General features: G+C 43.7%; 1 long non-coding RNA gene across 2 annotated transcripts; it reads left to right on the top strand.

The window, feature by feature from the left end:
• Positions 1 to 15,747: 15,747 nt before the first annotated feature.
• On the top strand, positions 15,748 to 50,678 carry LOC141986010 (uncharacterized). 2 transcript variants are annotated; one of them, XR_012639101.1, is made up of 4 exons: positions 15,748 to 15,871; positions 17,651 to 17,705; positions 32,070 to 32,334; positions 50,193 to 50,678. It is a non-coding gene; the product is annotated as an uncharacterized LOC141986010 (long non-coding RNA). The 2 variants fall into 2 exon arrangements; XR_012639102.1 differs by lacking the exon at positions 32,070 to 32,334.
• The last annotated feature ends 21,411 nt before the right edge of the window (positions 50,679 to 72,089 follow it).

The following is a 72,089-nucleotide window of genomic DNA, read 5'->3' as shown; positions in this document are numbered from 1 at the left end:
CTAAAAGCATGAACCAAAGTAGGCCTTGTCAGAATAGTAATACTAGGTATCAGCGAACCAAGTAAGCACATTCCTGAGAGGATGGTACAGGAACACACAGAACCCTCATAAAGATAAGGACGGGATGACAGGATAATGGATGAGGATGTTGTGTTCAAACTATTAGGTGCAAGGAACATATGGAATGTAATATGTAACATCTTCGTATCAATATGTGGAAGGAGGGGCATCTTTTTATTGGCCTAAGGCAGGACATTATGTTTATTGATCTTATACTTTGTCACGGGCATACATATGTTAGTGTACCTGTAACCTGTTGGACAGGGCACTAGGACCATGCCTTGTTGCAATAAAACTTTGCGAGCCTTCACCACTGAATTGAGCCTGTGATATTTCTTTATGGGTAACACCAGCGTCTGTTAAATCACAAGCTACAGTCTCCATTGGTGCAGAATATGCAGGAGTCCCAACTGCAGCAGCACTAACTAGCTCTTTGGGCTGTGTTTATACAGTGCCTTGCATAGTGAGGCCCTGCTCCCTGACTCCTGGGTGCTACCACAATATAAATAATCTTCTGGACACATTCCTTTCTGGCCCTGGCAAATATAATATCCTAGAGCTCCACATGCACCAAATGACCAGCTGGTCTTCACGGAAATCTTTCCATGAAGCCTTCCAATGACACCCCATCACAGGAACAATTCTCATTTAGGGAAAATGAGCCAACAGCAACAAAATTCACAACATTCTTGAACTTGGATGCTTATGTGGTAACTTGCTGTGCTGTATGCCTGACATTGTTTGTCTATTTCCCACTGCAAGTGTAATGCTGACAGATGCCGGTTGTCAGCAGGCAGGATCGAACCGGGGACCTCTGAAGCTCAGTACATGAGCCTCTACTGCATCAGCTAAAAGACGACTTGCTGTTACCAAAGGCTGTAGAGCAGACTTATTTTCTCTTTCTTTCTCTAAGTAGTCTCGGTGCCACTAGAGGGGACAGAACACCACACCCAAGTAGTGTGTGGGTTACACAAGCTCTGTGGAACAAGGACTGTGCCTTTCTCTCTTTTGTATAGAAATAACCAAACTCTCTGGCCTCACTAAATAATAAAACATGACTTGAAAGCAAGTGAGGCCACCATGCACGGATAAACATATGTGGGCTAAATTTTCAGCAGCCCGAAACAAAGCCTTTGAATTTACACAATCCTTTGCAAAGTCAAATACTGTGATTGCATGTGCAAATAGGGTAGGTAGGCATCTAACTACCTCTTTTGTATAGAACTAAATCAAGATGCGGCAAAGCACTTAAGCATGCAGGCATGTCCCATTGAGTTTAATGGAACTATTCACATGTTTAAAAATAAACACGTATGTGAATGTGTCACAGTTACAGGATTAGCTACACCTTTGGCCGGTCTTCAGCCTCTTCCCAATTCACCTTTCAGGTGACAGGCCCTAAACCTTTGCTCCTATCATGGTATAATCCTGCAATTCTCCCACTAATGAGCAGGTCCCCAAGCTACTGCACATATATTTACCAGCCAGGCAAGTCAAACTGAGTCTGACACCTTTAAGAGAGTTCCCGTCAGGACATGTGACAGGTAGTATAATACTTGCTTATAGAAAGCAAAGAATTTATTGGGACACTCCAAATAACAACTCCAGCATGCACAGGAAAGACTTACTTCCTCCTAGCTCCCTCCTACTTCCCCCTGAACCAAGGCCACATTGTCATCTAAACGAGACAACTTAACACTAAGATAAATATACAGCATCACCTGTTGGTGGAGGTGCTTTCACTGATCATTACAGTCAGTAAATGCAGTGACCCAGAACAGCTTCTTCCAAACACAGTATTATTTATTTATCCATCCATAGGAACATCACATTCAGAGAAAGCGGTTCAAACATCAAAGGGCCTACATGCATGTCTTACCTAAAGCGTAGCATTTCCCTTCCTGCTTAGGCTATTCCAGCTTTTCCCAGATGTAGTGTTCTTTTTAGTGCTCTAATGAAGGCGCAGAGTATGAGAAAGATAATTCTTTATTGACTTTAACACCTACTCTGTTCCAGCATGTCTGAATAGGAGGGAGAGCTGCTAAGAACCAAACTGAAACATTTTCAGGTAAATATATCAACTCAATAATAATAAGATAATATTTAGTCCTGCCTTGAGTGCAGGGGACTGGACTAGATGACCTCTTGAGGTCCTGTCCAGTTCTATGATTCTATGATTCAAAGCCCCTGGGGAGACGGGGGGAGAGAAAGAGGCATCACAGGCTAACAGATAACCCTGCTTCTGGGAACTGGGGTTCCATTTAAGTCCCTGGAGACACCACTCACCCCTGTTCTTCCAGGCTCCCCTTTTTATTCCCTTCCAAGTTCCTTTGTCTGCCTTGAATTTCCTGAACCTAATCAAACTAGTTCATGCACCCCACCAAGGGTTGGGACAGGGATAGACTTAAAATAAATTAGTTTTCTCCATTGACTGGTAAGTACTGGTGATTGGCTTATCTAAAGCCCTTGTCAGCCTTCCTGAAGATGGACATGACTTAAGCTCTTGTAGGAAGTAACCCTTTGAAACCTGTAGGCCCACATGCTGATCTCTACAGTGCCCCCTCATGCCTGGACACAGCATTGCCTTCAGACCTGCAGTGGTCTTTTCCAGCCTGCATCTTCTCTCAACTCCCGCTCTGGATGTTCTGTAGCTTGGTCTCCAGCCAAGTTAAATAAAAGTCTAAACCCTTTCCAGGGTAGCAGAAATAAAGCTAAATAAAAAGTCCAAACAAATCTTCAAATTAACAGCTCTTCCACCTCTTTCAGACTCCACTATAGTTCCCCTGTTGGCCCTACCTCAGGGCCAGGGCCGTCCCTACCAATTATGGTGCCCTACGCAGCCTGAGCACCTGCTTCTGCCAGCGGTGCTGGGGAGGCAGGAGCTGTGGGGGGCCACTTTGGGGGGCGGCCCCAGGGATTAGCGGGGGGCCTGGTGCTGGCATCAGGAAGCAGAACGACCCTGCCCCATCCCGCTCTGCTTCCCCCGCCCCAGCTGTGTCACTTGGGGGAGAGGGCTTGGGGGAAGGGGTCCGCCCCCCCGCACTCACCGGCGGGGGGAAGTGGAGCAACTTACCCCAGTCGTGTCGCTTGGGGGAGGGGGAAGGACCGCCCCCGCACTCACTGGCAGCGGGAAGTGGAGCGATGTGGCTGGGAGCTGGTGAAGTGGAGCGGGCTAGGGCCGGGTTGCTCCGCTTCCCGCCGCTGCCGGTGAGTGTGGGGTTGCACTCAGCTGCCTAGGGCACCATGAAATTAGGGGCAATTTGGTGCCCCAAATTTCATGGTGCCCTACGCAGCTGTATATTCTGCATATGCCTAGGGATGGCCCTGCTCAGGGCTTCCTCTGCAAAAGCCTTGCCTGGTAGTGTAGTAGTCATCTTACATTGTATCTGGTCAGCTAACCCTATCCCAGGGCTTCTCTCTGACAGAGAGATTTGCCTATACTGCAATCTTTCCCCCTCCCATCTGAGGGCCCTCAGTCTTCTTTAGGGTTACCATACGTCCGTATTTTCCCGGACATGTCCGGCTTTTTGGTTCTTAAATCGCCGTCCGGGAGGAATTTTTAAAAATCTAAAAACGTCCGGGATTTTGCCATTATTATTTTTCCCCAAAGAAGAGTTGATCATTCAAGAAAGAGAGTGAATGTTGATCACTCGAGAAAGAAAGTGAATGTTGATCAGTTGAGAGAGAGTGCCTGCTTTCTCCCCCTAGCTCCCAGCGCTTGTGCCACAAAACAGCTGTTTCGCATGGCTGGGAGGGAGGGCGGAGGAGGGGGAACGCGGCGTGCTCAGGGGAGGAGGCAGGGCTGCGGTTGGGATTTGGGGTCCAATGGGGCAGGGAGGAGGTGGAGTTGGGGCGGGGACTTTGGGGAAGGGGTTGGAATGGGGGCGGGGAAGGGGTGGAGTGGGGCGGGGCTGGGGGTGCGAGCAAATACCCCCACTGTGGAGTGTCCTCTTTTTTGAATGTTCAAATATGGTAACTCTAGCCTTCTTATAAGGCCTCGCTCTGCCTCCTCTGGCCAGGAGGCAATTAGTTAGTCACCCCCACCCTCCAGGTGCAGAGCATGGCTAATTAAAGTTCTTTCCCTGGTTTCGCAGGTGGTTGGGGTTAAGCCTCATCACGAAGCATCAGACAAGCAGTATAACAATAATCAAATAAACAGCAGTATACGTAATATTCATAAAAAATAATAAAGTCAGTTCCTGCACTTTTTAGAGTGCTTTGCTGGAAGGGGGCCATGGAAGCCACTTTTTGAAAATTTGGTCTATTGTTGTTATCTTGCATTTAAAGTAGATAATTCTGTCTTCCGTATATTTGAGAAAACAATGAGGAGTCCGGTGGCACCTTAAAGACTAACAGATTTATCTGGGCGTAAGCTTTCGTGGGTAAAAAACCCACTTCTTCAGGTGCATGGCTCCATGAATCGAAGAAGTGGGTTTTTTACCCACGAAAGCTTATGCCCAAATAAATCTGTTAGTCTTTAAGGTGCCACCGGACTCCTCGTTGCTTTTGTGGATACAGACTAACATGGCTACTCCTCTGATATTTTGTATATTTGTGAAAATTCAACGGCATCTTGAGGGCAAATAGCATTACGGTCCATGGGGAAATGGCTTTTGTTCTGAGTTATCTGTGACTCTTTTCTAGAGAGGGGTGTCTTTTGTTTCTCAGGAAGTCTCTCTTAATTTTTTTTTCCAAATATCCACCTAAAATTTCTTAGTCCCACTCTTTTTTCTTCCTCTTATGTGGCATCTCCATTACTGGAGGTTTGCAACAATGGTAACCCATTCTGCACGATGCTCTGCTGATTTTTGTATGGATCAATAGTCCTTCTGATTCACCTAATATACCTCATCATGCATCCAAGATCCTCTTTTTCTGCCTTTTGTTCTTCTGCCATCATTTTTTCCTTCCAGTGCCCATAAATATACATTTCCTGTTAAATCCCTTAAAATGTATCCTGCAAATCATTTTTTTCTTTTCATTAGCTCTCTGGCTAGAGTTTCTTGTGTTCCAGTCATCCATAGTACTTTTTTCCTTGTTTACATGATCTATCCATGATAGTTTCAGAATTCCTCCATGACACCATAATTCCAAGGATTGTAGTTTCTTTATTATCAATAGTTTGTCTATGTTTCAGAGCCATAATTTAACACAGACCACTCTTTACACAAGAAATTTCTCTGTGTTCCAAATAGTTATACTATGTTAAATAAACAAACAAACAAAAAACCCCAACCTATATCTAGCTGCATTTTTATTGTGAAAGATATTTTTTATGAATCCTGTCGTCATCATTCTTTTAAAAAGTCAAGGTAACTCATCTGTTTTAAGTAGATTAAATATATATTTTTCTATTAAAAAATCTAGGACCCAGTGGGAAACTCTTATCCATTCAAAGGCTCTTAATTTGCCTGCAGAGCAATATCAGAGAGAGAGAGAGGAGTGCTCTCACCCCCAGTCAGTCTTGCTTTAAAAAAGCACTGATGAGCTTCAGAACAGAGATAGATTTCACATGCGGATTGGGACTGAGATGATTGACCTTTTAGTCAAGATTTACCAGAAAGTCTCTCAGACAATAGCAAATGCCGATTTCCTTCGCAACAGGGGATTTAGAGTCAGCATTCTGGGGAGAGATTGACATTTGTGGCATGAATCCACTCTGCAAATGAAACTTGTTTTTTTTAAATGTGTGACCCTGCAAAACAATCAAATCACAATTAGTAAAGATTTCCTCCAATAAGGAAAATCAAAGGCAATACGGAGGGATCACTGTTACTAGATAGTGGCATTTTTGTATGTGGTACTTTATTGACAAATTAAATACAATGTACTTGCCTTGAGATCCAAGGGCCAAATCTTGCTCCCCTTAAACCCAATGGGAGTTTTTACATTGCCATTTCCAGACTTAAAATAATTTTAAAGGAGCAGAGTTTTATTCATCATTGTCATCTAGTGGTTAGCACATGTGCTAGGTGTTAGGAGCCCTGAGTTTTAAACCCAGCTCTGTTACCCTCGCACTGAGTGGTCTTGGGCAAATTATTCATCCTCCCAATACCTCAGTAAATCCTTCTGTAAAATAGGAATATTGCCTTCGTCACAAGTATGTTGTGACACCTAGTTATTAGGGTCAGCTTCTGATATGCTTACTCAGGCTGAGAAGCACTTTACCCCATGGCCTTCAGTGGGGCCAGTCATATGGTAAGATGCAGTGTGAGTGAGGGCATAAGAATCGTGGCCTTTATCGTTCATAATGGTTTTGCCACTTCAGAAATACCTACAGCTTATTTAGTGCTTGACATGTGCAAAGCACTGTATATCCTGTTGCCCCTCAGTGCTCCCATAAGAGAAGCATTTTATCCTCAGCGTTTTATAGCTGTAGAAATTTTTTTTTTAAGCGGGGAGGGGGGTGTCTGGCCCAGCCAGGGGAGCAGCTGGAGTAGCAACAGTGAGAGCTCAGGGCCTAGCAGCACCAGGAGCAGGAACAGCAGCCCTCTCCCTCCTTCCTCCCTCCAGGCCAGAGGGCTACAGGAGAGTGATCCTATTGGGATCCAGGAAGTGGGCGGGCGGAATTGCCTGAAGCATCACTGTGAAACTGGGGCCAATGCAGGATGAGAACCTAGCTCTCTCCAATTCCCAAATTCTTGCCCATTCCTCAGTCCAGACCAACTGCCTTGAGAGTAGCCCCACTATTGAGCGTGGTACATTAGAGAAGGGCAGACCTCAATGGGTTTTAGACTTAAGTTTTGACACAAATAAGCACCTAACAGTTCAACTACTCATGCAAACACTCCAATCTTCTTTAGTTTGTAGAAGCTGGGTAGGAAAGCCTGCAAGATCAAGCCTACTCACTAAATTGCTGTCCTTCTGCTTCAAACATTTCAGAACCTTAGTAAAGGTTCTATTTCAATTTAGGCATATGTGTGGCGGAGGGGGTTATTTTATCAAATGACAGTGAAACAAGCTTTCATTGACCAACCCAGTACCAGCAAAAAATTATCTGAGACTATTCTTTAGCTACAGATTCAACAACATTGTTCTGGAAACCTTGAGGATTCTTTAAAGTTGATTTTTTAAAAATAGTATCTCTGGAGAATGTAAAACAGATAATTTGCATCTAAGAGTTTTAAAAGAGCTGGAAGAGGAGCTCACTGGACCATTACTGTTGATTTTCAATACTTCCTGGAACACTGAGGAAGTTCCAGAAGAGTAGAAGAAAGCTAATGTGCCCTTTTTTTAAAAGGGAGAACGGGATGACTTGAGTAATTATAGGCCTGTTAGCCTGACATGAATCCTGGGCAAGATAATGGAATGGCTGATAAGGGACTCAATTAATAAAAAATGAAAGGAAGTGAAGGTTGCAGAGTATCCATATGTCTGGATTTTCCCAGCAGCCTCCCACCTGGGTTGGGGGCTGAAAGCTGGAGCCAAAGCCTCCCGCCTGGGTCGGGGACTGGCAGCTGGAGCTGCAACCTCTCCACACCAGGGGGCTGAGAGCTGGAGCTGCAGCCTCCCCGCCCAAATCAGGAGCTGACATTCACCCTCACTTCTGCACTGCCTTCGGAGCTGGGCTCCCAGCCAGCAGCCACAGAGCTACCTGCAGCCTGGGGAGATTCCCAGAGGTGGGTCTGACCCAGCTCCAGGAGTGGTCCCTGCAGGGGAAGAGGAAGTCCCATCCCTCACCAGCCGAGGCTGGGAGTAGCAGCTGGAGCCCGGCACACAGTAGGAACCCCTTGTTGGGGTGCTCCCAAACCTGCACCTCCCCTACAATAGCCAGATTTCATAGGGGAGATCAGATTTCATGATCCGTGACACATTTTTCATGGCCATGAATTTGGCAGGGCATTACTTATAGAACAAACTCAAGAAAATATCCCCAATGGCCAGAGATGGGACATGAGATGGGGAGTGCTCTGAATTACTACACCAATTGCTGTTCCAGGTGTCTGGGTCTTGCCAACATGCTCAGCGTCCTTCTGCCATATCTGGAGTCGGGAAGGAATTTTTCCCCAGGTTAGATTGTCAGAGACCCTGGGTTTTTTTTGCCTTCTTCTGCAGCACAGGGCATGGGTCATTTGCAGGTTTAAACTAATGTCAATGGTGGAGTCTCTGTAACTTGAAGACTTTAAATCATGGTTTGAGGACTTCAGTGACTCAGCCAGATTATAGGTCTATTACAGGAGTGAGTGGGTGAGGTTCTGTGGTCTGCAAGGTGCAGGAGGTCAGACTAGATTATTATGATAGTCTCTTTTGGCCTTAGAGTCTATACATCTGTGAATCATTTAGCTCAATCTATTTAGTTTAAAAAGGAGAAGGTTAACGGGTGACTTGATTTGTTTATAAGTACCTACACGGGAAACAAATTTTTAATAATGGGCTCTTCTATCTATCTAACAGAATCCAACATGTGGAAGTTAAAGCTTGACAAATTCAGACTGGAAATAATATGTACATTTTTAATGAGGAGAGTAATTAATCATTGAAACATCTTATCAAGGGCCATGGTCAGTGTTCCCTCTAATTTTTCCCTTGCATAGGAGGAGTAATTTTTGTTATGTGCACCAATATGGAGGTGATGTGGGACAGGAGGTAAGGGCTCCGGCTGGGGGTGCAGGCTCTAGGGTGGGGCCAGGGATGAGGCTCAGGGCTGGGGCAGAGGGTTGGAGTGCAGGGGGTGCAGGCTTCGGCTGTGGGTGTAGGCTCTGGGGGTGGGGCTGAGGGGTTTGGGGTGCAGGAGGGAACTCCAGGACTACGGTGGGGAGAGAGGACTCCCCCCAGCTCTCTCTCCCCACAGCAGCACCTGGGCTGGGGGGGGAGAGGCACCTCTCCCTGCCGCAGCAGCTCCGGGGTTGGGGCCACGGGAAGTGCCCCTCCCCCAGCTGCGGCAGGTCTGGGTCGGGGCTGGATTCGTGTCAGGGGACGGGGGCCACGGCAGGTCTGGGCCAGGGCTGGTTCGGGCTGTGGGAGGGGTGCCCTGGCTGCGGTAGGTCTGGGCCAGGGCTGAGTTGGGGCCGGGAAAAGGGCACCCCGACTGCGGTAGGTCCGGGCTGGGGCTGGGTTTGGGCCGCCCCTCCCTTGGCCGCAGCAGGTCTGGGGCTGAGTTGGAGCCGGGGGAGGGGCACCATGGCTGCGGCAGGTCCCGGCCGGCCGGGTTCCCTGACCACCTGCGGGGCGCTAAATAGGCTGCTGCACGGCCGCGTAGCTTACAGGGAATTTAGGTCATGGTGGATTCTCCATCACTGACCAATTTTAAATCAAGATTGGCTGTAAGTCTAAAAGATCTGCCCTAGGAAGTTCTAGGGCCTGTGTTATACAGGAGGTCAGACGAGATGATCATAATGGTCCCTTATGACCTTGGTATCCATGAAACAACAACAAAAAAGGGTTTGGGGCCCAGATCCTCAATATTCTTTAGGTACCTACTGCCCACTCCCATTGAAATCCATGGGAGTTAGGGGCCTAAATACCTGTATAGATCTGGGTCTTGGTCGTTAGATTAGGCTTTACTGTATTACAGCGTATTGCTACCACTATTAATCTTCCCCCTCTTGAATGACATATGACACTGTTTCTTTTCCTTTTTTGACTAAAAGGATCCACAGCTGTCCCCCTTCTCAGATAAATGCTTGAAGCTTTGAAGGATAAAAATAACCTGCGGAGCTATTCTGTAGTCATGGCAAAAACTATCTTCTGATTATTCCCCCTCAACCTTGACGATGTGGGGAATATGAGTCATTCTGCAGTCAGATGATCATCTCCAGAGCTATTTATGGCTTCTCCAGCTATGGCACATATTTAACAGAAACCTGTCACTTTTAGTTCCCTGTGTGCAAACAAACATATTCTCTAGCAGATCGAGGGACGTGATCGTTCCCCTCTATTCGACATTGGTGAGGCCTCATCTGGAGTACTGTGTCCAGTTTTGGGCCCCACACTACAAGAAGGACGTGGAAAAATTGGAAAGAGTCCACCGGAGGGCAACAAAAATGATTAGGGGACTGGAACACATGACTTATGAGGAGAGGCTGAGGGAACTGGGGATGTTTAGTCTATGGAAGAGAAGAATGAGGGGGGATTTGATAGCTGCTTTCAACTACCTGAAAGGGGGTTCCAAAGAGGATGGATCTAGACTGTTCTCAGTGGTAGCAGATGACAGAACAAGGAGTAATGGTCTCAAGTTGCAGTGGGGGAGATTTAGGTTGGATATTAGGAAAAACTTTTTCACTAGGAGGGTGGTGAAGCACTGGAATGCGTTACCTAGGGAGGCGGTGGAATCTCCTTCCTTAGAAGTTTTTAAGGTCAGGCTTGACAAAGCCCTGGCTGGGATGATTTAATTGGGGATCGGTCCTGCTTTGAGCAGGGGGTTGGACTAGATGACCTCCTGAGGTCCCTTCCAACCCTGATATTCTATGATTCTAGGCGTGAATTTAAAAAAATGTTACTCTCATGATTCGTGATGATTTTTAAAGAGTTTTGAGAGACCAAGGAGGCTCCTTTTTCCCACTGTGGCTAAACTAGCGACACATTCCTCCTTCAGAAAGAAATGCGGTTTACACTTTGCAGGGAATTAACAGGGAGGCAGAGGAAGGTGGAATCCACCCCATTAGGCGGGTAGCAGATCTGCCATGCTGCAGCGGCTATTCCAGCTACGGGTTGGAAAAGTGAGCACTGCACCCTGTGGGTCTGTCTCTACTGCGATCACAGGGTGTCATCACAGCTCAAGTAGATATACCTGAGCTAGCTACCTCAGCTACTGGAGCAGTGAAGCTGGAGTGCCGAGGTCTTCAACGAGGATTGTGCAAGCCCACCCAGAACCCTGGGGCTCTACTCACAGGGCTAGCCCATGCTTGGGCACTTCACGCCAGTACCGGAGCTAGGTAAGTTAAATCTCCAGTATGTCTACTTGAGCTGTAATCACACCCTGTGATTGCAGGATAGACAGACCCTTTATCTACAGACTCCCTGTAAAAGATGTGTTGAGTCATCAGATCAATCATTACTGCTTTTATTTATATTAAAGTAGCACCTAGAGCGGAGGCTCCAACTGAGATCAGCGCCCCTCTGAGGTAGGCACAGTGCAGATGCACAGTGAGCGAGAACCCTGACCCTAAGTGCTTGCAATCTGAATAATAAAATCTGCATCTTTAGGCACCTGTCTACCTTTAAAAATCTGGCCCTCAGTGACTTACCCAAGGTCACACAAAAAGCCAGAGCTGAACCCACATTTTCTGAGGCCCAGGCAAATGCCTTAGCCACAAGACCATTCTTCCTCATATATAAGTATTGTGGCCAGGCTTTCAATAATCCCCTCTTTCCTAGCCTATTTGTCGCTGCACAGAGAAGCCCCCCGGCAGTACATATGAAGTGAAAAGGCTGTCGTGACCATTCCTTCCCCACCCAAGGTGAGGTGTAAGCAATGCAAAGGGCCTTATGCTGACTTTCCATAGCTGGATACAATTTGTACATGTAGAAATCAACCATACCTGAAAACCTTAAAATAATCATGAAGGAGAATCTAAAAGGATTTCTCTTCTTCATTGAAACCCTAGCCTTGGGCACCAAGTCTCTTGAATGTTAAAAGGAAGAGTTGGTATCAGTAATAAGAGGATTACTTTGCAGGTAAAGACTGGGGGAAAAAAGTGGTGGTTTCAGTGTGGAGTGTTTGTGCAAACATTTTTGTTTGTTTCAATTCACCAGAGATCCAACCCTTTGAGTTTTAAGGTTCAAACACCCAATCGCAGTGGATTTCCCCAGATTTATAACAAAATTCTACGACAGTCATTTGTCTCCAAGTTCATGGTCTGTGAAGCTTAGCAGATCTCGCATTGCACCTGGACTGAATGTCGAGTATGAAATGGAACACAAACCCAGTGAATTCACGTGGGTCTGGGTTCCTTGATAAAAAGCACCTACTACTCTAGTGTGGACACATGCCACGTGGTTATGTTTGTGGCGATAATACTGTATCTTACATGAATATAGTAGAATCTTTCTTCCTAAAGGATCCTGAATAGCTTTGCAAATTTTACATGGAAATGTAGATATTTCACCCGTTAAGGCTCTAATTCAGGAAAACACTTAAACACATGCTGAAAGTTTTTTTTCCCCTGTACCAGGAATTGATGGTTTGAGACTATGGTATTTCCCTCCTGTAAAATATATAGTGAAGAGCACCTAGGCTGACAGAAGATGGCCCATGTAGGGGGTAACTTGGAAATAAGGAAGGGGCTAAGGCATTTAAATGTTTTTGCCCTTCCTTGGGGTTAGAGGTAAGAGTGACAGGAATAATAAAGGTACTGTAGGCAGGCTGCTGGCCTGCAACCAGACATTTGGTTAGCTGTGTTTTGTTCTGAAGTTTACCTGTATGTGCATGCGCTTAGTCCTCAATATCACAATCACATATATAGGATATGACAGATTGGAGGCATGTCTCCATTTTGTTCTCTGAATATCATTTTGATTGTAACCTTCCCTGTAACCTTCTCTTTGCATAGGAGCCTCCAGCGTGGGTAAAGCAATCCAGGTGGTGTTGAAAGCCAGCCAGTCCTGACAAGGACAGTCTATTCTGGACACTGTGGGCTTGTGCCAGGGAATGGGTCACCTCTTCAGCCCTAACAAGGGCCATCAACTCTGAACAACTCTTCCCTAGTGGAACAATGGGTTTGCTGCCGGTAGGGGTCATTAATTTTGGATGGACTCTCTACACAGAAACCAGTCTCTCAGGAGTGGGCTTGAATCCCCGATCTAAGCACATGGCTGGAAGAGCTGCCACTGACCACCTGACTAAAGAGGAGAGACTTTATTTAAGGAGGGAAGCCGCTTCTCTGAGGAGGAAGGCTGCTCCAACACCACAGGCAGAAGACCAGGCCAAGTAGGCAGGAAGAGCTGATCTGCCTACAGATTTGGCCAGACTCGGGGTGGTGAGAACACTGACGGGGATTGTGTTCAGGAGTTTGTTGTTTTCCATGGATCTGAAAGTCTCTTGTGCTTAGTTAAGAGTAAAATGTATTTGTATAAGAAATTCCTTTGCTAAGCCTGTGGGCCTTGCTTTACTGCCATGTTGTCCCTGATGGGTATAACTAGGAAACCAGAGCTCCCCGTCAGGCAGGCTTGTGGGGGTGGGGGGAATGTGTCTAAGAAACTGGGGGTTCAGGGGGGCTGAGGTGCTGATTCTGGGGTCTCGGTAGTTGGACTGTGGGTCCCATTGTCCAAGAAGGGTGTCAGACATGGGTCTGCACCTAGGAGTGCACCTGAGAGACCCAGAGCCAGAACAGTGAGCGTTAACTGCCCAGGCACATGGGTTTTAGAGAGAGGTGGGATAGAGCGGTTGGATCCAATCACAACTGACTGGTGTCCATCCAGAGAGTGTGATGGGACCTGGTTGTGGCACAGAGTAATTAGTGAGACAACATAAGACAGGTAACTCTCTATTTAAACAGCTTCACAAGCATCCATCTTTACACCCATTTTACCTCTCTAGAATTGCTTCGATAGACAGCCTGGTTCTCCATGGCATTGCAGCTGCAGTAACTCCCTCTAATTCATTTTTTCCTCGGTTCCCCAGTGTGTGACTACAGCTCCTCCCTCCTCCCCCATTCCTTTCCTGCCAAAGTCACCTTTTTAGAGTTAGCTCACAGTGCTTAAAAGATGAGTGCCCACTTCAGTGAGGAGACAATGTTCTCTGATGAACCATGTGAGGAAATTGCAGAGGGGAAGAATTGGATTCCGATTGCATAATTTCCACAAAATACCGGCAGGCCAAACACATTTGTATAAAATGTGACCCATAATTGTTATCAGAACAGATTGGCTATGATGAGGCAACAGTAAGAGCAGTGCTTTTATGGCAATTGAAACCCTTTCTGGAAGCTCAGGGACCATTTAAAATTGAGACAAATTTGAACAAGCCAAAGATGAGGCTCTGTGGTTAAGTTATTAGTCATATAAACACGCTTGGAATACTTAAGCTCTGATACAAGCATGCAGAAAAGGTATGGCACTCAGGTTAGCATCAGCATGGCTGTGAGCTACCGTTGCTTCTTACAAAGAGACAGGTGATTGCGCTGTCAGAAGTTGCCTCTAAATCATAAAGTACAATCCTCATTTAACAGCCCCTTTTCCAAAAGGAACTTGATGTGATCAGTACATTCAAGGAGAGCAGCTGAGGAGAGAATGCAGAAGTCTGAATCAAGGCTGATATTCATTAGGATAATTACCCAGGACCACCTCAAGAAAGTAATGCAGATGAGCAAAAGCATCCCATGTAGTATTTTTAAAAAATGCCAGTCGGGTTGAAATAAAACAGTAATTATATTTGAAATCAGCTCTGCAGATAGCACTTCCATGATGTGTGACATTTTGTTCTGGTGACAACCAGAGAAAAGATACTCAGATGCTTATGAAGGCAAAGATAAGAGATTGTAGTAGACAATATTGCCTAATGTAGTTTTCATTATAATATTGGCTGAGTGTATAACAAGTTTCATGTTTGCTATGTCCCAAGTTAATGAGGAATCGAGACACTGAGATTCGACAGTGAGCTGAATCTACCTGAGTCATGTCAGTACATATATCTGGGGCTTTATTGCTCAGGTTTCCCCAGTATGCTTATTCACATGCATACAGAGAGGATACAGAAAAGAGCCACATCAATGATTTGAGAGCTGGAGAAAATGCCTTACAGAAGACTTAAGTGGCTGAATTTGTTTATCAAAAAGATCGAGAGGTTCTTCATGGAAAGAAAATAGTGGATGCCAGGGCCAATCAGAGTGGGGCCAGGAGGCCCATTTGGCCTGGGCCTCAAGCTCAAAGGAGGCCTCAGATTTAGAAACTTGTTAATTTTTTGGCATCTGATAAGTTTCACAACTTGCTTTTATGCGCATGACTTTTCCTCAATAATTAGTGCATGTGCACAGGGAAAGGCTAGAAAAGCATTTGTTCAATAAAACAATATTCAGATTATGTCTCACTCTCTTTTTTTGGAGCCTTATTTTGTTTTCATGTGTCGTCATTTTTTATTTTTATTATGGATAGGGGCCTCAAAAGCTGGAAGTGGCCCGGGCCTCTGTGGGCCTCTGAGGGCCTCTGAGAGGGCTTGGAGGGTGCGAAAGCATTCTTTAATCTAACAGGAAAAGTCATAACCAGAACCAATGGCTGCAAGTTAAAATCAGACAAATTCAAATCAGAAATAAGGCATACATTTTTAATAGTGAGGGGCACTAACCCTTGAAACTAAGTATCAAAGGAAATGGTGGATGGATCCTCCATCCCTGGGTGTCTTGAAATCAAGACGGGATTCCTTTCTGAAAGACATGCTTTAGCAAGTTACTGGGCTCAATACAGGAGCAATGGGGTGAAATTCTTTGGCTTCTGTTATATAGGAAGTCAGACCAGAGGAGGTAGTGGTCCCTTCTGGCCTTAAACCTCTGTGAAATCACAGAGCATTGACTAAATTCCCAAAGTCCTGCCCTAGCATGCACGGGGTGAAATTTCAAACGGAGGATAGATTATCTAGGATCAGTGTCATTTTGTGTGGTTGGTGCAAAGTTCTGGACCCTGAAATAGAGTGTAGAGACCCCATGTTGTGGCAGCCAGGAAGGGGTTAATAGATGAGCCAGTTACCTTTCCAGCTGTGACTGACTAGCCAATTAACCCCAGCTGGGATAAAAGACAGCAGCTGAGGCAGTGCAAGGTGATTGAGAAAGTACACCAGTAACAAGCTGGGTAAAAGATACATCGAGAAATGCTACTGAAATGCTAAGGTGAGATAGCTTGAGACTACAGCTCTGGGACAGACACCTACAAACAGGCAAAGGTAGGAGTGAGAAATCTGCTTAGGCAAAGATTGTAACTTGCCAGACATAGTTTTAGTCTTAGAAATGTATTTTTACGTTTACTTTACTACACTACCCCCTGCTAATATAACAAACATCCATAAGTAAGAGTGCCAGGAGAGGACATTTTAATAAAGGGGCCATGTGGAGAAGGATGGGCTGAGGGAGTTCAAATTGTGGTGTTTAGTCTTTGATGTATTATAGCTGTGATTTGTAGCAAGGTGTGTGCCGGTGGGTGGAGAATTAAGGGGTATTTACTGAGTTTTGTTATTGCTGAGCTGTGTGAGAACTCCTGACACACTTGTCAGCTTTGCCAGTAAACTCTTCAAAGCTCTGCCAGTCCAGATTTTGCTTTGCGGGTAACAGTGAATCCCAATTTCCCAAGGATGTCTCCCTGCAGTGTCCAGGCCTTTCCTGGAAAACTCTCAAACATTATTAATCTTGTTGCTCCTTTAAAGAGACAATACACTGCAATTCACTAATTTAACTGGGCTTTGACAAACACTCATTTCAGTTTTCAGAGTAGCAGCCGTGTTAGTCTGTATTCACAAAAAGAAAAGGAGTACTTGTGGCACCTTAGAGACTAACAAATTTATTTGAGCATAAACTTTCGTGAGCTATAGCTCACTTCATCGGATGCATTCAGTGGAAAATACAGTGGGGAGATTTCTATACATAGAGAACATGAAACAATGGGTGTTACCATACATACTGTAACGAGAGTGATGGTAACACCCATTGTTTCATGTTCTCTGTGTATAGAAATCTCCCCACTGTATTTTCCACTGAATGCATCCGATGAAGTGAGCTATAGCTCACGAAAGTTTATGCTCAAATAAATTTGTTAGTCTCTAAGGTGCCACAAGTACTCCTTTTCTTTTTACTCATTTCAGTCACAGCACTGAACTGGTTTATAGTGAAAGTAAAGTGAGTTTATTAAACAGTCATAGGTTTAAGTGATACCAAGTATAAGGAATAAGGATAGAAATGGTTACAAACAAACAAAAGTAAAAATACATTTCTAAGACTAAAATTCTCCTCCCCCACCCCTTTGTTCTTATAATCAGTAAACCTTTGGAATCTATTCTTTGAGAAGTGTACTTGATACAGTTTTATAATGGTGATATTGTTTATAAGCAGTTGAATCCACTGATGGTATCATTTGAAGTTCAGACCGCTGTCTTCATAGCAATCTGTTACCCTGGATTTGAGGGGTGTGTACCCCAGAATATGATCAAGCTAATTGCAACCATATTATGTGCATTCAGCCACCATGAATTAATAAAATAACTCGGTACTATGTGGTGTTCTAATTTGAAAGCAGGCTTTTAGAGACAAGGTCAAAACTATCTGGCAGTTTCTGCTAATCAGAATGGGAGGAGGGGAGAGAATAATGTTCAAAAACCTTGAATTTGGGTGCCTTTGATATAGAAGTCTTATGATTAAGATTGTTAGGAATGTTAAGTAGTTTATTGAAAGTTAGGAAACGTGGTGATTTAGTAGTGGCCACTCTGACTTGTGTTTTTTATAAATTAGTTATAAAAGACTAGCTAATATAGTGTACTTTGGCACAGTCCTCTGAAGCTTTCTTGAGAGGTTTTTCCTGACACCTTTCCTCCCTGGCAGGTAAGCAACTGGCCACTGAGAACCTGCAGTTAATAACTCCATACCATTCCAGATTTTAGATAAACATTTGTATGCTTAAATCCAATAAACTGCAGTTTTAGATTAATGCAAGTAAGCATGCTACATCTTTTCAGATGGAATTGCTGTGTTCCTACTGATTTACTCCTGAGACTGCCTGGAGTGAGACAGGTAAGTTACCACTGCTGTGGGTTCTGAAAACCGTGGGTAACATCTCCCTCATTTGTTAAGCTGATGGCTTTGTTCTATGTAAATATAACTTCATTGCCTCTGCCTGATGACTAGGCTGGTCAGACAAGCAAATACACAGTCCTTTGTGCAAGCCAGACTCTGATTATCCATTGCCTGTCAAACATATTTTAAGAACACAATTCTAGCACATATTTATAACTTTGTATGCACATTGTACCTATATCACGCAAGAATACTACTACACACAAGAATACTAATCAGTGAGTTACTAGTTTTCCAGTGAGATGACATGCTACTTTTTGGGTATCTAGCATGACAACCGTGTTAGGTATAGTGGGTATGTTAGGCCTGACGAGTTGCTGAGAGTGTAGCAAACCACTGATGGGCCTCTGCCACAAACAGGTAAAGACTGATTAAACGTAAAATAACTAAATCCATCACTGTCTCCTAGTTCCACACACCACAATAAAACAATCCATTCTTTGAGCAAGCTGGATTGAAAGCTTTTACCAGTGTTCCTTCAAATAATCCAGATCTAATAAGTGGACAGAAATTAATGTGGATTGCTGGTATGGAGTTTGTTCATATCATTTTTGATTCTTGGAAGGCCCATACCTCGGAAGGTTCTGTTGTGACTGTAAGGATTGCTAGAGGAGGGTGAAAAAACTTTATCCAGAAAATGTAGCACAGTGTTTAAGAACATGGCATTTCAGTACTAACTAGGCAGGAATCACATTTAGAGTCATTTCACTGAAATTTAATTTTACAAAAGAACACTAATCCAAAGCAGTTTAGAACGAAGTTGGAGGTGACAGCCTCAAGGATAAACAGAAGGCATTTAAAAGACTGGTAATGCATTCACAGTGAGATTATTTGGCATGTTAAAATAAAAAAAACCAACCTAAATTTAAATATAAAGCAAATGCAAAACAGAATCCAGTGGTTGAGGATTAAATCCTGCGGAATCTACAGGGGGGAAAAAACCCTCAACTGACTTAAACTGTGGTTTTGTTTTGCCTGAATAAGAGATTAGTTTGGCCAGAGATTTCTATTTAAGCTAACTGGTACAAATACCTCTGGCAGTTACAACATACCTATGATGCGGCGTACAGAACCCACAACAGTAGCAGCTGTGAACGGCTTAGTAGATGAAGCATTTACCTTTCCAACTGTGAGTAAGTGGCTGGTTGGAGACAGCTGGGATAAAAAGCTACAGCTTAGGCAGGGAAGGGTGGTTGCCAGAGGGTCCGAGTTACCCCATGGAAACTCCCTGTAGTAAGAGGATTGTAGGAAGAGGGCCTGAAACATAAGCCCATGTCTCAGAGAGCTGGTGTGAGGCTTGAGGCCTGGGCTAAAGTAATGGTCAAAACTTGCTAATATTAACAAGTTAAGTTGTAGCAAGAGGCAGGCCCTGCTCACAGAACCTAGCAAGAACAGGGCTGATACTGCAGAAGCACACATTCCTAAGTAGTGCTAGGCATAAGAATATATATGCAAATACATTCCAGAAAGGTGGTATGAGAACACATCGATACCAAACACATCCCCCAAAGATAACAAGGACATACTGACCCATCCTGAAGATAAAGTCAGGACGACAGCATGATGGATAGACATGTTTTGATCAAACCAATGTACAAGGCAATGGGTGTCAACCTAATACATCGGGGCAGTATGTAGCTTGTTTGTATCTGTGTATAAAGATGTATCTCTGAGGGAGTGTCTTTGGCCAGCCGAGGGGGCAGTGGAAAGTCCAGCCACTGACAGCTGTGTCCATTGTCATGGGCATACCTGTTCTAATATAACTGTAGACATTGATCTGGGGAGACAGGACCATGCTTCATTAACAATAAACTTGGCTTGGTGCCTTCGCACCTTAACTGATTTTGTGGCCATTGGATGGTTCGCTCGAGGTCTGCCGTGCCAGCTGTCTACGTAGAGCTGGGATGGCATATGGAGGGAACATGCACGCAGCCGAACATCTGACGACACTCCCCAGCAACATACTGGGAAAAACCTGTAGGAGGAGTCAGGCTTCCAGGGAGAGGGAGCCAGAGAGTACAGCTCTATGAAGGATCCCTGCAAGTGGGCACCAGTAGGAACAGCCTAGAGAAGCAGCAAGGGATCTTAAGAAACAGTCCTTGGCTGCCAGGATCTCTGAGCTGGAATGGGGAGGCCAAAGTTCCCCTATCACCCTTCCCACCCCACAGGAGTAAAAGTGAGAGCTCCTGTGTGCAAAGGGATAAGGGCTATTAAGTCTTCAGCACCAACCTGGAGCTCAACATAAGCTCACTGGATACTTTTTCTGTTTGAACTTTCTTGGTTACCCTGCAAGGGGCAAGATTATGAGCTAGCCAGCCAGAGTTTCTGAGAAGGGGTAGATTGCCATGAGTCTGGAGAGTGATGACCAGTGGGGGAGAGAAGGGAGGTGACAAACACTGCTGTGCTGGCTTGGCCACAAGGGGATGCACTGATCAGTGAGTGACCCTGCGACAGTACCTTATTTCACCATAGTATCCCTTTTGGCCCTAAGGTTGCAATTATGAAAGTCAAGAAGGTATAATAGTAGCACCTAGCTCTTGTAATGCTTTTCATCTGTAGTTTTTCAAGTGCCTTACAAAAGAGATCAGTATCATTACTGACCATTATCCTAATGGATTGGCAATGGGATTGAGCCTCTCAATTGTGGAACAGAAACGTATTTCTGTCTAATGGCAGTTCCCTGGCTTTTTTGATTATAGCTGAGCTGCTTCGTAATAGTGACCATAATATTTAACATCTGCGGGAGGGGTGACACCACAGCAGCCCACCAAAGTCGCATTTCATTTTTGTTTAGTTCACCTTCCTGAAATTAAAGTTCGTTAAATAGAAATTAAAGGTACAGTGCCAAAAATGAAATCCCTGCAAGATGCATGGACATTTTTAAAGACACCATGATAGAGGCTCAATTTAAATGTATACCCCCAAATTAAAAAAACATAGAGAACCAAAAAAGTGCCACCATGGCTGACAACGAAGTAAGAGGCCGTTAGAGACAAAAAGGCATCCTTTAAAATGTGGCAGTTAAATCCTATTGAGGAAAATAGAAAGGAGCATAAATTCTGGCACATGAACTATAAAAAAAAAAAACGTAGGAAGGGCAAAAAAGAATTTGAAGAACAGGTAGCCAAAGACTCAAAGTAATCAAAAGCTTTTTTTCTAAGTACTTCAGAAGCAGGAAGCTTGCTAAACAACCAGTGGGGCCACTGGATGATCAAGAGGCTAAAGGAGAACTCAGGGAAGACAAGACCATTGCACAGAAACTAAATTAATTCTTTTCATTGGTCTTCACAGCTGAGGATGTCAGGGAGATCCCCAAGCCTGAGTCATTCTTTTTAAGGTGACAAATCTGAGGAACTGTCCCAGATTGAGGTGTCTTTAATTTATGCATTTGTTCCAAAACCACCTCTAAAAAGTAATGAAGTCATCAGGACTAGATGGTATTCACCCCAGAGTTCTGAAGGAACTCAAATGTGAAATTTCAGAATTTCTAATTGTGATATGTAACCATCATTTAAATCCACTTCTGCACCAATGACTGGAGGATAGCTAATGTGATGCCAATTTTTAAAAAAGTCTCCAGAGGTGATCCCAGCAATTATAGGCTGGTAAGATTAATTTCAGTACTGGGGAAATTGATTAAAACTATAGTAAAGAACAGACTTGTCAGACACATAGATTAATACGATTTATTGGGGGAAGAGTCAACATGGTTTTGTAAAGGGAAATCATGCCTCACTAATCTAATAGAATTCTTTGAGGGGCTCAACAAGCATGTGAAAAAGAGTGATCCAGTGGATATCATGTACTTAGATTTTCAGAAAGCCTTTGACAAGGTCCCTCACCAAAGGCTCTTAAGCAAAGTAAGCTGTTATGGGATAAGAGGGCAGATCCTCTCATGGATTGGTAAATGGTTAAAAGACAGTAAACAAAGGGTAGGAATAAATGCTCAGCTCTCAGAATGTACAGAGGTAAATATTGGTGTTCCCCAGGGGTCTGTACTGGAACCAGTCCTATTCAACGTATTCATAAATGATCTGAAAAAAGGGGTAAACAGTGAGGTGGCAAAATGTTGATACAAAACTTCTCAAGATATTTAAATCCAAAGCAGACTGTGAAGAGCTACAAGGCTCTCATGGTGACTGAACAACAAAATGGCAGATGAAATTCAAGGTTGATAAATGCAAAGTAATGCACATTGGAAAGCATAATCCCTACTATACATATAAAATGATGGGGTCTAAATGAGCTGTTACCACTCAAGAATGAGATCTTGAAGTCATTGTGGATAGTTCTCTGAAAACATTTGCTCAATGTGCAGCGCCAGTCAAAAAAGCAAACAATGTTAAGAATCATTAGGAAAAAGATAGATAATAAGACAGAAAATATCATATTGCCTCTATAAATCCATGGTACACCCACATCTTGAATACTGCGTGCAGATGTGGTCACCCCATCTCAAAAAGACATATTGGGGTTGGAAAAGATACAGAAAAGGGCAACAAAAATGATTAGGGGTATGGAACAGCTTTCATATGAGAAGAAACTAATAAGACTGGGACTTCTCTCTTTGGAAAAGAGATGATTGAGGGGGGATATGATAGAGGTCTATAAAACCATGCCTGGTGTGGAGAAGGTAAATAAGGAAGTGTTTATTCCTTCCCATAACACAAAAACTAGGGGGTCACCAAATGAAATTAATAGACAGCAAGTTAAAACAAACAAAAGGAGGTATTTATACAGTCAACCTGTGGAACTGTTTGCCAGAGTATATTGTAAAGGCCAAGACCATAACAGGGTTTTTTTTTAAAAAAAAAAAACAGGATAAGTTCATGGAGGATAGGTCCATCAATGGCTATTAGCCAGGAGAGGCTGGGATGCAAAACCATGCTCTGGAATGTCATTAGCCTCTGTTTGCAAGAAGGTGGGAATGGGCTACAAGGGATGGATAACTTGATTACCTGCTCTGTTCATTCCCTCTGGGGCACCTGGCATTGGCCATTGTCAGAAGACAGGATACTGGGCTAGATGGACCTTTGGTCTGACCCAGTGTGGCCACTCTTATGTTCTTATCAGGTTCTAGTCACTTCCCATCACAGTTAGCACTGACTGGCAGCCCCAGAGAAAAGGCCTCTAGAGCAGTAGTTCTCAAAGCCGGGCCGCCGCCTGTTCAGGGAAAGCCCCTGGCGGGCCAGACAGGTTTGTTTACCTGCGGCATCCACAGGTTTGGCCGATCGCGGCTCCCACTGGCCGCGGTTCACCGCTCCAGGCCAATGGGGGCTACGAGAAGCGGCACGGGCCAAGGGACGTGCTGGCCGCCCTTCCTGCAACCCCCATTGGCCTGCTCTAGAGGATGGAATAAGCCGTCACAGTAGGGCTGGATAGGCTGAGTAATCCAAGTCCTTGCCTTTATTAGGGAAACCGACACTGGTGTAGTGCTGTAGGCTACAAGGGAGGAGGCTGTAAATAACCATCTTTGTGTTACATTCTATCTTGGCTCAGTCGTTTCATCACTCTCATCTCACCATCGATCCCAAAATCACAAGTCTAACATCTGTGCAGAGTGGTCCAACACTATTTGCACATGGGTGTGTTCACATCATGCCTTCCCACTGCGTCACTGTTCTGCTTACTGCAGGTGTTTCAGAAGCCTGAGCAGTTGCTGAAGTCCATTTCTACCCCATGAATGGGCCATGTGTTCAGGAAGTATGCAGGGAAAGCATGAAATATGCTCAGATCCAAACCAAATGCAGGTCTGCAAAGGGCTCATCCTGGAGCCATCATTTTTTGTCTGTTGCTTGAAAGCAGATACTAAATTTAAGTTACTATTTTATTGTTTCCTGCGTACATTCATGGTGGTCAGATTATCAATAACCCGGGGGAATGAGTTCCTCTGGTCTTGCTTTCATTGTATGCCTCCTTTGGAAACATTACATCTCCTGCATACTGGGCTATTTTCTCATGTAATGAGTCTGAAATTTTGCCATATTCCATGTTGTTGAACAGGAGCTAAAATTTTATCAAATGTGACTTCATCTGGAAAGCTGCAAATTATGAAAGTGGACTGATGACACTCCATTTACAGCGTGCTGGAAATAAAGTCTGTGTCTCAGCTGACTGTTTGTTAAACAAAATAAAGCACATGGTGGTAATGTGGAATTCTCCCCTAAATATTCTCCCTCTCCCAACTCCTTAACTGTGAATGCCTGCATTGAGAGCCACTGCACTGAGTTGTTGACAAGTTGTGTCTCCTAGAAGGGACCTCTCTTTCAGCCTTTATTGCCGTAAGTTGTCCCGTTGCTGTTTCATATGCTTCAGGGTGGCAAATTGGGGGGTTATTGCTTAGAAAACACTAATGACTGGAGCTGTGTTCCTCTGTGTATATTTGTATAGACATCATTTTCCTGTTTGTTCAATGTAAATATATTTACTGAGTTGATCCCAGACTCTAGTGCCTTGTGATGGGATGTATAAACCCCACACTGGTTAACTAGGATTAACAGAAGCCGGATCTCATTCAGGTCACCGGGGGGCACCTGAGAGGGGGTGGTCATGTTCTGCCACCCACCTAATTTCCTTAGCGGGTTTTCCAGCGGTAACCCCAGACGCTCCATGGTAAGTGTCCCATCCATAGAGGATATGGGCCTGTTACAGCCATCAATTGAGAGTCAGGCTCTTTGAGGGGATTGTTACTGGCCCAGCTTTACACCTCACTCAGTGGCTCTCCAATGGAATTGAGCTCATGACACTCCTGCTAGGAAGCATGAATGTCTCTAGCATTCCCTCAAAAGCCAAGCACTCAAGTTGAGAGCTGTAACAGGCTCAAATCCTTTGTGGACTGGGCACAGAGGGGAGAGACACTGCTGAGTGGGTTACATGGGCACACACTGGACGCCCTGGCAACATCTTGATACATCCATTGCAAGATATTGTCCCTGTAATGTTTCCTGGCAGGCCTTTCCAGGATGTGCTTAACTTAGCCGGCAGCTTCACTTGCGCACAGATCTTGTACAGAGCCTCTCTTGGCTCAAAAGTAGCCCCAGTCAATGCTGCATAGGCATCAGGAGCGATAGGCTAAATAGATCAGAAAAAAAAGGCTTTCCTGGACCTTTGCTTGTTTCTAAGGCTAACTGAAAACTCAGTAATATCAGTTGGGTACAGATGACTTCCAACATGCCCAAACTTTGATTCTTATTTATTATGCAAAAAGAAAAGGAGTACTTGTGGCACCTTAGAGACTAACCAATTTATTTGAGCATAAGCTTTCATGAGCTACAGCATCCGATGAAGTGAGCTGTAGCTCACGAAAGCTTATGCTCAAATAAATTGGTTAGTCTCTAAGGTGCCACAAGTACTCCTTTTCTTTTTGCGAATACAGACTAACATGGCTGTTACTCTGAAACCTGTTATTTATTATGATAGCCCCTAAAAACCCCCATCAAAGACTAAGACCCCATTGCAGTAGGCATTGTACAAACACAAAATAATGGCCCCTGCCCCAAAGAGCTTACTATTTAAGTATAAGAGGAGACAACTGGATACAGACAGATGGAGTACAAGGAACCAAAACATTAGATAGCACGATTGGCAGTGATCTCAGTACACCAACAGTCTGGCCCTTATCCAGTATTTTTTTGTAAACCTCGTGGCAAAGGAGATTTTTTAATGAAAGATAATGAGTGAGTCTTGTAACTCAGTGGAGGGATCTTCTCTCAGGTGTGAGGAGCAGCAAGGGAGAAAGCACAAAGGTTCTTGGTTTGACAGTCTTAATCAGTGGTCTTTAAATGAGGTCTTTCAAATCCAAATCTGGGTCCCTATCTCAGTTTTGTGAATTGTCTGAGTCTTTCTAGTGTCCCTTACCAAAACCTATATCCAAACACGCACTAATTTTGGGATGTCTGCAATCTTGATCTGTGTTGCAGCTTCAGCTTATCTCATGTTATTTCCAGGTGGAACCAAGTCAATAAGTTTTGAGAAACACCATTCTTGTGTGCGTGCCAGCAGGTACTGGAAAGGCCACTGTTGGGTGATTATAGAGGGACTCTTCTGAATAACTCATGAACATGAAGAGTAAACCATGACAATATTCCAACTCTAGCTGTAATGATTTGTAAATCCAAATAATAGATCAGTTTCCATTTTCAAAGTAACTTCTGCTAGGAAAGAGGCCAGATCCTCACTTGTTTCAAATCTGTCCAGAACTACTCAAATTAAGGAAACCCACTCTGTTTTTAGAAGGAAGCTAAGACATTTGTTTACATTCCAAAGTTCACAGAATCAAAGGCCATGTCTTGGTGTGTGAGAATTCTGAACACTGGCCTGTATCCTTCAAGTTCTGTGCCCCTGCCTTGTCTCATTGACTTCACCTGCTCAGAAGTCCACTTGCATTTAACAGCTTGCAAGATGAGAACCCTAGTTTGTTCATTTGCATTAGCATCGGGAAGCTGTTTGTTATGCTCTTATGTCTTCATTAAAAATTAATTAGCAGCATGGTAAAATATTAGAGCACTATTTTTATCTAAATGCAGCATTGCTGGATGTTTTCCTTAACTTCTGGGAAAGTGTTTATAATAGACCATGATACTTTGAAAGGTAATTGAATTTACGGTTCATGTAATTTGACCATAAACTATCCTTTGTGGGAGGAATTTACTTACTGATAAATTGACCAACTAATTGCTTTTTGCTGAAGTTGTCATTTGTTCTGCATGCCAAGTTGCAATTTCTCTCTTTAAAAGTCATACTTGCCCTTAGCATGAGAATAATTTGCCATATTTACAAGAGCATGACTGCCTGTTATCCAGATGCATTAACATTTCCCTAGCAGCTTAAAAACAATAAGTTCAAGAGTAGCTTTTTAATTCTTTTTTCCTGAGCCTGCTTTGCTCTCCCAGGCTGACCTCCGTAATTAAAGCTAAATGATTGTCTACTTTGAATGCCAAGTGCACTTGAGATCCTGACACTTGCCACGTGTTTTGGTGAACAGGTGTTCACCTTTCCATTTACAGCTTTGTAGAAAGACCACCCTATCACAGCCTGTTTTACTTGTGGGCTTTAACGTTAGGAACCTCCAGCAGACCCAGATTCCATTGTGTGCTTTTGATCAACAATGTGGTAAGGTGGTCGTTCTAGAGAGCTATAAATGGAAAAGGAAGCTGGTCCTGCGGTTGCATCATTGGTATGGGATTCTAGACAGTTGAGTTCAAGTCCTGGCTTTGCCACAAACTTCCTACATGGCCCTGAACCAATCAGCTCCCCTCCATGCCTTAATTTCCCCATATATAAACTGGAAATAATAGTACCTACTGTGTCATGTCTACCTAGAATGAAATGTCTTTGGAACAGTATTCCTGAGGGCATTCTGCATATAACGTTTTAAAATTGTGTCAATGAATAAGTGCAGAGGCTCCAGCAGGGAGCACAGGCCATTGGCTGCATGAAGGTAGGAGACCTCCCTGCAACCTCCCCGGGAGACAGACTCAGTGGTGAGGCTGCACCCGACCCTGACACAGCACAAGGCCTGGGCCTGCCCCTCTGTGCCTTGCGTACCAGGTGTGGGGCAGGCAGGCTCAACCAGGCAGTGTGGAGGGGCTCACTGTGGGGGGATCCAGGTGTGGAGTGAGAGGATTGTGTGTGGCACAATCTGGGTGCAGGCAGCTCAGTGTGTGTGGGGGGTCCTAGGTGTGGGGTATCTGGATGCACAGAGGCTTATGGGGGGGGGGTTCCAGGTTCAGGGTCAATGAGACTCTACAGGGGTTTCCAGGTGAAAGTGGTTGGGGCTCAGTGGGGGTCTCAGAAGGGAGGGTCTGAGTACTGGGGGAGTGGGGCTTGGTAGGCCTGGGTGCAGCTAGTTGGGGATCAGTGGTGTGGGGGTTCAGGGTGGTGCGGGGGGTGAGGCTCATCAGGATGGGGGTTTGAGTGCAGGGAGCTCAGTGGGTGCAGGGGTGGGGGTCTGGAGGCAGGGGGTCTGCATGTAGGGGCTCCAGATGCAGGGGTTGGGGTTCAGTAGGGTAGGGTTTGGGTATGGAAGGCTAGGGGGGTTCTGGCTGTATGGGGTGAGGCTTGGCAGGGGTGTCTGGGTATGGGAGGTCTGGATGCACTGGGCTTGAGCAGATGGGGGAGCAGCTCCCCATACAGTGATCCCTCCCCCCGCAGCTGAGGAGCGATGGGGGCAGGAAACAGGGGAGGATGCTAAGCTTCCTGCAGCTGAGGGAGGTTTCTGGGGGTGGGTCTGACACAGCCCCAGCCACTCCTTGCAGGGGAAGAGGAAGTCCCGTCCTTTCCTGCCTCCAGCCCAGCCAGGAGTAGCAGCTGATCCCGGCTAAGGGTAGGAGTCACTGGCTGGGGTGTCCCCAGCCCTGCGGTGACTTACCTCTTGGCCGGCTGCTCAGGGTGCCTGAAACGATGTACAGCTAGGTAGTGGTATGTGACTGCTCTTTCTGTTTCCCTGTCAGTCATTTTTCTACAGGAAAGCAAAGAAATCTGCAGGGACATGAATTCTGCACATATGCAGTGGCACAGAATTCCCCCAGGAGTAGAGCAGGGATTGTCTTCAGTAGCCTACACAATGGGCCTCTGATCTTGGGTCTGGAATATAGGGGCTACTTTAACACCAATATATTGATTTGGAAAACTGATGTCTGTGGGAAGAGGGTTTTCAGGGGAATGAGTGGCAGGAATGGAGACCCTAAAAGTGAGGCACCTGAAGGAAGAGCTATTCCTGTCAACCTTCCAGAGGCTGGTACCCTACAGTGGTAGTACTGTTTCTGCTGGGAATCTTTTTTTCTGCTGCAAATGCCTTAGGAACAAAGCATGAAAGAGATCTGTCACCCCCCTCCACTTTACCTCTACTTGCCGTGATGCATCTGCCACACCTTCATGTTTTTGTTTTATCCTTATCCCTTTGCTTGGAGTGCCTGGGGAGTAGCAGTCTCCATTAGGCCACACTGGAGTTAATTGGAAGGACCCAGATGGAGAGGCAACTGCTCCCAGGAAACTGAAGTCATGTGATCCAGTTGCCACAACAGCCTGAGCGGGACTTGGAACTGCTGAGATGAGAGGAAGCCTGTTCTTAGCAAAAGATCTGTTCTGTTAATTTAAATGGAAGATGTGGGCTCAAAGTGTTGAAGGTGCTAACATGACCGTGTTACTGTCCAGCTTTGAACAAGGTTCAGGGTCTCGTATACAGAGACCATAGCCCGCTTAGTACAATGGCAAGTACATTACTAAAAGATTTTTAATAAAGATACAGATAAGGAAAGAGTCAAAGCACTTGAAAAGTAAGGCTTTTATTTTAATAACATTTCTTGTTTCCTTTCTCTCTAGCTGGGGAGCGTTTCAGGAAACCTATCTGACAGTCTGGTAAATGGTATTAAAGATGGCAATCTTTCTTTTATTGGGTAGTCGGGGAAGAGAATAATTTGACAGAAATGAGATGGAGCTGCTGCTGTTGCTGTTTGTTGAAGTCTGATCCTGTTTCCTAAATGACACCACAAGATGAACATAAAAGGCGAGAGGAAAGAACAGATAAACAATGCAGCGTCTGTTCTTGGTGTTGCCTCTTATTTGCAATCTCACTTCTGGAGAAACACAGGCCTGGCACACAGTCTTATTTGCCATTCCAAAACCTGACAACTTGAACCATTATCAGGCCAGTTAGGGCATTGTTTGTTTTTTTAACTTCCTTTCTGGTCAGAGTTATAGCAGTGTCACAAAATTAGTTAGGCTGATGACTAAGCAGACTCCTATTAGACAGAAGGCAAAAGAAGAGGTATAGGTTTAAAAAAAAAAAGGCGGTGGGGGGGGGAAACAAAACATTGTGTGGTGGGATGAGGTGCCAAAGTCTCATCCCCGGAGGTGGCTGGGATTTAACCAGAGCTAGTACAGATGGCAATATCATCTGAGGCCCCCTCTCTGGCCAGGTGTGGTCAAGACATCTCAAAGGCCCAACAGTAATGGTAGATAAAAGACACAGTGGGGTCCCAGGAGACAGCGAGTGGTAGAAGCCACAATGGTAAACCTTGCTCCATTGGTTGCTGGCAGACAGCTGCTGCTTTAGCTAATTTCCCTCTCTTCTTCCCCCTCCACCCCCACCCCCCCCACAGTTTCTTTAAGAACCCAGAAGGGAGTGATGGGTGGAATAGCGTCTCCCTCACTATTTTGTCCACCAGTTAGGCTGAATTTCTGACACCCACATTTTGGGTTCTTTGATTTTTGGGTTCTACACGTTTTTGTTTCCCTGACGTGACCTTAACACATTCCTTGAATTAAATCAGTAGGCCTCTTTGTTTGAACTAATCCAATCTGTCTCCCATTTTCACCTTCTCCGATGAACACTTATTGTGACACTTGGTGAGAAGTGAGTGGAAGCTCACAATTGAGTTTAGAATTAGGGTAAATTTGCAGGCCCAATTATTACAACCGGTGCCCCACACCAGCTCCTTACCAGTGAAATTTGTGGAGTGCAATCTCAACTAGTCTAAATAACCTTATTAAGGCTTTCATGGGCCCTTCATGCTGGGTTCTTCTCCATTATACCCTTCCTTTGTAGCTGCTGCAGTCATATTCGCTTCCCTTGGACCTGGCAACTTCTGGAACGACCATTATGCTATGGCAAAATCAACTGTACCTAGGAACAGAGAATCTTAACATCTTCCTCCTCTCCCTCCTGGTGTTAAGGTTCTTCATGTATGATAACTCACCCCACAGCCATTGTGAAATGAACAGAGGTGTTCAGACCTATGAACATCACAAAAATGATGAACATTCATCAATGAACATTCACCTATGATGTGTGACCAATATCTACACAGACGTGGGCCTGAGCCAGAATCCTGGAACTGGACCATTTCAATTTGGATAATTATTTGTATTACTGAAACACCCTCATCATGGACCAGGACCTCACTGTGCTAACTGCTATATAAACACAGGACAAAGATGGTCCCTGCATCCAAATAGCTCACAGTCAGAGCTTTCTTCCAGACAAGACCACAAGGAAGAGTAAAATGTCCTTAGACCTCAGGAAGCTCCTGTGCTAATAACAAAGATCTTAGGCACCACAAAGCAGCTCATGCCGCATGCTATGCAGCGGAGGAATATGCACAATAAACATTACAGTAGCATTTCAGCCTATTGTGGAGTGGGTCACCTGTATCCCCTCCGCACCCACCAAGGCCACTGATTTAACAGCCTTGGTTTTGGCAGCTGTTGTTCTTACAGGGCCCTGGAGGAGCTGTTAGTTGAGAGAGACCAACATCCATTTGATATACTTAAAACTTACAAAAGGTAACTAACTGCAAAGGACTCAACCAAGACACAAGATAGGATCAGCAGCAGATACCCTTTTGGAAAGCTGCCACCTCAAGCTTCCATCACACACTGTGAGGAAAGAGAATGGGCTTTTTTTCTGCAGAGTCCCAGAACTCTTTCCTGTCCAGTCCAGTCCACCCAGGTACTTCCCACAGAAGGGTGGATGATACTCCTCAATGTGCTGGGAAATTACAATCTCTCAATTCCTCTGTAGACTACATGACTACAGCTCCCAGTTTGCCTTAGGACATGTCTGTGCTACAAAACTAAGTCAACCTAATTTGTGTCAGCGTACAGGCACCACAGTAATTATAACGCTTGTGCATGTCTACACTTTGCTCCTTGGGTCAGCAGTGGGTGTCCTCCCCAGGAGTGCTTGTGTCGATTGTTCTGTCAGTGTGGGGCACTGTAGGACAGTTCCTGAAAGCCAGTGGCAGTCGATGTAGTTAGGCTGATGTAGTATCAGTGTAGACACTGCATTGCTTACATCGACTGTGATGCTGTATCACTCACAGAGGTGGAGTTAAGTTGGTGTAGCAAGGCGGTTACATTGGCGGGAGCCAAATGTAAGTGTAGATGCTCTAACACTGCACAGTGCATTTTTCATAGTGATGTGATATAATTGTGGCATAATTATGATTCATTTTGTACAAGATGGGTCATATGAGGTGTTATTGGAAAAAATATGAATTGCTGAATATGATTTTCCTATTTGTATGTATCATTTTTGTATGTCATTATGAATATTGACTATGTATTTACAATATAGTTACACCTGGGTGACACCCACTAGGCAAAATGCTATTAGGAAAAACTATAGGCCGTAAGAGAGGCTTATCCCCCTCCTGATAAGCCTTCTCAGGAAGGTAACTAACTGCAACTGATTAATGCTCCAGACAGTGTGTAAGTAATGGCTGCTATAACTCTGCAAGGGCATGTGACCAGGCCACATGACTCTGGACTCCATTTTGTAATATCTGTATTTTTCCACAGATTGGTCTGGGAACCAAGCTTAAAACAGAGTTCCCACCATATGCTAAAGCTAATAAGTCAGGGAGAGACATCTGTGGTTCTTTCCTCCCCACACAAGAAAACTCCTGGAAACACCTAAGGAACAAAAAGACTGAGCTGGGGGAAATGCTGGACCCAGGCTAAGGGGATTTCTAGCCTTTGTATGAAAACCTGGGGATCCCAAGCTGCAAAGCAAGCGTAGCTTGGGCCTTGAGAATCTGAAAGCCTGCTTGTATCATAAGCCAAGGTGAGAATTTGCTAATTCATATCCTGGTTTTCTAGTATCTTAGGTTTAGTTTATTTACTAGGTAATCTGCTTTGATTTGTTTGCTATCACTTAATCTATATTTTGTTTTTCCTTCATTCAAACTCACTGGTTTAGATAAAGTGCTTGGAAATCTTAGCTCAAGGGGCAAAAACTGTTGCATTTCCTTTCTACGTTGAGGGGGAGGCAAACTGGATAATAAATTCATACTGGTCGGGGTTTTGATCAGGGCAGGACGGTACAGCTCTGGGGTCCTAGGCTGGGAAGCTGGTGGTTATTTTGGCTGTAGTCTTGTTGGTTCATGCAGTGGCTGGTCACCTGCATGTAACAGGTAGGGACACACCCAGCTGCAATGTGAATGCTGGTGGAAGTGCAGACCAGGAGCAGGTCTGCAGCTTGTCACAGCAGCACAGTGGGAGAGGGAGCCCAGGCTGGTGTCAGGGGATCCGTGGTACCCCAGTTCCAGGGGGCACCCTGGGGGGAACCCATCACAGACGCTTCCAGAGTTAGGTCAATGTAAGCTGCCTTGTATCAGCCTAACTCTGTAGCACAGAGCAAGCCTTAGTACCCTGGGAGCTATAGTCCTATTTCCTCATAGGCTCCTCAGTAAAGTGGCAAATGTACACAATGGAAGTAAATTTTAAGGAATAAGTTATTAGACTTGATTTGAGTGATGTTTTCTGTGTAGAAATCCTACACTAGAACTAAACGGGTGAAGGAGCAGCTCTGGAACTAGGTGACTCAGCTCAGCTGTACCTGAAAACCATGTCTCAGATGCTGGCAGAGCTCAGAAAGGAGCTGATGGCAGGGAGAGACCTAGACTGAGAGGTCCTGGGAAAAGGCACTGCAGAAACCTGCAGCCAGGGGGGAAAGAGCTGCCTGCTGAGAGCCTAGAGGGGCCAAAGCTTCAGTTATATTTTCTTTTACTGTTGTGAGACACATTGTGTAGGACTTTGGCAAGAGAGTGGCTGGTAGGAAGTGGCCTGGAGAGGCAGCCTTAAGGTGCTCCTGCCTGCTGGACACTGGTACCTCTTACAAGGCCTTGAACCTGAGCCTGGGTTCCTCCATCAACCCTTGTCATTAAGGAGGGCATGAAAAGCTTCACTTCTGGACTCTCCCTGAGGGAACGAAAGGGCAAAGCACTTTGGAAACCCCTGGCTGGGATTGGATGCTTGCAGGGGTCAATAGATGGATACCCAATCTTCCCTGGAATCCTGTCACCGTGGAGAGGGATCAGACTGACTAGTGACCTGACCGGAGAGTTGGGTCAACCTCCATCAAAAGACAGAACACCACAGGGTGGACAGCGGCCCAGAGAAAAGATTAGAGTCATGGCAAACACAGCCCTTAACCATGAGGCAACACCACCAGCAAACCCCATCCATCACATTCTCAGTCTCTTTTGTCGATTTTTTGCAGACACTATTTAAAAGAAAAGTAATAATTACTCATCAGTTAACTGACTTAGGTCCTCTTAGTGTAATTTGCAAGCACATGGGACTAACTCATGAGCTCTGACACATTTTATTACCTGGTGAGCAAATCTTTTGTTTTATGGACTTTTATTTTTCTTGCTTCACGTTGAGGATCAAAGTGCACAGAAACCCAATAAAGATCCCTCAGCTGTGTCTAAAATAAAAAGCATCAGAACAATCCCAAATATGAAAATCTTATTAAAGCTTTTATGATTTTCACTGAATGAGCTATTTCTCTTGACTCACACTAATCGTGTAAGATATAAAGAAAGTTAATTATCTCCATTTCTCTTGAAATTTCATCCATTAATTCATTTCTGAATGATAGCAAGGATCCCCCCACCCTCCAAATTGAAATGGCCATCTTCATTCCTCCTCCTTTGTTATGGTTTGATTCCTGTAAAGTACATTTGGTACATAATTAAAAGTTTAACAGCACTGTAAAACTAAATTAAACACTTTTTGTAATTCAGATTCCTCTAGGGTTTCTAGAACTTAAAATCCTGTTCTGGTTTATAACTTCAGCCACATTTGCTATGCATGCAAGATTCATCCGTCATCCAAAACTACATTTTGGAGGCATAGGCTTCTTTTGATCACCAAGTTTTAGATGTATCTGCTTCCACTTCTTTGATGTTTTTGAACTCCTGGCCAATTATAAAATTTTACTTCTGAGTTTGTTCACTATTTTGAACATTTGAGATGAACTCCAATAACTCCTGAGGCTGAAAACCCTATGAACAAATTGCATTTTAATGGCTTATTCATATGATAGTGGAGCAGCTTGCAATGCTAAATATCATCCATAAGAAGAGATGGATAAGTAATTGAACAGAGTGCTAATGGCAGGATATATTGCAAATGTGATAAGTCTGCATTCAGAGTAGTCTGATGGAAATGTCCTGCTGCTAGAAAAGGGCCACTTAGGAACATCTTGCTTATGTGAGTAACTACTGGCATTGTGAGAAGGGGATCATAAACTGGCCCCAGATCTAAACTGGTTTGTCTCTAGAATAAAAATGGCCAACATTTATACTGCATAATGGCTGTGCAATGCACACAGATGGGTGTGTAACGGCAGTACGACCAAGCCCACTTAACAGTGTAGCCTACCTTAATTCATTATTGCTTGTGGATTATTACAAACGTTGCAGAAGACCATCCAGCTTCATTGAAACTATGCTAATAAAGGCAGGGACAGTGACTTAATAGTGTTGTCCCACTGTTTTTTTGCCACTGTGAGGCCTGTAGTAGCTGCTAATCAGAATTTGGAATATATCTATAGAAGTGAAATACTTCACCAGGAAATCTGTCATCTTCATGACATTATTGGTGCTTACACGTCCCTTGTTTATATTTCTGTTCTCCACCTCTTGTTCTTCTCCATCAAAATCTCCTCCTTTTTATTATGCTAGATTTTTTAAAAGAAATAAATTAAAACTAAATGACATGAAGGTTTTGTTTTCTTGCTAACTTCACAGATGGTGAAGCCCCAATTCATTGAATGCTGGTATCAACATTAATCCTATCCTCTTCTCTCTGCTAAATAAGACTTATCCTGATGGAAAGCCAAGCATATTTGACAAATATTTACAAGTCACAGACAAATAGGGTGATGCATAAAGAATATGACTTTTGCTCTTCCAGATGGCGAGTTAAGGTTACAACACTGAAGATGAGCCCCTGGGGTTTTACTCCCTCCCCTGCCACTGACCAAATATTTTACCTTTGGCAAGTCACCCAACTTCTCAGAATATTCATTTTCCAAATGGGGACAATGTTTATCTACATCCTGGAAGTGCTGTGAGACTTATTTCTTGAAACTTTGTGAAGTATTTTAGGAGCTTAGTGTGGAAGGTGGCAGAAGTTCAATTCAAATATCTTCAACCTTTGTTAGTCTCTAAGGTGCCACAGTACTCATTTTCTTTTTGCGAATACAGACTAACATGGCTGCTACTCTGAAACCTTAGGTTTCATTAGAGGATAGTTAATAGTTTAAAATCCATGGATTTGACGTTCTCCCAGCAGTTGAGAGTAAATAAGAGGCTGCAGACCTGCAGATAATCATGAGTGGTGTTAGTTGCAAAGGGAACCTTCTTGCCTCTCCTTATCATAGGTCTGATGTGTGGAGACTACCTGCTCTCATCCATGCCTTCTCCACTCTTTGGTACTCTGCTCCTCCAGATTGATTTAAAGCAAGAGGGAGCCTCAAACCTTCAGGTCATACATCAATGTTTTATTAGGTATATTTTGTTGCCTAGCATCTAGCTGGGCTGGCTAAGCATATTTGTCTGTCCTCCAACATCCCTCAGGTGCATAAGCCAACCACCAGTTTTCACCATTTATTTTGGTCTTGTGCTGGCTTGTTCAGGTGTCTGTCATGTTGATGGATATGGCTTCTTTCACTGTTGTTCTGTGTAACGTTTCTCTTGGTTGCCCTCTCTTCTCTTACCAGATGGTGTCCATTTAATTACTTAGATGAGGAAGTTGTGTCAGTGGCATCCTTCAAAGTATGTCCTAAATAGGTCCATTGTTTTGGGTTGGTTTGGTTTGGTTTTGCCACATTGGGTGTTTTATGTTGGCTTGCTAGACATAGAATTTCTGATGTTGCAAGAAACATTTTTTTCCAGTGGACTCTGAAGATCTTCCACAGGCATTCACTTTGGAATAAGTCGATCTCCTCAACTTCTGTTACAGATATCCATGACTCTCCTCCATAAAGGGGGACAAACATAACACCAGTGTTAAAAAGTCATGTTTTTGCATCAGTTCCAATCATTCTATTTTTCCAAATCTTTCAAGTTTATGGAATTTGTTTGCGTTGAGAGAGACAAGGTTGGTGAGGCTTCTTTTATTAGAATGACTTCTCTTGGTAAGAGACAAGTGTTGAGTCACACAGAGCTTTTCTTCTGGTCTGGAAAGGATACTCCACAGCATCACTAAAAATGCAAGGTAGAACAGATGATTTGGTATATGTAGTTAACACATATTGGAAGGGGCCATTCAAGATAGTGGCCCATTAACACTTGCTAAGTAATGACTATCAAAAGCAACACCTAGCTTGGTGTCACCATCATTGCATATCTTTCTCCCTAGACAGGTTAAAATGACTTACAAGTGTTTCTCCATCTACTCTGATGCTGCTTTTGGCACTCTGATCGGCTAGCCATATATTTTTGTCATCTTCTTGTTTTTGCTGGGTCCTTTCTTCCATGTGTTGAACTTAGCAGGAAAATGTCAGCAAAAACAAGGTAATTCCAGTTATCAATTGTCATCTTAGTTTACCTTCCCCATGACTTAGTCAATGGCCAGTGGAAACAACATTGAGAGCATAATACACCCTTGCTTTACATTAGTTGTCTCTGCAAACCATTGGCCGATGTTGCCACCATCATTATTGCTGGTATTCCATAATACCCCCTAGTTTTCTAAGGACTGTCTCTGAGTAGATTGCCAAAAACCTTCTGGAAGTCTACCAAAAAAAAAATCTTGAGTTGCTTGCTATTCCACACTTTTGTTCTCAGACATTGTTATATAACACAGAATGGTCTGCATGTGATCTCGGTTGTCTAAAACCTTTTTGTTCCTGTGATGTCCTGTCCCTTTAAATTTTCAGGGACCCTTTTCTGCCCCTCACCCCTCTCCAGTGTGTTAGTTTGTTGCCAGAGAACACAACAGCATACAGCTGTGTATCTATCTGCTCCCTTTGTCTCCTTCTTTACTGGGTCCAAATATAATAGTTCCTATCTAAACTGGCGATCTCATTCTTCCTTGATATACTCAGGATTATGCTGGACACGATTCTTCCAGGCTCTAAGTAATGTGATTCCTCTCCAGTTATTGCAGTTGGTAAAGTCACCGTTCTTTGGCAATTTTACTGTAAGGCCTCCTTCCACAGGGCTGGGTTCCCTTTCATCATTCCACATTGTATCCAAAAACCCAAGGAAAGTCTGGAGGCTGTTTAGTTACTTGATTTTAACCATCTCAAGTAACATTATCCCCTCTATTTACTTTCCCATTTTTAAGTTGATCAGAGATTTTTTTCCCCCCTAACTTCTTCTCTTGTAAGAATTACTTAGCATATTATGTTTCTGCAAAAATAAATCCTTTACTGCTGGTCAACACCCCCTCAGAGTTGTTTCAGTCCATCTGCAGCCACAGAAAGATGATATTGTATACACTTTGCAGATTAACTCTGACCCAGAAGGGGTTAGTAACATGATATTCTGAGTAGTTTCAAACTGGTCAACAGCTAAGAAGCTCATTTGACAATAGGAACAAGAGACCCTGAATTATCAAACTGTGCCAGACACGACCCCTGGTAGAAGGAGGAGATAGCTACTGAATGTACCAGGTTTGTGAAATGCTGACTTCTGGAAGCTAATCACTGTGAAGCATTAGAGTAGCAGCTGTGTTAGTCTGTATTCGCAAAAAGAAAAGGAGTACTTGTGGCACCTTAGAGACTAACCAATTTATTTGAGCATAAGCTTTCGTGAGCTACAGCTCACTTCATCAGATGCATTCAGTGGAAAATACATTGGGGAGATTAATATACATAGAGAACATGAAACAATGGGTGTTACCATACACACTGTAACCAGAGTGATCACTTAAGGTGAGCTATTATGAGCCGGGGGTGTGTGGGGGGGAGACCTTTTGTAGTGATAATCAAGGTGGGCCATTTCCAGCAGTTGACAAGAACGTCTGAGGAACGGTGGGGTGGGGGATAAACATGGGGAAATAGTTTTACTTTGTGAAATGACCCATCCACTCCTAGTCTCTATCCAAGCCTAACTTAATTGTATCCAGTTTGCAAATTAATTCCAATTCAGCAGTCTCTCCTTGGAGTCTGTTTTTGAAGTTTTTTTGTTGAAGTATTGCCACTTTTAGGTCTGTAATCGAGTGACAAGAGACATTGAAGTGTTCTCCAACTGGTTTTTGAATGTTATAATTCTGGACGTCTGATTTGTGCCCATTTATTCTTTTACGTGGAGATTGTCCAGTTTGACCATGTACATGGCAGAGGGGCATTGCTGGCACATGATGGCATATATCACATTGGTAGATGTGCAGGTGAAGAAGCCTCTGATATTGTGGCTGATGTGATTAGGCTCTATGATGGTGTCCCCTGAATAGATATGTGGACACAGTTGGCAACGGGCTTTGTTGCAAGGATAGGTTCCTCGGTTAGTGGTTCTGTTGTGTGGTGTGTGGTTGCTGGTGAGTATTTGCTTCAGGTTGGGGGGCTGTCTGTAGGCAAGGACAGGCCTGTCTCACAAGATCTGTGAGAGTGATGGGTCTTCCTTCAGGATAGGTTGTAGATCCTTGATGCGTTGGAGAGGATTTAGTTGGGGGCTGAAGGTGACGGCTAGTGGCGTTCTGTTATTTTCTTTGTCGGGCATGTCCTGTAGTAGGTGACTTCTGGGAACTCTTTTTGGCTCTGTCAATCTGTTTCTTCACTTCAGCAGGTGGGTATTGTAGTTGTAAGAATGCTTGATAGAGATCTTGTAGGTGTTTTGTCTCTGTCTGAGGGGTTGGAGCAAATGCGGTTGTATCGTAGAGCTTGGCTGTAGACAATGGATCGTGTGGTGTGGTCTGGATGAAAGCTGAAGGCATGTAGGTAGGAATAGCGGTCAGTAGGTTTCCAGTATAGGGTGGTGTTTATGTGACCAGCGCTTATTAGCACCGTAGTGTCCAGGAAGTGGATCTCTTGTGTGGACTGGTACAGGCTGAGGTTGATGGTGGGATGGAAATTGTTGAAATCATTGTGGAATTCCTCAAGGGCTGCTTTTCCATGGGTCCAGATGATGAAGATGTCATCAATGTAGCACAAGTTGAGTAGGGGCATTAGGGGACGAGAGCTGAGGAAGCATTATTCTAAGTCAGCCATAAAAATGTTGGCATACTGTGAGGCCATGCGGGTACCCATAGCAGTGCCGCTGATTTGAAGGTATACATTGTCCCGAAATGTGAAATAGTTATGGGTGAGGACAAAGTCACAAAGTTCAGCCACCTGGTTTGCTGTGACATTATTGGGAATAATACTGTTCCTGACGGCTTGTAGTCCATCTTTGTGAGGAATGTTGGTGTAGAGGGCTTCTACATCCATAGTGGCCAGGATGGTGTTTTCAGGAAGATCACCGATGGATTGTAGTTTCCTCAGGAAGTCAGTGGTGGCTCGAAGATAGCTGGGAGTGCTGGTAGCGTAGGGCCTGAGGAGGGAATCTACACAGCCAGACAATCCTGCTGTCAGGGTGCTAATGCCTGAGATGATGGGGCACCTAGGATTTCCAGGTTTATGGATCTTGGGGAGCAGAGAGAATACCCCTGCTCAGGGTTCTAGGGTTGTGTCTGTGCGGATTTGTTCTTGTGCTTTTTCAGGAAGTTTCTTGAGCAAATGGTGTAGTTTCTTTTGGTAACCCTCAGTGGGATCAGAGGGTAATGGCTTGTAGAAAGTGGTGTTGGAGAGCTGCCGAGCAGCCTCTTGTTCATATTCCAACCTTTGCCTTGTTCTGCATTCTTTAGTAACATTACCTAGCATTTATGTATCAGAAAAGTACTACTGAATTAAATGGAATTATTCAAGGAGTAAGGTACCATTCAACATGAGTAAGGATAGCAAAATTGGGCCCCAAATTATTGCTACTTTAAATCTGTATCAGGTCGACTTAATGTCAGTGGGAGTATTTCACACATTGGAGGAGATTGATAATGTTAATGATTAATCATAGAATATCAGGGTTGGAAGGGACCTCAGGAGGTCATCAAAGCAGGGCCAATCCCCAATTTTTGCCCCAGATCCCTAAATGGCCCTCTCAAAGATTGAGTTTTCAACCCTGGGTTTAGTGGGCCAATGCTCAAACCACTGAGCTATGCCTCCCACCCTCCCGTGCTGCCATCTCTCTTAATATCAAAGGCTTGTGACTGGTCTAAATGGATTTACCTACAATACATACTAGGAATAATTACATGAAATTGAGATGGTAAAATGTGGCTTAATAGCAGGGGGAAAGGTCCTGACACTGAGATGCATTAGAGTAGAAAAGTTTCCAAAGGGAAATAGTAGAAGGCTCACTGCTTTGAAATTTCCCCAGCAGACTTCACCAAATGATGGCAAATGTATTGTAGGGAAAATCCAGCAGGCATATTGATTGGGTGACCTAATAGGTCTCTTCCATTTTTAACTTCCAGGGGTGTGGCTATGTCCTTAATGATGCAGTCTAAAATTCAAAAAACGTATTAGGCTAATGGATGAGTTCATGAAATATTAATAAATGGCATGTTTTTTCCTTACCTCTTAACACAGAGCCGCCGGGGGCAGGGGGCAAGTGGGGCAATTTGCCCCATCCCCGAGCCCCGCAGGGGCCCCCACGAGAATGTCTGAGGTCTGAGACAGGGAAGGGGCCCCCAAAATTGTTTTGCCCTAGGCCCTCTGAATCCTCTGGGCAGCCCTGCATGGTTGCTCTCTGTACCCAGTCCATTTTGCTTGTGAACCCTCAGGAGCTTGTCCAAAGATGACTGATTTCAGGACCTTAAGTACCACCATTTGTGACAAAAAACAGAGATAGAAGCTATTACTGTTGGAGCTGATTGCCATAAATGATTCGTACAAACTAGTGTTTGTAAGGAACCCCAACACAACAATGCCTAAAATTCTGGCACCATCTTAACAAGATATCACAAAATAAATTGGTTTGAAAGAGATTTGAATTTCAAAATATTGTTCCTCAATGTTTTTTGAAGTAATATCTGGAGCTTCAACTAGAAAAAATGAAAACATTTATTACTAGGAATAAACGTGAAACCTGGCTTGAGGAATATGGTGGTAACTTTGGCCCAGTTGTGGAATACAAAAGAGGACATGGTGGAATCTGCAAAACCTCAGTCTTTGGAGTAAAGTGCAATTAAAATAGCTAGCTCCTAAATGTCATTACTTGTTCCATATGTTATCCTTGGATAGCCTAGTTACATTCTTTAAATAATAAGAAACCTCCATCTCAAGATTGTTTTGGATAACAAAAGGCATAGAATAGAAAACTAAGATTCTTGCAGTTGAAGACAATCGTAGCTTATAAGGCTGGTAAGAACCATTGTGGTCATCTTGTCTGACCTCTTGTATAATAGAACATAGGCCATTAGACTGGGCTGTATTAATTCTTATTTGAACTAAAGCAGATCTTTTAGAAAAACATCCAATCTTGATTTTAAAATTGCCAGAGAAAAAGAATCCACCACAACCCTTGGTAAATTATCCGATGGTTAATTACACTCTCACTGTGTGGGGGTGGGAGGGTGGGGGGGAAGGAGGGTTGTTTTTGTTTTTTTTAACAAAGTGTGCCCTATTTCTTGTCTGAATTTGTCTAGCTTCATGTCTAGCCCCTGGATCTTGTTAGCTCTTTTGCTACGTTGAAGAGACCATTATCAAAGTTTTTTTCCCTAGGTAGGTATTTTGAAATGTGATGGAGTCACCCCTTAGCCTTCTCTGTACCAAATTAAACAGATTGGGGGAGTTTAAAATTACCCAGTGTATTTTTACACTGAACAAACCCAAATGTTGATATCATCACGGACTGTTAGGCTATAACAGATCCATGAAAATATACCACTGTGGTCAAGATGTCATCCCAAAGAACAGGATCATAGGGGGCTAGCATTTACCTCCAATAAAGAAGGATTTAAACTAAAGCCATGTATCAAGGCACATCTCAGATCTTGGAATAAGTATCACAGAATTTTGAAAATTTATCAAGGTGACTTTTTCTTAACTACAGTATTTGGAATAAATCTTATATAAAAATAGCAAGAAGAAAATTCAGGAATTCCCATCAGTCTCAAAGATTTAAATCTCTCCTAAGATCTACTACTGCCATGATGTTGCCCCCCCTCCATCCTTTTTAGCCATCTAATGGCTGGGTAGAGGGACAGTTAGCTTTGTTTTATTAAATATGTGACAGATTCCTATTGAATGAAAGTTTGCTTGTATGGTAGTATTTCTTTTCCCCACAACCTGGCTCTGTCTTTGTGTAAGATCTTTTGGGCAGGGAGTGTCTTCATATGTATTTGGACAGCACTTGGCAGGTGATGGGTGCTACACAAATAAAAAAAACACACTATGTAGAGTTTATGGGACACATCTCAAATGACCAAAATAATCTAATACCTACGTGGTTTAAAATAAGCCTTTAGAAAACACAGAGCATATATCTACAACTGGTCATTAGACCTTGAAGTCAAAATTTGTTTGAGCAAGAACATCACCTCTAAGGAAAAGGCATGGAATTATATCTGGTCCTTCACCTGTAAAGCATGCTGGGATGCTAATTGTAGGATAACACATCTTGCTCCTTTTGAACAAACTGTAGAGGACCCCTGAAGTTTAATCCCGCAGAAATCAAACATTGTATTTTGTATCTGCACCTGGTTATTGGACGCTGCCACTGAAACTCTTAACAAAATCTTGGGAGCAAAACCTAGTATCCACTGTAAAGAGAAGATCTGGAATATCTTTCTGTCCTAAACCTACAGCATAGAAATGGATTCTAGCCTCTGATCAACAGAGTTTTAAACTCTGTTCAAGTTTTACTGGACTGCTGAGCTATAACAGGCTGGCGCTTCAGGCTCTCTGATCATTGCTGTCAATTTGTGAAACCATTTAGGAACAGCTTTGCATTTGTCTGGGAACAGTACATAAATGAAAGGACCTTGGCCAAACATTCTTTCAAATAAAGTACACTTTTTAAATATAGATGTCATCTGACAACACTACTCTGTATACTGGGAAATCCATATGCCTTGTTAACTTACAAAGGGAGTGGATTTTACAGTAAAGTACCATTACCAGGTCATTATTGTACATACCATGGAAAGTCATCTAGGAGCCCTACAGAGATCAGCCCCCCATTGTGTTAGGTGTGTACGTACACCTAGTAAGAGGCAGTCCCTGCTCTGAAGAGTTTACAGTCTAAATAGACACAGGATGGGAAAGGAAGCAAAAGCGAAGTGATTTTGGCCAAGATCACACAGAAGGTCAGTGGTAGAGCTGTGTTAACACCCAGGCCTCCTGCGTCCCAGTCAGATGCTCCATTGTCTGAATGATGCTGCCTCCTAACTATTACTAATAAATTAATAAACTGGGACTGAAATAAATTAGCAAGGAAAAGAATAGTGGTTGGATTTTGATTTTTTTGGGGGGGGAGCTAACCTCCTTCACTTTCACCCCACTAACTCCGTTGCTGTTACAGCAGACACCGTTCTATCCCTTATCTTGGCTCAGAACTCCCCTCAGCCTTAGAGGGTGCTCCACGTGCTAAACAAAGCTGGACTCTGGCCCAATGAGTGCAAACCCACACCATTTCAAGAGTCACATTGCAAGGCCCAGTTGGTGTTTAGCCCTTATTGTAAATGCATCCTCTTTTAAATATGCAGGTGTGTTGTGCTAAATATTCCACCATCGGGTGCCTGATCTTTTAAAGGGAGTGACGTCTTAGCCCATCTGTGACACAGCCAGTTTACCTCTCCAGGTGGAGAGAATGAAATTAAATTGTGACGTATTGTCAAGGGACTAAACCAGGCCTCTGTTGGGAGTGAGGAATGGGGGAGGGAAACAAAGCCTTGGAACAGCTGCTCAAAGTGGGAGGAGGGTCTGGGCTCAGCCTAAGAGGGGGGAGAAGAATGGTCCTCTCCAGAAGCAGGAACCTGGGTAAACTTGCACAGTCTGGGGGAGGACTGTGACACTCCTCACCAGGAACTACAGCCTGCAGACCTGCAGGGAGGAGGAACTGTGCCCAGCTGGAGTTTGGGTGGAAGAGACTGGATTATTTCAGTTTAAGTGTTTTAAATCATAGAATCATAGAATATCAGGGTTGGAAGGGACCTCAGGAGGTGATCTAGTCCAACCCCCTGCTCAAAGCAGGACCAATCCCCAATCAAATCATCCCAGCCCAGGCTTTGTCAGGCCTGACCTTAAAAACTTCCAAGGAAGGAGATTCTACCACCTCCCTAGGTAACGCATTCCAGTGTTTCACCACCCTCCTAGTGAAAAAGTTTTTCCTAATATCCAACCTAAACCTCCCCCACTGCAACTTGAGACCATTACTCCTTGTCCTGTCCTCTTCTACCACTGAGAATAGTCTAGAACCATCCTCTCTGGAACCACCTCTCAGGTAGTCGAAAGCAGCTATCAAATCCCCCCTCATTCTTCTCTTCTGCAGACTAAACAATCCCAGTTCCCTCAGCCTCTCCTCATAAGTCATGTGTTCCAGACCCCTAATCATTTTTGTTGCCCTTCGCTGGACTCTCTCCAATTTCTCCACATCCTTCTTGTAGTGTGGGGCCCAAAACTGGACACAGTACTCCAGATGAGGCCTCACCAGTGTCGAATAGAGGGGAACGATCACGTCCCTCGATCTGCTGGCAATGCCCCTACTTATACATCCCAAAATGCCATTAGCCTTCTTGGCAACAAGGGCACACTGCTGACTCATATCTAGCTTCTCGTCCACTGTAACCCCTAGGTCCTTTTCCGCAGAACTGCTGCCTAGCCATTCGGTCCCTAGTCTGTAGCTGTGCATTGGGTTCTTCCGTCCTAAGTGCATGACCCTGCACTTATCCTTATTGAACCTCATCAGGTTTCTTTTGGCCCAATCCTCCAATTTGTCTAGGTCCCTCTGTATCCTATCCCTGCCCTCCAGCGTATCTACCACTCCTCCCAGTTTAGTATCATCCGCAAATTTGCTGAGAGTGTAATCCACACCATCCTCCAGATCATTTATGAAGATATTGAACAAAACCGGCCCCAGGACCGACCCCTGGGGCACTCCACTTGACACCGGCTGCCAACTAGACATGGAGCCATTGATCACTACCCGTTGAGCCTGACAATCTAGCCAACTTTCTACCCACCTTATAGTGCATTCATCCAGCCCATACTTCTTTAACTTGCTGACAAGAATACTGTGGGAGACCGTGTCAAAAGCTTTGCTAAAGTCAAGAAACAATACATCCACTGCTTTCCCTTCATCCACAGAATCAGTAATCTCATCATAGAAGGCGATTAGATTAGTCAAGCATGACCTTCCCTTGGTGAATCCATGCTGACTGTTCCTGATCACTTTCCTTTCATGTAAGTGCTTCAGGATTGATTCCTTGAGGACCTGCTCCATGATTTTTCCGGTGACTGAGGTGAGGCTGACTGGCCTGTAGTTCCCAGGATCCTCCTTCTTCCCTTTTTTAAAGATTGGCACTACATTAGCCTTTTTCCAGTCATCTGGGACTTCCCCCATTCGCCACAAGTTTTCAAAGATAATGGCCAATGGCTCTGCAATCACAGCCGCCAATTCCTTTAGCACTCTCGGATGCAACTCGTCCGGCCCCATGGACTTGTGCACGTCCAGCTTTTCTAAATAGTCCCTAACCACCTCTTTCTCCACAGAGGGCTGGCCATCTACTCCCCATGTTGCGATGCCCAGCGCAGCAGTCTGGGAGCTGTCCTTGTTAGTGAAGACATAGGCAAAAAAAGCATCGAGCACATTAGCTTTTTCCACATCTTCTGTCACTAGGTTACCTCCCTCATTCAGTAAGGGGCCCACGCTTTCCTTGGCTTTCTTCTTGTTGCCAACATACCTGAAGAAACCCTTCTTGTTACTCTTGACATCTCTTGCTAGCTGCAGCTCCAGGTGCGATTTGGCCCTCCTGATTTCATTCCTACATGCCCGAGCAATATTTTTATACTCTTCCCTGGTCATATATCCAACCTTCCACTTCTTGTAAGCTTCTTTTTTATGTTTAAGATCCGCTAGGATTTCACCATTAAGCCAAGCTGGTCGCCTGCCATATTTACTATTCTTTCGACTCATCGGGCTGGTTTGTCCCTGTAACCTCAACAGGGATTCCTTGAAATACAGCCAGCTCTCCTGGACTCCTTTCCCCCTCATGTTATTGTCCCAGGGGATCCTACCCCATCCGCTCCCTGAGGGAGTCGAAGTCTGCTTTCCTGAAGTCCAGGGTCCGTATCCTGCTGCTTACCTTTCTTCCCTGTGTCAGGATCCTGAACTCAACCAACTCATGGTCACTGCCTCCCAGATTCCCATCCACTTTTGCTTCCCCCACTAATTCTTCCCTGTTTTGTGAGCAGCAGGTCAAGAAAAGCTCCCCCCCTAGTTGGCTCGTCTAGCACTTGCACCAGGAAATTGTCCCCTACACTTTCCAAAAACTTCCTGGATTGTCTATGCACCGCTGTATTGCTCTCCCAGCAAATATCAGGAAAATTAAAGTCACCCATGAGAACCAGGGCGTGCGATCTAGTAGCTTCTGCGAGTTGCCGGAAGAAAGCCTCATCCACCTCATCCCACTGGTTCGGTGGTCTATAGCAGACTCCCACCACTACATCATTCTTGTTGCTCACACTTCTAAATCAATCAAGGATCAATTTGAGCAAAACCAAAATCAGTGTCCATGCCGTCTCCTACGTTGGTTTAACTAAATGGGTTTAAAATCCAAACTCACGCAACATTTTATTTTAGACAAGGCCGAAGAATAATCCATTTTCCCCCAGCAGACTTGGTTAGACCCATTTGGCATGTTAACTACCTGCTTTTTAAAAGTCTGCCAAACTTTTTGTGAGTACCAAATTTTTGTTTACTGGTCTAAAAAAAATAAAATAAAAATGATAGCTCTATGCAGATGAGCAAAGAAGAAATCAATTAATTGCAAAACCTCCTACTTTCACTTATGTTATCCTGGAAAGGAATTAAAAAAAACCACCAGATCAGTTAAACACTGGGTTGGATAAGCCCTGGGAAATCCAATCAGAGATGCACAGTTGTGACAATATAAGGCCCTCACTGGATATGACCTTACCCTGGATACAATCTGGACTGAAGGACAGCAGTGTCCCCTCAATTATCCTACCTGGGGTGCCGTTCACCCTGCTTCACTGTGAGAGCAACCACTCCCAGTCTGCTCTCACACAGCTTCCAGCACATAAATCACTCCCAGCTAGACTGAATGTGTGCTATAGCCAGCCATTCATGAATTACATTACAGGGCAACACCAACAAACTCCTAGTCCCAGAATGTGCATCTTGTACTGCCCAGCACCATCCTTGATAATAAAAGCTCATATAAAGTCCATCATTTCATTAATAGAAAATGATATGCACAAATCTTGTTATCCCAAATGGAGTTTCCCAAACACATCAATCCAAACACACTGGTTTAGATAAAACACCAAAACAAATGTATTAACTACAGAAAGATTGTAAGTGGCCATAAGTAGTAAGGCATACAACTGATTGAGGTGGAATGCTGACATGACCTTGGGGAGGAACTTACAAGGAAATAAGTTAGGTGCTAGTTGCATTTTACCTTTTAACAAGCTAAATGTGACTACAAAGCAAAAGTCCTTCTCACCACATATTCCAACAATCTTACTAGGTGAAACTCTTTCAGTCAGCATCTCTACCCCCTCCCATCCCAATCTGTTTCTTCCCTTGTTCTTAAGGGGTTGATGTTGCCATGGGTAGAAAATAAGGGAGAGGTGATTTGGGGCATCGTCCTCTCCTCTTATTTCACTTTCTCTTGCACAAGAATCCTATCCAGCTGATGTTCAAGAGACATAGTTAGTGTGGCCAGGAACTTTAAGCTGTTTCTTTGTCAAAATGTAGATATTTTACTCACACCCTTTAAGTGGCCAGTCTTTGGCAGGAGAATCAGGTGATGGTCCCTTTGATTCCGTTGGCACCTGGCTGAGGCATTAGCTAGCCTTTTTGTCTCTGGAGAACTTGTTTGTGACTGCCCTTCAGAACATGTTGGAACATGTCTTGGTAATATTACACAGTGGAATCTTGTAACTTTACATACAATGTCATCACACATATTTTACCAGGACAATAATGATCAGCAAATCATGAGTTTTCAAATGATACCTTACACAGTATGTTTTGTAACATTTAACATAGTCTTGTAGAAGGGGTGAACATAGAATATAAAATTGTACATAAGGCTAATGAGAACTCATTCCTGAAACCAATACTCTTGTTTTTTCTAATGTGAATGAAAAGGTCATAATAGCACCAAAGAGTCTCTAGCTATGAAAAATGGTTCCTGAACGGGAGTCCAAACAATATTTTTTTAAAAAAGTCTTGAAGTATGAATAACTTGTCCTAGTTTACGGACTGCTAAAAATGCTTATTATAATTAACTTAGTTTCATGATGGTTTTAGTTACAGTCATGGTCTTGAAGTCAGTAATGGATTCCCAAAGTATGAAATTTTGGCAAAATTATCTTTCACTGAGATTACTTTGAAAACATAATTATCTGGAATAGATTCAAGTAGTAATAAATCGGGGGGGCGGGGACAGGGAGGAGAGAAGGGGAGATGCTTGCAGTGCAGGGAAAAATCAAAAGGGAGCTATGTTCCCATCTGTGCACAAGGGAGTTGCACAAGTAAATTTCCATTTGTTTAACTCCCCCACACATCACTGGAGAAACAGCTCTCTGAGTCTCTAATCTGATTGTAGCTTGCAATAAGAGAGAAAAAGATCTGAGACTATAACTCTTGAGTTTGGGAAATCAACTGGATGATCAAACAGGTCCTAAATTGCAAGTTTTCTAGTTTATTCCAGTGCGTGCTGCTGTTTGTACAATAGTTAACTTTCTAGGAGAGTTACTTCACGTCAACTACTGTAGCAATCGGCTCTGTAAAAATAGTATTTGTAGGAGGAAGTGTACTGTTAGAGAGTCTGTTCTTTCCTTCCCCCCAGTTCCTACTGAACCACTGGAAGCTAGGTCCATGTGTTAGAGTAAGGGTGTTAAAAGGTCCTTTTTAGTAATTAATCAGAATTTATAGATCAGATTCCCATGTATTGGTGTCAGATTAAGAATCGTCTTTAACTTTCCAGCCAATTTTGTAGAAACTCTGACTCAGAAATGAACGGCAGTCTCATTGTGGTTTTCTGTGATGTGCTAAAACAGTAAATTCCACATAAATTCTTCACTTGTTGTACACTAATCTTGATTCATTAGAAATTATTACCATCACATGGTTGTAGGCATAGGCACCAACTCCGTGGGTGCTCCAGGGCTGGGGTACCCATGGGAAAAAATAATACGTGCTTAGCACCCACTGGCAGTCCTGTGGATCAGTGCCTCTCCGTCCCCTCCAGCACCTCCCACCTGCCACGATCAGCTGTTCAGTGTCGTTCAGGAGGTGCTGGAGGAGAGGGGGAGGAACAGAGGCAGGAACATGCAGGGGGGGAAGAGGTGAGGTGAGGGTGGGGCCTGGGGCAGAGTGGGGGTCAAACACCCCCCAGGAACAGAGGAAGTCGGCACCTATGGTTGTAAGATTTTTTTTTTTTTATTTCAAGGTTAATTCTGTGGAAAACTGGTGATTAGATCATAGCAGTGAGAGATGGAAGATCCCTTTTAAAATCATTGCATTACCCCTCTCCCCTTCAAGTGCAGTGTGTATGTGGGTGTATAGAGAGCTACAGCTCTTGACCCAAGGTTCAAGAATCAGAAGTGCCTTCCAAAATCCGAGAAGGACGAGGTCTGGAACATGCTGTCAGAAGTCTTAAAAGAGCAACGCTCCCATGCAGATACTACAGAACCCGAACCACCAAAAAAGGAAATCAACCTTCTGTTGGTGGCATCCAATTCAAATGATGAAAATGAACGTGTGTCAGTCTGCACTGCTTTGGATTGTTATCGAGCAGAACCTGTCATCAGCATGGAAGCATGTTCTCTGGAATGATGGTCAGAGCATGAAGGGGCATACAAATGTTTAGCATACCTGGCATATAAATACCTTGTGATGCTGGCTGCAACAGTGCAATGTGAACGCCTGTTCTCACTTTCAGGTGACATTGTAAATAATCGGGCAGCATTATCTCCTGTAAATGTAAACAAACTTGTTTGTCTTACTGACTCGCTGAACAAGAAGTAGAACTGAGTGGACTTCTAGGCTCTAAAATTTTACATTGAAGTAAAAAATAAAACAGTTTTATGTAAAAAAATAATTCTACATTTGTAAATTGCACTTTCACGATAGAGATTACACTACAGTACTTGTATGAGGTGAATTGAAAAATACTATTTCTTCTATCTTTTACAGTGCAAATATTTGTAATAAAAATAATGTGAGCACTGTACACTTTGTATTCTGTGTTGTAATTGATATCAATACATTTGAAAATGAAGAAAAACATCCAAAAATATTTATAATAAATTTCAGTTGGTATTCGGTTACTGTTTAACAGTGTGATTAAACCTGTGATTAATCGTGATTAACTTTTTTAATCAAGTTAATTTGTTTTGAGTTTATCACTTGAGTTAACGATGATTGACAGCCCTACTCACAATGTAATGAACCTGAAATATTTGAAATACACTTTGAATTGATAAAAAGGACAAGATTTTGAGTGAAATGGAAGATCTAAATTTTCAAAAGTCACTAGTCATTATTGATGTCTCAGTCATCGGGTGTCCAGTCTGAGACATTTTCAAAAGGCCTGGTTTTTTAGGTCGGTGCTCAGCAATGTCTGAAAACCAGATCCTGAAGGAGTCTCAAAGCAGACTTCCAAAAATTGCTCCTTCTGAAAATGTAGGCCAGAGTGTTTTCTCAGATGGTTTTTCCATTACCAGTGATAATCCAATGAAGGATGTGCGTGTGCATGCGTGTGCTTGCTGTGACAGATGTGAGACCTGGGAATCATGAGGTCTTCAAAAGATTATTATATTGAAAGATGCCAGGCAGGCATGGACTACTGGGACAATAAATGTTAAATATGTTTTGCGGGTCCTGGCTTACTGAGCTGGTTTCCTGGGGAATCTCTGAGCCGTAGTTAATGCAAATTCCCCAACACTGATTAGGCAAAAACCCAGAGGTTGAAGCTTCACCCTCTGAGAAGAGGGCCATTTACTGGTGTTACCTGTTACAGGAGGCCAAAGATCAAGGTCCTGAACCATATACAGAAATAGCTTCCCCACATAGATATGTATGTATAGACTGTAATGAAGTCAACCCCTTAGCCTTCTTTGTTAAACTAAATAGACTCAAAGAGCTCAATCTATTTAGTTTAACAAGGAGAAGATTAAGGGGTAACATGCTCAGTCTAGAAGTACCTACACTGGGAACAAATATTTAATAATGAGCTCTTCAGTGAAGCAAAAAAAGGTACAACATGGTCCAATGGCTGGAAGTTGAAGCTAAACAAATTCAAACTGGAAACAAGGCAGACATTTTTAACTGTGAGAGTAATGAACCATTGTCTTGTGGTGGATTTTTCATCACTGACAACTTTTAAATGAAGATGGGATGTTTTTTCTAAAAACTATGCTCTAGGCATTTTGGGGGGGGGAGTTCTATGGCCTGTGTTATACACGGGGTCAGATAAGATGTCATAATGGTCTCTTCTGCCCTTAGAATCTATGAGCTGTCCCAAGATGGTTCTTAGATTTCAGATCAAGAACAGGAACTTCTAACTAAGAGAGCAAACCCAGTTGAGGGGTTTGAAAGACTGACATCTACCAGAACCCTATTTTCGAGTTGAGGTTACCTGACTATGCATATAGGACCATTTATTGTCTTGTGTATGTTTTCTGTGTGATGCTTTTGCCCTAAGAATGAATGTACTTTGCTTTTTGGAGGCTGGTTGATAACTGGTATACACTGTTTTAGCCCCTGGAGAAAGAGCAAACCATAGGTCTCGGCCCCCAGTCAGACCTGATGAGGAAGTCACAGTGAGGTGCAGAGGAAATGAAAGCCTAAACCGCTGCTCTGGAGTGAAAGAGATGTGAGTTTTTCCCAAGAGAGGTGATAGCTAGGAGGCATGAAACCTTAAGTGAGTGCCATCAAGGATGCCACGGAAGGGCAGGGGGTGAAGCTAACCCTGAAACTGTGACATGAGCACAATGCTTCTGGAAGGTGCCAGACTGATGGATCTGAATACTCTGTAGGGGGCTGTAATTGACACAGCAAGATATTCGATCATAAAGGATTAGTGCCTGTGCGTTATCAGTTCTAATGTATTTATAGTGATCAGCATCGGAGTCAGGAAATACTTGTTCCAAAGGAGAGTCTGAAAGAACCAATGCATTTCTCCAGAGAAATAGCAAAGCAGGCTTCAATCAGTGGATGGGTTTCTTTGTCTTGGCTACGTGTTTTTGGAATCCGCCTGCCCCCATAGATGGTACAGCAGGATAATTTTTGTCAAAGCAGCTTTTTTTTAGCATTGACTTCTTTGCTGCCAAAGAGTGTCATGGAGTGAAACTGATGTTTTGCAGAAGATCTGGCAAGGCTTCTTCCTCATCTCTGTAGAAATCCTCACCATCTTTGCAGCAGCACAATACCGATTATTGCAGAGCATTTTGACCATTTGTTTGATCACTGATATTTGGAGTGTCAAGTAGGAATATTTTATTTTATTTAGTCCACGCACTACTTTGTCTCCCTATCAGGTTTCCAGAAACCATAGATTAAGAATCTCCAAGGTAGACGGCCCTCTTCTTTCTCTCTCCCTTCAAAAGCGGGGTGATGTGGCTCAGTCAATTGTAGAGCTGATTGAATTATTTTTTGCTCTTTGTCCAAAACAAACATTTTCATTTTGGCTGAAAATTTCCAGTTTTTCCAACAGAAAAATTGGAACATTTCAAAACACCCAAATATTTTCATGTTGTTTTTTTTTTAAAGTGTCACCCCTAACTAACTAAATATATTCCCCAAACTGGCTTGTGAAAACAAACAAACCTGGAGTCTTGGCTTTAGGTTTTTTGTTGAAAAAATGAAAAATGTTTACAAGAACAGAGGTGGTGATGGGTAAGGTAGTGGTGGTGGGGGTAGGGGGCTCAACACAATTAAAACTAAAAAACCCACGAAGAATTATTGCCTTTTTTGATCAGCTCAAATTAATTTCTTCTTGCTGCCTCCTGCTCACTCTGTCATTTATTTCTGCCCTTCCCGGCAACAGCCTCTATTCTTGTCTAGTCTCTTGGATCCTGCTTGTGTTATGTCAGCTTCAGAGAAGGCAGCAGCTTCTTCGAAGGTATCTGCTCCCCTCAGCATTAAAACATTAAGGAAGAGAATGGATGTGAGAGACAGCAGCTGGGTTTATTTTATCTTAATGATGCAGCCTTAAACTTCAGCTCCCGCAGAGCAGGTACCTCTGGGGCTGAAGATAAACATTATTTAGAAACCTATTGTTTTGTTGAATGTATCCATCAACAGATTATTGTGCTTAGCCATGTCGCTTCATCTTTCTCTCTGCTGAAGGTACAAGTGCAGCAATCCTCCATTCTCCTGCTCTACTTGTTGACTTTGGATTCAGGGGAAAAGCAGTTTTTGTTCAGTTACCCAAACGTGAATAGGAGTACTTGTGGCACCTTAGAGACTAACCAATTTATTTGAGCATAAGCTTTCGTGAGCTACAGCTCACTTTGTCGGATGAAGTGAGCTGTAGCTCATGAAAGCTTATGCTCAAATAAATTGGTTAGTCTCTAAGATGCCACAAATCCTCCTTTTCTTTTTGTGAATACAGAATAACACGGCTGCTACTCTGAAACCAAACATGAATGTAATTGCAATATTAATTCTGGAGGGGGATGTTGTTGCTCTGCTGGATGAGTGACACTTCGGAAAAGAGACAAGAGGCGGTGAGGTAATATCTTTTACTGGACCAACCTTGGTAGAATAAAAGATGTTACCTCACCCACTTTATCACTGTAATGTCCTGGGAACAACGCTGCAAACGATCTCGGAAAAGAGACAATTGTCGATGGACAGACTTTAAATCCTGATAATCAGGATTGTTTTAATTCAGTGTAGATATTACTCACCTCACATTGACTCTGGCACCTTCTGCTGCTTGTGGGAAAGAGATGTACTGTCCATGAGCAGGACTGAGAACCAGGTGTTCCTGAGTTCTGTTACCAACGTGACCATCAATGACCTCTACGGGCTTGAACAAATAACCTACGGCTAGATTCTTAAAGGTATTTAAGTGCCTATAAATGTAGATAAGCATCTAGGGTGGGATTCACAAAGGTATATAAGTACCTAACACCCACTGGAATCCAATACATTTAAATATCTGGCCCTTAACCTCTCTGAACCAGATGTTCAGGCATACCTCCATTGTAATAAGCCCTTATATGGTCCCTTCCATTTGAAGATCATAGATCATTTCACAAACACTAAGGGCCAAATTCTGATGATGATACACATTTTCAGTAGCCCCTTACTCCACAAGTAGTTCTGTTGACTTCAATGGAAAGGTTTTGTGGAGTAAAGGTATCAAAATCTGGCTGTAATTGACTAACCATAAGTGTCATCCCCAATTTACAAATATGGAAGCAGAAACAGAGGTGAAATGGTTTACCCGAGATAACATAGCAAGTCAGAATTCAAATTAGAACCCAGGCCTCCTGATGCCTAGTCTTGAGCTCTAACCACTGGACCACACTGCCTCCCTCATGAGACTGTGCTGAAGAACAAAGATAAATACAGTCACACCCTCAGCCTTTATCTGCCAATGCAGCAGCGACCGAAATGGGAAACTTCTCTCCATTTCTCTTCCTGTAACATACTCCTTATTCCTTGGAATTGCTTCCAGCTCCCAGTGTGTGTCAGTTTGCCTCCTTCTCTTCCTTCAGATCTCTCCTTAAAACTGTGCACCTTCCTGAAAGCCTTTCAGTGATAATCCACTCTAATGTTAAAAACAGGTGGGACACTTTCATATTGGTCCCTCCGCCTATGTCACTGATGCGTGTCACTGTCTGCTTTGGGGAGGTACAATGTCTTTTCTGCTGCTCCTTCAAGTGTTTTTTTGCCATGTGGTAGAGATCTGTGCTGACTGGCCTGAGCTCAAGCTCTGCTGATGACTCAGACTATGGTCATTACAGCTGCACAGGCTAAAATGTGGAGGAAGGATTGTCTTGTGGTTTATGACTCAGGAGATCTCATTTTAGTTCCAGCCAATGCCATAAGCTCTGTGTGACCTTAGCTGAGCCGTTTCTCTGTGAAATGGGGTGATAGTGTTACCCAGGGTTCTTTCAACCCAAAGCTCTTGGTAACTTTTACTCTATGCGAGGTGGTGTCAGGAAATAAATCAGGGGAGACACGGCTGTCTGACCAATAGATGGCTGGCACAAACAGGACAACACAAGAGTGCTTTCACTTAGAGCTAAACTTTACTTAGCCTCAAGCACTTGCATACGTCCGCAACAGGTTAGTAAAACACCCCCAACCCTCGATAATCACAGAAGCTGAGTGTGGCTCTTGAGTGGCACAGCGACAGCCCGTCTGCTGGTAGGGAACACAAGATGTGTCCAGAGGAAGAGTCCCTGAAGAGCCCCTTCTGAGGAGTCCAACTATCTCAAACTTTCCCCCCTTATTTATACATTAGTAATACAATGACATATCACTTAAAGAAAACCTGCTAAACAAGCAGTTTCTAAAGGTCAAGCAAGAGGTTTCCTTCTGCTCATCAATTAACCAGCTGTGGGTTTTTTCACAGTGTGCATGCGCTGGAGCCCTTACAAACACATTCCCGCAGGCACATATAGACAAGCTTCCTGTTTTTCTAAAATACATGTATCGGCAATTTCAACATTCTTAGCAGGAAGGATGCGGGGTCAAGCTGGCCTTTCTGTGGCACCCAAAACCCCATCCCCTCCTACCTTGGTTAAGCTAGGGCCGCTGCATGGCCAATTTATGGCCTGCTGACTTGGCTACTGTTAACAATAAGCAATAGTGATCCAGGCACTTTACTGATTTGCCAAAATCTCCCCGTACAATAGCAGTTCCCTATCTCACAGGGTGTTGTGACAATCAATTTATTAATGCATGTGAGGTGCTCAGATACTATAACAATGGGGACCAAGTAGGCAGTGGGATAATTATACATGAATGGCATTGTACATTTGTATGTTGCTGATTGCAAGTCACAGTGAAATTTGTGAGGTACACAGGCTTGTTTTACCTTCACAGGTGAAGGTGGAGTTAGAGGGAAATAGGTAAGTAGGGAGATAACAAATGAGGAATATACAGACTTTTTTCCTATGGTAGAGCAAGCAAAATATCGACTTAAACATGAAATGAGACAGAGAATATATGTCATAAAACATTGGTTTAGAAGAGACTGCACAAATATTTTGCTTCATTAACATTCATTCATTTTAAGTCTAAGCTATTTCCCAAGCAGATTAATGTCATCAGGAACATGAATACATTTAAAAACCACGTTACAGCCAGCATAGCTAAAGCCTTGTTTAGAGAATAAATGAGAAACAGCAGTTTGTAATGGCAATTCATCTCCCATAGTGTGTGGTTAATGTGAGGAACAACATTTAACGTAGGCCTGGCATTGGGGGGTATGGGGGGCGGGAGAGAGACTCTCTACAAATGGGAAGAATGCTGGCCTGCTGAGCCTAGAGGCAACATGTCAGTAAATCAATCTGACAAGAGATAAATAAATAAGAGATCTGTGTAGATCTGAGAAGCAAAATTGTTACACAAGAGAGGGGTGGCTGTGTCATTTATTCTCTCGGGTTGGGCATCACCCAGACATATGTGGAGAGTTGATCCACAAAGCAGTGGTAGTGTTTCTCAAGATGTGTAAATAGGGCAGAATAAGGGACATGACTGATCAGAACCTTTGCCCAAAACACCAAATGGAAACCCCTGAGATTTTGAAAAATTCATCCATATGTAGTCACCTAACTTTAGGCACCCAATGTTGAAATTATTGGCCTAGGGATTGAACAAACTATTTTCCCTATTATCAGAGGGGTAGCCGTGTTAATCTGTATCCACACAAAAAAATGAGGAGTCTGGTGTCATCACTTTTCTCATAACCTCAGCCATACAGAACGCAACGCCGTCCACAGACTCAGAAACAACTCTGACATTATAATCAAAGGGGCTGACAAAGGAGGTGCTGTCGTCATCATGGACGAGTCGGATTATGAACAGGAGGCAACTCTCCAACACCACAGTCTAAAGGCCATTATCCTCCGATCCCACTGAGGAGTACCAAAAGAAACTACACCATCTGCTCAAGAAACTCCCTGCTATAGCACAGGAAGAAATCTACACAGACACACCCCTAGAGCCCCAACCAGAGGTATTCTATCTGCTACCTAACATCCACAAACCTGAAAATCCTGGACGCCCCATCATCTCGGGCATTGGCACTCTTACAGCAGGATTATTTGGCTATTTGGACTCTCTCCTCAGACCCTACACTACCAGCACTCCTAGCTACTTTTGAGACACCACTGACTTCCTGAGGAAACTACAATGCATTGGTGATCTTCCTGAAAACACCATTGTGGCCACCATGGATGTAGAAGCTCTTTACATCAATATTCCACAGAAGGATGGACTGCAAGCTGTCAGGAACAGTATCCCTGATGAGGCCATGGCTCACCAGGTGGCTGAGCTTTGTGACTTTGTCCTCACCCACAACCATTTCAGATTTGGGGACAACTTATACCTTCAAGTCAGCGGCACTGCTATGGGTACCCTCATGGCCCCACAGTATGCCAATATTTTTATGGCTGACTTAGAACAACACTTCCTCAGCTCTCGTCCCCTAGCACCCCTCCTCTACTTGTGCTACATTGATGACATCTTCATCATGTGGACCCATGGGAAGGCGGCCCTTGAAGAATTCTACCTGGATTTCAGCAATTTCCACCCCACCATCAACCTCAGCCTGGACCAGTCCACACAAGAGATCCACATCCTGGACACTACAGTACAAATAAGTGATGGTCATATAAACACAACCCTATACCATAAACTTACTGACTGCTATACTTACCTACATGCCTCCGGCTTCCATTCAGGACACATCACACGATCCATTGTCTACAGCCAAGCCCTAAGATACAACCACATTTTGCTCCAATCCTTCAGACAGAGACAAACACCTACAAGATCTTTATCAAGCATTCTTAAAACTACAATACCCACCTGGGGAAGTGAGGAACCAGATTGACAGAGTGAGATGGGAACCCAGAAGTCACCTACTACGGGACAGGCCCAACAAAGAAAATAACAGAACACCACTAGCCGCCACCTTCAGCCCCCAACTAAAACCTTTCCAGCACGTCATCAGCAATCTACAACCTATCCTGGAAAACGATCCCTCACTCTCACAGACTTTGGGAGGCAGGCCAGTCCTCGCTTACAGACAGCCCCCCAACCTGAAGCACATACTCACCAGCAACTACACACCACACCACAGAAAGACTAACCCAGGAACAAATCCCCGTTACAAACCCTGTTGCCTACTTTGTCCCCATATCCACTCTAGCGACACCATCAGAGGACCCAACCACATCAGACACACCATCAGGGGCTCGTTCACCTGCATATCTACTAATGTGATATATGCCATCATGTGCCAGCCGTGCCCCTCTGATGTGTACATTGACCAAACAGGACAGTCTCTACATAAAAGAATAAATAGACACAAATCAGGAATGGTAACATACAAAAGCCAATAGGAAAACACTTCAATGTCCCTGGACATTCAATAACGGATTTAAAAGTAGCCATCCTTCAACAAAAAAACTTCAAAACCAGACTTCAAAGAGCAACTGCAGAACTACAATTCATTTGCAAATTTAACACCATTAATTTGGGCTTGAATAGGGACGGGCTGGCTCACCACAAAAGCAATTTTCCCTCTCTTGGTATTGACATCTCCTCATCAATTATTGGGAGTGGACCACACCCACCCTGACTGAATTGGCCTTGTCAGCTCTGGTTCTCCACTTGTGAGGTAACTCCCTTCTCTTCATGTGCCAGTATATTTATGCCTGTATCTGCAAATTTCACTCCATGTGTCTGAAGAAGTGGGGGGTTTTACCCACAAAAGCTTATGCCCAAATAAATCTGTTAGTCTTTAAGGTGCCACCGGACTCCTCGTCATTTTCCCTATGGAATAAACACTTTGCAATTCCATAGGCATGATTAAGATTCATTGGGTCACAGAGGTGGTTATGAATCAAATGCCATGTTTCTTGCTTCTATCTTTCGTTCTTTAATCCATGCTACTGAAATGAACAGTCACAGCACTGTCCTGATAATTTTGGGAGAATTGCATACCAAGGAAAGCTTAGGATATAAGGAGTACTTGTGGCACCTTAGAGACTAACAAATACAGACTAACACGGCTGCTACTCTGAAACCTTAGAATATAACTTTCTATTTATCACAACTAATCAGTTCCTTTGTGAAAAGCAGCTACTGGCTTACTGCTCGTGATTCACCATAGTGGAAGTGAGTTGTGCACATGCTTTACTAAGTATGTGGGGATAAATTCTGCAGTTAACTGCATGTTCAAAGATCCCATCGAAGTAAATGGGAGCTGTGTGTGTGCATCAGAGGGCAAAATCTGGACCTTGACTCACTCTGCTAGTTACAGTAGTAAGAAATATGCATTCGTGTTCTGGATTTTTTTTATCATACTGTGGGTGTGCTACAGTATCTCTGTGCTTCAGGGACTCTTCATAAAGAAATGTAGGCACTAAACATATATTCTATTAATGTTCATATTGTCTCATGAGGGGCAAATTATGTTCATTATGTTGTTACCATGGGGGTATTTTTGTCCCATTTCTTATTTTAAATATTTATCTTTTCATGAATATATTCTTTTCAAAAAATTGTACTGCAGAAGCTATTTGCTTAAAAACAGAATGCCAAGTACATAGATTTCATATAAGAAGTTAAGTTTCCTATCATTAAAGTCTCTAGCCAGTCCTGTCAGTAAAGAGCTATATTTTGCTGAGGTTCAGATGTGAACAAACCCAGACACACCAGACCAAACTCAATCAAAAATCTGAGGTTCCCTAGGTTTGGGGAATTTTTGTCTTTTGCATCAATCATACGAAGCCACAACGTTTGCATGGTATAGCGTTAATGTGAAACCATAACATTGGGCTTGTAAGGTTTGCACAAAGCTGACCTGCAATTCTTGTAGTTAACGAACCCCACAATGAAACTGAATAGGATCAGTTTGAGTTGTAGTTGCAGAGATTCAGTAGAGTTTTACTGGGAGCTAAAGGTGTTACCATCTGATGGCTAGACAAAACTAGACAAGCCATTTACAACACACACTTTGCTTCTCTACAAAAGAAAAAGGACACTAAACTTTCTAAACTACTACATGCCACAAGGGGCCACAGCAATGGTTCCCTCAACCCACCCAGCAATATTGATAACCTATCCAACTATACTCTTAGCCCAGCAGAAGCAGCTATCCTATCTCGGGGCCTCTCCTTCTTCCCCTCCACCCCCACGAACATGATACAGTTCTGTGGTGACCTAGAATCCTATTTTCGACGTCTCCGACTCAAGGAATATTTCCAACACACCTCTGAGCAACATACTAATCCACAGAGACCTCCCTACCAACACTACATAAAGAAGGATTCTAGGTGGACTCCTCCTAAGTCGAGACAGCAGACTGGACTTCTACATAGAGTGCTTCCGCCAACGTGCACGGGCTGAAATTGTGGAAAAGCAGCATCACTTGCCCCACAACCTCAGCCGTGCAGAACACAATGCCATCCACAGCCTCAGAAACAACTCTGACATCATAATCAAAAAGGCTGACAAAGGAGTTGCTGTCGTCATCATGAATAGGTCGGAATATGAACAAGAGGCTGCTCGACAGCTCTCCAACGCCACTTTCTACAAGCCATTACCCTCTGATCCCACTGAGAGTTACCAAAAGAAACTATAGCATTTGCTCAAGAAACTCCCTGAAAAAGCACAAGATCAAATCCGCACAGACACACCCCTGGAACCCCGACCTGGGATATTCTGTCTACTACCCAAGATCCATAAACCCGGAAATCCTGGGCGCACCATCATCTCAGGCATTGGCACCCTGACAGCAGGATTGTCTGGCTATGTAGACTCCCTCCTCAGGCCCTACGCTACCAGCACTCCCAGCTACCTTCGAGACACCACTGACTTCCTGAGGAAACTACAATCCATCGGTGATCTTCCTGATAACACCATCCTGGCCACTATGGATGTAGAAGCCCTCTACACCAACATTCCGCACAAAGATGGACTACAAGCCGTCAGGAACAGTATCCCTGATAAAGTCACGGCTAACCTGGTGGCTGAACTTTGTGACTTTGTCCTTACCCATAACTATTTTACATTTGGGGACAATGTATACCTTCAAATCAGCGGCACTGCTATGGGTACCCGCATGGCCCCACAGTATGCCAACATTTTTATGGCTGACTTTAGAACAACGCTTCCTCAGCTCTCGTCCCCTAACGTCCCTACTCTACTTGCGCTATATTGATGACATCTTCATCATGTGGACCCATGGGAAGGCGGCCCTTGAGGAATTCCACCATGATTTCAGCAATTTCCATCCCACCATCAACCTCAGCCTGGTCCAGTCCACACAAGAGATCCACTTCCTGGACACTACAGTGCTAATAAACGATGGTCACATAAACACCACCCTATACCGGAAACCTACTTACCGCTATTCCTACCTACATGCCTCCAGCTTTCACCCTGACCACACCACACGATCCATTGTCTACAGCCAAGCTCTGCGATACAACCGCATTTGCTCCAACCCCTCAGACAGAGACAAACACCTACAAGATCTCTATCAAGCATTCTTACAACTACAATACCCACCTGAGGAAGTGAAGAAACAGATTGATAGAGCCAGAAGAGTTCCCAGAAGTCACCTACTACAGGACAGGCCTAACAAAGAAAATAACAGAACGCCACTAGCCGTCACCTTCAGCCCCCAACTAAAACCCCTCCAACGCATTATCAAGGATCTACAACCTATCCTGAAGGATGACCCAACACTCTCTCACAAATCTTGGGAGACAGGCCAGTCCTTGCCTACAGACAGCCCCCCAACCTGAAGCGAATACTCACCAGCAACCACATACCACACAACAGAACCACTAACCCAGGAACCTATCCTTGCAACAAAGCCCGTTGCCAACTGTGCTCACATATCTATTCAGGGGACACCATCACAGGGCCTAATAACATCAGCCACACTATCAGAGGCTCGTTCACCTGCACATCTACCAATGTGATATATGCCATCATGTGCCAGCAATGCCCCTCTGCCATGTACATTGGTCAAACTGGACAGTCTCTACGTAAAAGAATAAATGGACACAAATCAGATGTCAAGAATTATAACATTCATAAACCAGTCGGAGAACACTTCAATCTCTCTGGTCACGTGATTACAGACATGAAAGTTGACATATTACAACAGAAAAACTTCAAATCCAGACTCCAGCGAGAGACTGCTGAATTGGAATTCATTTGCAAATTGAATACAATTAACTTAGGTTACCTTGCATAATGACTTAGCCACACCCAGTCTCTATTCAAGCCTATTTCCCCTTGTTTTCCTAACCCCACCCCCACCCCCGCCGTTCCTCAGACGTTCTTGTTAAACCCTGGATTTGTACTGGAAATGGCCCACCTTGATTATCATACAGATTGTAAGGAGAGTGATCACTTTACATAAGCTATTACTGGCAGGAGAGTGGGGTGGGGAGAGAGAACCTTTTGTAGTGATAAACACCCATTTTTTCATGATTTGTGTGTATAAAAACATCTTCTGTATTTTCCATAGTATGCATCCGATGAAGTGAGCTGTAGCTCATGAAAGCTTATGCTCAAATAAATTGGTTAGTCTCTAAGGTGCCACAAGTACTCCTTTTCTTCATCTGATGGCTGTTGATCAGCCTAGGTCATGAGTTCTCAGCCACGGGACTGTGAACAGGTTTCAGGGGTTGTGATCATGATTTCTTTTCTTATGGCTAAATGGATAGGTGTAGGGTGGAGGTCTCAATATTTTTTTCAGGTGTAACATGGGGTCATATTATGGAACAGACTGAGAGCCATTGGCTTATTGAATTAATTTGATTTTTCTCCGCAACTTTTCGAGTAAAAAATACAATTGTAAGAGACTAATATGTATCAGCCTCTTTGTATCGGTATCTTAGGCACTTACATCGCCCCATTATTATAGTAACTGAGCACCCTGTCTATAGCGTATTTATCCTCCACACTCCTTTGAGGAATGACAGTGCTATTTTCCTCCATTTGACAGATAGGGAACTGAGGCCCAGAGAAACTTAATGACTTGACCAAGATCCTCCTGGGATCTGTGGCAGAGCGAGGACTCATACCCGAGTTGCCCAGTCCCAGACTAGTGTCTACTGGGTCATTTTTCCTTTCTGAAAACTAAAGGTTGCATAATTTTGACTTCTTCCACAAAGGCTTTCCCAGGATTTGACCTCAGACCCTCTAATGTTGTAAGCAAGTGCTACACAAGTGACTACACTTGCCTATCTCTATCTTCTTTACTTTATAATTTACATCACATGGTGTTAAGCTGAAGAGAAGAAGGCTCTTAGAATAAGGTAAAGAGTGCCCATATGTTCCTGTGTAAACAAGTCAGGGAACATTTGGCTTCTTCACCTTGGAAAGGCCATGGATTTAGCATCTTGTTGACTTCAAGCCAATTCTCTAATTTGTCAAGGTTTTTTTTAATACTACTACTGTCCTCCAAAGTGATTGCAACCGTTTCCAGTATGGTGTCCTCCCTGAATTTTATAAGCATACTCTCCACTCCATTATTCAAATTATTAATGAAAATATGGCATAATATCAGACCCAAGACAGACCCCTGCAGGACATCTCCAGATACATCCTTCCAATTTGATTGTGAACCATTGGTAATTACTTTTTGAGTACACTCATAAGAGTGGCCATACTGGGTCAGACCAAAGGTCCATCAAGCCCAGTATCCTGTTTTCTGACAGTGGCCAATGGCAGGTGCCCCAAAGGGAATGAACAGATAGGTTATCATGCCCTGTCACCCAATCCCGGCTTCTGGCAAACAGAGGCTAGGGACACCATTCCTGCCCATCCTGGCTAATAGGTCCATCAATGGCTATCTTCCATGAATCTTATGTAGCTCCCTTTTGAACCCCATTATAGTAATGGCCTTCACAACACGCTCTGGCAAGGAGTTCCAGAGGTTGACAGTGCGTTGCGTGAAAAAATACTTTCTTGTGTTTTGTTTTAAACCTGCTACCTATTAATTTCATTCGGTGGCCCCTCATTCTCGTATTATGAGAAGGAGTAAATAACAATTCCTTATTTACTTTCTCTATATCACTCATGATTTTATAGACCTCTATCATATCCCCCCTTAGTCACCTCTTTTGCAAGCTGAAAAGTCCCAATCTTATTAATCTCTCCTCATACGGAAGCCGTTCTATACCCCTAATCTTTTTTGATACGGTGTGACCATATCAGCATGCAGTATTCAAGGTGTGGGCATGCCATGGATTTATATAGAGGCAATATGATATTTTCTGTCTTATTATCTATCCCTTTCTTGATGATTCCCAACATTCTGTTCACCTTTTTAACTGCCGCTGCACATTGAGTGGATGATTTCAGAGAACTATCCACAATGACTCCAAGATCTCTTTCTTAAGTAGTAACAGCTAATTTAGACTCCATCATTGTATATGGATAGTTAGGGTTATGTTTTCCAATGTGCATTACTTTGCATTTATCAACGTTAATTTCATCTGCCATTTTGTTGCCCAGTCACCCAGTTTTGTGAGATCCATTTGTAGCTCTTCACAGTCTGCCCAGGACTTAACTATCTTGAGTAGTTTTGTATCATCTGCAAATTTTGCCACCTCACAGTTTACCCCTTTTTCCAGATTGTTTATGAATATATTAAATTGGACTGGGCCCAGTACAGATCCCTGGGGGACACCATTATTTACCTCTCTCCATTCGGAGAGCTGAGCATTTATTCCTAACCTTTGTTTCCTATCATTTAACCAGTTACCAATCCATGAGAGAACCTTCCCTCTTATCCCATGACTGCTTATTTTGCTTAAGAGCCTTTGGTGACGGACCTTGTCAAAGGCTTTCTCAAAATCTAAGTACACTGTATCCACTGGATCTCCTTTGTCCGCATGCTTGTTGACCCTCTCAAAGAATTCTAGTAGATTGGTGAGGCATGATTTCCCTGTACAAAAACCATGTTGACTATTTCCCAACAAATTATGTTCATCTATGTGTCTGACAATTTTGTTCTTTACGATAGTTTCAACCAATTTGCCCTGTATTGAAGTGAGGCTTACTGGCCTGTAGTTGCCAGGGTCACCTCTGGAGCTCTTTTTAAAAATTGGCGTCACATTAGCTATCCTCCACTCATTTGGTACAGAAGCTGATTTAAATGATAGATTACAGATGACAGTTAGTAGTCCTGCAATTTCACATTTGAGTTCCTTCAGAACTCTTGGGTGAATACCATCAGGTCCTGGAGACTTATTACTGTTTAGTTTATCAATTTGTTCCAAAACCACCTCTAATGACACCTCAATCTGGGACAGTTCCTCAGATCTGTCACCCAAAAAGAATGGCTCAGGTTTGGGAATCTCCCTCACAACCTCAACAGTGAAGACCGATGCAAAGAATTCATTTAGTTTCTCCGCAATGGCCTTATCATCTTTGAGTACTCCTTTAGAATCCCAGTTGTCCACTGGTTGTTTAGCACGCTTTCTGCTTCTAATGTATTTTAAAAAAAAATGCTATCACTTTTTGAGTCTTTTGCTAGCTGTTCTTCAAATTCTTTTGTGGTCTTTCTAATTATATTTTTACACTTCTTTTGCCAGAGTTTATGCTCTTTTCTATTTTCCTCATTAGGATTTATCTTCCACTTTTTAAAGGATGCCTTTTTGCCTCTCACTGCTTCTTTTACTTTGTTGTTTAACCACGGTGCCTCTTTTTTTTTTAATCTGCACCACACCCACTGATACCAAATTCTCCACACTCCATTTCACATTCCTGACCTCCATTTTGAATAAGCAAGAGTCACTCCACCGTTGGAAGCTACAGGTCACATGATATTACCAAGCATGTGCAGTCAAAAGCAGGGGAAAGGTCAGCTGAGTTTCGAAAGTAGGGGAAAGCTCAAATGAGGTAAACAACCAAAGTAGGGAAAAGAGCAACTGAGCATAACTCGGAGGTAAATGATGGCAGTGAGCATGTATGTAATGTGTTGAATGTTGGCATGCATTCAAGAATGTTTGGAATGTTGGTACTGAGTCTATGCAGTAAAGATTTGATGTCATGTCTAAAATAGAATTGAGAAATGGTGTAAAGGTTGGTGTGTCAGTGGGCAGCTGACAGGATAGCTGAAGAAAGGAGTAGGAGGTGAAGAGTGGACTAGAGTGGAGTGGACGTGGTGGAGAAACATGGAGCAGAGAAGAACAGCAGTGGCAGAATCATCAGCAGCACTAACAGGAATAACCACCAGTAGCAGGAGTCCTGTGTCAGCAGACAGAATAAGCTTGTCAAATTATAATTGTAGTATAGTACAGCATAGTGTTAGTGTGTGGATTAATAAAGATGTATGTGTGTGCATTGATTGTGAAAGAAATGTATAGGATTTAAAACATTTAGAAAACGCTATCAGCAACCTGTGATAGACTGGCCACCTGTGACAGGATGCAACCACTTAGACTCATTTCAACTGTACGTTATTGCGGTTTGGAATGCTTTTTAACTTTGCTATAAGGGATTTGTGTTCTAGATCATTATTGCTAGGAGTTATTATTTGCCCCAATAAAGAGGTGCCATGCTTTGGAAAAAACAACTGTCTTTGTGTCAGTCATTTATCTATCCTCCAGGTATTTTCTTAGCCACCTTGGATGCAAACTACTACCTTTGGAAAATCGATTGGTTGTAAAAAATGCTGTTTTGAAGGACTCCCTTGGTAAACCCAGATGGGGGCAATAGATTAGTTATGTTTTGGGGGTACCCTAAATCTGTTTGTGGGGCAACACCACAAGCTGGAATGGGAACGGAGCAGCTAGAACCTCCATGGACCACTTTGACAATGGTGATGCTTTCCACTTCCTAGCACCTTTCCTTAGAGTATCACAAAGGTCTTTATAACCATTTAGCCTCATCACACCTGTGAGTTATGAATTTCTGTATCCATGTCACAGAAGGATAAACTGAGGCACAGAAGTCAAGTGATTTACTCAAGGTTACTCAGCAAGTCAGTGTCAGGACTGAGTCTTCACCTCTTCTTTCTCTAATCACTTGATAAACCTACTTCATATGCTACCCCCATGATCTTTCGTACAAACAAGTTCAGCTTGCTCTTACTCCAGGTGCTAAATCCATGGTCCCATTGAAGTCAAATGGAGTTTTGGTGCTGCTGTCAGTACAGAACAGGATTTGGCTAGGAAGGCCTGATCCTACAACTGGATTGATTTCAGTGGGTCTTCGGGACGGCAGACCCATATGTCCATGCAGAGCAGATTTGCCCATGCAAAATTAATAGAATTTCCTTGTAACAATTCCAGTGCATCCCAGGCTACACCACAAATTTTATTAAATTGAGATAAAATTGATTTTCAGTCGCTGCACTGTCTAAATACACACTATAAATCCTCTGAGTCGCTCACCCACAGCTCCAGATAGTCCTCAAGTAGAAAATTGAATTCGTTTTCCCAAATGCTCATCTTGCTCCCGTTTGCAAGAAACCATAACTGGCTAGATCCTCAGCCGCTATAAATGAGCACTGTTCCATTTCCTGTGGTGAAGCCATCCTGATTGGCACCAGCTAAAGATCCCGCTCACAGAGTGGGTCCAACATATCATCATAAAACTGGTATTAGTGGGCGAGGGCTTCTTATGAGTTCAGTGATGCTTTCACAAGTAGGTGAGCTGAAGGCTGCGGAAAAATTCCTGTGTCAAGTAATTGTTTAAAGGTGCTGTTAGCAAGGGGACAGTCAAAAGGGGTGGAGAGGGATATTAGGATATAGATATTCAGGCCTGTCTGTGAAGGCCTATACTCTAAGAATTTAGGTGTATTCTTATCACTTAGCTAGTTATAGAGGTATAAAAGAAAGAATCAAAATCACTGTCTGCTGGTGTAAGGGCCTTCTCTTACTGTGACAGTCTGAGGCCCTGTGCTTAGGCTAAGGCCTTTGGCTAAGCAGCAGAGGCAGCCGTAAGCTGGGAAGCGATCGGTCACATCCTCACATTCCAAACTAGTCACATTGAAATAAGGCAATCTGGGGCTGTTAGAAAGGTGATCTGATGTATCACCTCCAGAGAAAGGGAAGAGCCTAGAGGATGTAAAAGGAAGTTTAGTTTGATAGTTTTCTGTTCAGTAAGAACTCACTTATCAATAGACACAGCTGAGAAACACTTATGTCGTTATAGATGTAGTTGTGAAATCCTCACTTCTGTATTGTTTTGTCATTATAGTTAACACCTTGCTATTGTTTATTTGCATGGTCTCTGTCTGGTTCTGTGATTGTTTCTGTCTGCTGTGTAATTAAGTTTGCTGGGTGTAAACTAATTAAGGTGGTGGAATATAATTGGTTAAATAATCATGTTATGATATGTTAGGATTGGTGAGTTAAATTTCAGTAAAATGATAGGTTAAGGTATAGCTAAGCAGAACTCAAGTTTTACTGTATAGTCTGCAGTCAATCAGGAAGTAAGGGGGGGAATGGGAACAGGGAATGGGGATGGGGAAATTGGAATCATGTTTTGCTAAGGGGGGGGAATGGGAACAGGGACACAGGTAAGGCTCTATGGTGTCAGGGCTGGGAAGGGGAACACTAAGGAAGGAAACTGGAATCATGCTTGCTGGAAGTTCACCCCAATAAACATTGAGTTGTTTGCACCTTTGGACTTTGTTGCTCTTTGTTCATGCGAGAAGGACCAGGGAAGTAAGTGCGTGAAGGAATAAGCCCCCTAAGATGGGACTCCACTGCAGCTGGAGACCCTATGAAGAATTCTCCCAGACTCCACCTGTGCAGAGGTTGTGCTTCCATATCCACACCTAGAGAGCTCTGTGAGTTGCTGTAGGAGATGGGGCTAAGGGCATGTCCTTGCCTTTCAACCCAGGCATGTGTGGGGAGACTACAACACAGCAGGTAGCCCACATAATTCTAGTCAACCCCTCTGTAGTGGTGAAATGGAGTATGTGCTTATCTATAAATACCCTGTAGACACACACACACTAAGGATCTGTGTGCTTTATCAGTATTAAGGAACTAATTCCCACAACACACTGCTAATATAAGGAAGCAGACAATAAATAAAAAGTGTGAGTAGAGCAATGGACTGAAATTTTGGGGACCAGGGTTTTATTCCCAGCTCTGTCATTGACCTTTGGGTGTTTCACCCCTCTCTGCCTTGGTTTCACCAACTGTAAAATGGGGCTAATGATCCTGATGATCTCTTTTATAAAATGCTTTGAGATCTACTAAGGAAAAACACTGTAGATGAGCTAGTTGTTGTTATGATTAAAAGATTGTTTGCTACCATTTGCGATGACTTAATTCTTTCCACTTGCATAGGAACATAGGAATTACCATACTGGAGCAAACCAGTAGCCCATCTACTCCAGTAAACAATCTCTAAAAGTGGTCTGTACCAGGTGCTTAAATAGAAGGTGGAAGAAACTCTGAAGTGGGCAATAGTAGAATAACCAGTCTACAAGGAGAGTTTCTTTCTAACCCTCTCAATGACTGTTTTTATTCTACATAGGCTCTTATGCTGTGCTCATCAGTGTAGTACCCGAGCACTTCTTATGCCCTGAAGCATGAAGGCTTATGATCCTTCCAAAATTACTTTGTTTTAATCCTGATGAAAGTTGTGGATATTCTCCTATCTTCTTGAGGGGGGGAGGGTGGTGTGCACACTTCTGCAGGCTGAGCTGATTGTGCACACCAGGGCTCCTTGCATCCCTCCATTCCCACCCACAAGTTGCCTGTGCGCCACCCTCCCACCCTCCACTATTTCAGGCAGAGCTCTGTCTTCTTCCCGTGTTGGGGGGTAAACACCCTGCACTGGCAGCAAAAGGGTAATCAGGTGCCTGAAGGATAAATTAACCCACTTGGTGGCACCTGGAAGGTGGAGGAAACCAATTCATTAGCTGGCGAGGAACTCAGAGCAGGGGGAGAGGGCTGTGAGAAAGAAAGCTAGGAGAACGGTAGGCTTTGGGAAACTCCCCTAAGAAGGAAACTCTGATAAGAGGCCAGGAAAGAAACTGAGAAACCACAGGGACAGAACAGACCCTACAGGGAGCCTTGATAAAGGGCAGGGAATGCTTTGGGAGGAGTTGCTGGCTACCACAGCCAGAGCGGACTCTGCAGAGCCCAGAAAGTCTCATAAACCCTAAGGCTAGAAGGGACCATCATGGTCATCTAGTCTGACCTCCTGCACTTGCAATCCACAGCTGGAGCGGCTGTTGGCAGAGGCTTTTGTTGGGGGAGAGCCACCTATACCATGTCCAGTCATGAATGTGTGCAGGGGTGAGTCTACTGCTTCTATACCAGAGCCTCCCATTTTCTCCATGTCAGGGGCTCTGTGTGTCCCCTTCCACATGCCAATGTCCCCCACTCTCAGCACCATGACAGGCGGTCTGGTCTGACTCCTGAAGAGCAGGTTCCCCCATGCTCTGTATCATACCAAGGTCTCCTCCTCCTTCTGCCCCCCCACCTTTCTTTTCCCCTGATTTGAAAAAGACGGGTGGGCAGTCAGTGCCCTCTCTTCCCCCATCTGGAGGAGGCTTTGAGGAGGTAAGATGTCAGGAAGGAGGAATGAATAAAGCCTTTGCTCCCAGAGCCCTCTGCTTGACCCTACTGGATAATCATAGAACCATAGAGTATCAGGGTTGGAAGGGACCTCAGGAGGTCATCTAGTCCAAACCCCTGCTCAAAGCAGGACCAATCCCCAACTAAATCATCCCAGCCAGGGCTTTGTCAAGCCTGACCTTAAAAATATCTAAGGAAAGAGATTCCACCACCTCCCTAGGTAACGCATTCCAGTGTTTCACCACCCTCCTAATGAAAAAGTTTTTCCTAATATCCAACCTAAACCTCCCCCACTGCAACTTGAGACCATTACTCCTTGTTCTGTCATCAGCTACCACTGAGAACCGTCTAGATCCATCCTCTTTGGAACCCCCTTTCAGGTAGTTGAAAGCAGCTATCAAATCCCCCCTCATTCTTCTCTTCTGCAGACTAAACAATCCCAGTTCCCTCAGCCTCTCCTCATATGTCATGTGTTCCAGTCCCCTAATCATTTTTGTTGCCCTCCGCTGGACGTTTTCCAATTTTTCCACATCCTTCTTGTAGTGTGGGGCCCAAAACTGGACACAGTACTCCAGATG

Source organism: Natator depressus, chromosome 4 (assembly GCF_965152275.1).
Source record: "Natator depressus isolate rNatDep1 chromosome 4, rNatDep2.hap1, whole genome shotgun sequence".
In the NCBI taxonomy this organism is placed as follows: domain Eukaryota; kingdom Metazoa; phylum Chordata; order Testudines; family Cheloniidae; genus Natator; species Natator depressus.
The sequence above is the reverse complement of the archived record's forward strand: the minus strand, read 5'-3'. Positions and strand labels throughout refer to the sequence as shown.